The sequence below is a fragment of the Photinus pyralis genome, unplaced genomic scaffold, assembly GCF_008802855.1.
Source record: "Photinus pyralis isolate 1611_PpyrPB1 unplaced genomic scaffold, Ppyr1.3 Ppyr1.4_LG5, whole genome shotgun sequence".
Taxonomy (NCBI): Eukaryota; Metazoa; Arthropoda; class Insecta; order Coleoptera; family Lampyridae; genus Photinus; species Photinus pyralis.
Window position 1 is genome coordinate 4,598,799 of NW_022170596.1, and position 53,493 is coordinate 4,652,291.

Genomic DNA, 53,493 nt, shown 5'->3' on the forward strand with positions numbered 1-53,493 from the left:
GGGGCATACTCAACGGCCCCAAAAAAATTAACGTCTGGGCAGGTATCTTAGGTGATAGCATTATTGGTCCTCTGTTTATCGAAGGAAATTTAACTGGAGATACTTACCTAAACATGTTACAAAATACAGTCGAGCCTCTCATCACTCATGAAATAGAGAATCAAATAAATCCAATTGACGGAAACATGAATTTGATTGAAGATTTAATACATATTCAACAAGATGGGGCTCCTCCTCATTACTCTATGGCTGTTCGTGAATTTTTAGATGAGAAATTTCCGGGACAGTGGATAGGACGAAGAGGTCCTATAGAATGGCCAGCACGATCTCCAGATCTGACACCATTGGATTTCTTTCTTTGGGGTCATTTAAAATCGGTTGTGTTGTGTACAAAACTGAACCAGCTTCCATAAATGATCTTCGCTACCGGATAGTCAGGGAGTGCCGTTCACTTTCCAGGGAAGTGTTTAAAAATGTTAGAAATGAATTTGAAAACCGTTTGTGGTATTGTTTAGAACAAAACGGTGAACATTTTATTAAATAAAAGTTGTTTATTTGCGGAGTTCAAATTTTAGTGTAATAAATTGTGAATGGGCAGTTTAAATGTACCAGTGTATTTCTGAAAAGCATTTTTTAAGAGCTTTCCAATGATGTATCACAAGTGATACGTCACAATTCAAAATTTAGGCATGGGGGTGGCGGGGGGTACGAGGTTGAAGTTGGTTCCTTCTTTATATGACCATTTTGGTTCCCCCTCTATTCTACCGAAACGGTTTTGGCCATTTTGTGATACCTCTAATATAAAAAACGATATCGCCCATTGAAAGTTTTAAAAGTGTCACCCTGTATAGGTATCAATACTTACCAACATATGTGTTGATTTTATATTAAACCTTCTTGACAAGGTTCAGTCGCCTGTTTGTGCCCCTCCCCATACCACCAAACCTTCTACCCACCCAAGTTGTATCTCTAGGTCAAAAATGGTGGATACATGTTCCTTCATTGTCAAAATGGGAAAAAAACAAAAGAAGTGACATTACAGTTTTTGGAATATTTACAGTGACCTTGGGTCTGCTGGGGACGAAAACTTGAATTTTGCATTTCAGTCACGTTCCATACAAGAAAAAAAGACGAAACCTACTACCCCCACCTGATGCAAATAATGATACTGGGCTATTTGTTACACGCATAAATATTTTCCACACAGATGCAATGCTAGATTAACAAACATTTCATATAGAATAACGTAACGAAATATTTTGCAATAAAATAGGACGCAATTTTTTAGTAACAATTTAGAACGAACACTAATGCGTATTTTTAAATCAGCACGATATGATAAAGCCAAAAACTGTGAAAAACTAAATTCATTCAAGAATTTACCGAATTGTAATACAACACAAAATTATGCATGCAATAAAAATTTCATATACCATGCAAATGCTAACGTTTCGTATTAGTCGACAGTAGAAAACTTACGGGCGATAGCACGTAACCGTGGTATTGCAGGAGAACCGGGTGGACTGTGAGGTGAAATTACGCCAGTAATCGCTTTGTTATCTATCGTGTGCTGCACCGTAATTGTATGCCTAAAATCGGATGGAAAACTAATATTCGTTCCGGGTTCTTTCTTTAACAATTTCAGTCTTGACCTCTTGAACTTCCCTAAATAAACACGTTATCTGCGAAATCGATAGGTAAGAGAACACTACCTTTCCTTTTGTTAGGTGTGGGCGTCTGTTGCTTAATCATAAAATGCAGCTCTCTCTCTAACAAATCTATTTCTCGAGCTTGCAGTTCTTGCTCTTTCTGTCTCAGTTGCTCCTCGTGCAACCGCTGCTGCAACTGAGCTCTATTTAAATCCTCTTCTCTACATCGCAGCTCCTAAAAAAGCAATTTTTTTATTTACAATGACAAGCAAGTCCGTAACCGTCAGTAAATTACCTCCTCGTACGATTTACAAGCCTACATAACGCAGCATAAATGAGATAGAAAATCAAGTAACAGAAATTATGAGTAAACCTCTCTAAATTACCTTCTCTTTCCTGCGCAATTCTAAGAGGACTTCTTCTATTTCTTGCCGCCAATTTTCCTGCATGGTATGAAAACTCTCGTGTGGTGTTTGCGTAAAAGAAGAGTGTACGATGTTATCTAAAGCGTCCAGAATTTCCTCAAACGTCGGTCGTCTGTGAGGGTCCGATTCCCAACAGGCTGAAAATGTATGTAAGCACTATGACAAGAACACTCTTAATTTTTCTCAAGTCAAATTTACGTATGCTATCCATAGAATTTATACATCTGGGATTACCTCACACTCCGGTATTCTATTAAGATAACAAGTAGAAGGGTAATTTACCTTCCATAAGATCGCGCCATGGTTGAGGACACGTGCTTGGAATAGGTAAGGTAAGTTTGTTGACCGCAACGCCGTACGCCACAGCAAGCGTATCTATACCCTTGTAGGGAGTTTCTCCGGTTAAAAGTTCCCACAAGAGTACTCCGTAACTCCAAATGTCACTCGCCTTTGAAAATGTCGAGTTCTTAATCACTTCAGGAGCCATCCATGCGTACGTTCCCGCCTGCGACATCCTTGTCGTTTTGTAAACTTCCCTCGCAAGTCCAAAATCCGTAATCTTAAGTGTTTTAAATTGCAAATCTTCGTTTGAAATTTCTTCACTTAAGAGAACTGTAAGAAAATCAGAGCATTAATTATAAAAAGTAAATAATTTCCTTAGTATGCCTTGTTTTATGAATATACCGAGAAATACACACTCAAAAACGAACCTTCTAGGTAAGTTTACACGTTTTTGGGTGGTCTCTTTTCGATTTTCATGTAACTTTTTTACCATTTGATTTTTGGTAGGCGAAGACGAGGGGAAACAACTCCTTAAATATGGTGTACACCTGGAATTTTTAATTACTTGATTACCTTTTCAATACTTTAATTACGTTTTGAGTCTTTTCAGTACCTACCTTCAAATACATTTCCAGTATTTTGATTACATTGTGAATATTTTAATTACTTTTTCAATTTTTTAATTACAATTTCAAATACTTTCATTACTTGTTGAGTATTTGATAACATGTTTGGTAAAGGTCAGGTTGTTGACCCGTCATGTACCAAATTTGGTACACATATTCTTAGACAAAAAAGGAAGAACTTAAAAATGTTTGGACAGAATGCGCAGGCTGTGCTAGCCTCAGCAATTTTTTTTTCTGAATCATGTTACTCTTAATACATAAGGTATGGGTAAAATCAGTAGTAGGCTCTGGTAAAACCCTTTCCCTTAATCCCAGCTGAAAATTAATTCTTTTTCGTTTTGAGAACTATTCATTAGAGTACCATAGAAGGATAACTAGTCCCTCCCCCCCCCCCACGCTACTTTATAAGAGGAAGAAAAGAAGGGCGTAAGTTTGTAGAAGAACGGTTCCTTTCGTTGAAATGCTTTAATTAAGAATAACAATCAGAAGCATCAAATTAATATTCGTAACACGGCCCCCTGCCTCTCCCCTAGTTGTACAAACCAATTTATTACCGATGAGACTTTCATTAAATACTGAAGGGTAGACACATGCGTTTACCAACCCCCCCCCCCTTCCAAAGTTTAACTTGCCATGCGAGACCAATTGGTTGTCTTATGTAAAAGTTATGCACGTTTTACTTTCAAAAACAGCATCTCAGGAAATAATTCTTCAAGGTATAGGCTAGGTACTGCAAACAATAGCATTTTTTTTTAATGCGCTAAAAATATGCTCCAAGGTCACACCTCGACGCCAGTCACTCCTGTGCCGCCCATTCGTAAATAGCAAACGCGTTTTCCGGCGTTTTCCCTTCGGAAAAGTCCGCAGCATTTTGCTTTTCCAAAAAAATTAAGAAGACATATCCGTTGAATTAGGATACCTACGCATTTTTGTGAAAAAAAATACCTACAAACTTTTCATGCAAAGAATTGAACCCAAGTCACCCAGTTACAAACTGAAAATCCTTGCCACTAGACCAGGGGTCGGCAACCTGCGGCTCGCGAACCGCATGAGGCTCTTTTGATGTAAAGTTACGGCTCTCTGCATTTATCTAAAAAATTAGTTCATTTTTTTGAAATTCATGTTAATAGATCTTATTTTATTACGAAATTGAAAGTACACTTGAACCACATAATTACCAAATTTGTGACACTTGTTTGTCTTTTTTTATTATCACAGCCTACTCCGATGTATAAACATGTCATTAAACTCGTCATTAAATAATAAGAAAAAAACTTGAATAACCTAAAAATTATGAACTTTAAGCATAGGACACCTCGTATAAAAATTGAAGAGGTTACAAAACACAATCGAATAGCGAAATAAAATAATGGTAGTTGAAAATTTGAAAAACAATAGTTATGGTACTTTGAATTTATTTATTTAAATGTCAAAAAATCATTACTAAAATAAATACTTGTGCTAATATCGTACTCTTAACTACAAAGTCAATTGAAAGATACCAAAACGGAGAGCAAAACAGAAACTAACTAATTAGATTGAATATTCTACACTAAAAGATAATAATATGAACAAATGACATTGAAATAAGTACAAATATTCAGGATGTTCTATTTAAAAAAAGCGTTTATTTATTGACACCGTAAAAATGGGACACCCTGTACATTCAAAAATAATTTCTGTAGATCCGCAACCATGTATTTGACATTTGCACACAAGATTTTTTTTAAATCTTTTTTACCAGGTATAAGCTAGGAAGGACGGACGCACTGTTGCAGGACCCTGTATATGACCAAAATTACAGTATTGATTCGAAAATTTTTAGTGGCTCTTTAAAAACTGGGAATCGACTGGGAACTTTTGCAAATTGTAACTTATGGCTCTTCCGTTTCAATAGGTTACCGACCACTGCACTAGACCATTACGGCACACATTCTATCGTGATAAGCTGGGTTCACATTCCGAAATAGTTGTGAGGAAGGGGCCATTTTCGAATGCAGGCGGAGTCGACTACAGCGAAAAGGAATTACATATTCAAAAAGTGACGTTTACCTCCAAATACTTCTTAATTACTTCAAATATATTCAAGTACATCTCAATTACTTAAATTACTACTTTCGAGTATTTTAATTATCTATAATTATTTATGAAATATTTTGATTCTATTAGCGTTTGGCAGAGACAGAAAGGCGTGACCCCAATGGGTCATTGGATTTGACCCATTTTCAATAGGCTTATTACTTGGTTCAAGCGTTTGACAGTTATCCTGTTCACGGACGGACAGACGAACACCATCAACTCCCCTATAAACTTGCATCGCTTTGCTCTGCCGCTTAATAAATGTGTAAGCAAATATAGCAAACGAACTCCTGGGTATTCGATTTGGTTTTATTCCAAGTGCCTATGTACCAATTTTCGTTTAAATACTTCCATAAAAAAAATTTGCAATTCGCAATGCGAAAAGGGCCCTGTAAATGTTGAATCGATTAGCCCCAACTTTTGTACTATTCAATTTCATGCAATTCGGTTCATAACTAATAGAGATGTCAAAAAAGCCTCCCTTATTTTTTTACGCACATTGCCAATTCACGAACTCAGATCTACAAAAATGATAAAGAATCCAAATGTAGAATTTCGTTTTCGAGAGATCGTGCTAACGGACAGACGGACAGGCACCGCAAAATTATACTCTCTAGGTCCTAGGAGCTCGTTAATAATTGAAAAATGTTAGTTATTTAAAATATTTTTGCTATAGTGTTTTATAATGATAATAATAATAAAAACAAAACAGAAAAATTAATTACACATCCATCAAAAATCACCTAAAAGAACAATACAAACATTTATTTGTCAAAATACTTAAATCAAGCCTCCACTCGAAAAACATATTTAAAACCATCGACATATTTGCAAGGAGGTACTCATTTGGCATAATGAAATGGACACCTACCGAATTAGAAACTATTAACATTTGCCGGCCCGGGTGGCGCAATTCAGTTTAGGCTGGACTGTGGTGCTAAGGGTCCCTGGTTCGAATCCGGGTTCGGGCATGGATATTTAATTTTACAAGAAATAATTGAAAAAATTTAATTAAACAATTTAAATTAAACAATTCCATCAGAATTTTAAATTTTTTTAGCTGGGGTTAATCTTGAATGATAAAATCTCCAGAAAAAAGAAACAAAAAAAAATACTTCTGAAACAATAAATAGAATTATCCCTCAACGTAGACCTTTTGAGTCTCGCTAACCCAAACACACCGATCGATAGTTCGCGGGGTGAATCACACTTTATTAAAACTAAAAAAGAAAATAAAATTAAAAAAAGACTAACGATATACAAACTAAAAAAATAAGTTAATTTTATCGATTAAAAATATTTTATTTAAAGTAATTTTTTATATTTTTTGGAACAAAATTTTATAAATTCAAAAAAAGTGGATTTAATTTATTTATATAATTTTTTATATTTCTATTGGATTAACTGTTAGGTATACTGTGCGTTTATGTTGTTAATGATAAAACTGAATTTATTTCCATTTAAAGAAAACAATTCTCGGATTTACATTAATTCCTTTCTCTATATAATTAATTCCTTCTCGAATTAATATTTTTTGAATACAAATTCATAGGATTAATTCTTTTAATTCAAACAACATTTTGTAAATGTATAGTGGGTTGGGTTGGTAGAGCAGCCTTAGCTGAAACCCCGCCCACTCAAAAATATAGGCAAAATAATATAAACAATTTAATAATAAGTCATATTATGTAATAATATACAGGGTGTTCCATATGGAAAGTCACATTTTTCTTATTATCTGAAAAATACGATGTGGTTTTGATTTTTTAATTGCACATTTGGATTCGAGAGGCTACCTACTGCAAAAACTTCTAGAACTCTATGACCATTCCCCTAGAAGTAGTTCAAAACAGCAGAAGTCGGTTCGGACGGACAAAACGCAAACAATAGCCCTTTTTTTAATTCTTAAAAAAATGCGCTAAAAAGCATATCAGGGAACCAAATTTCGCTTTGAAGCTGAAGACAAGAGGTGCTTCCTGAATGAATTACTGGTAGTGGATAGATTCATCCTCGGATTCATCAAAAGGTTTTTACCTTTGACTTGTTATTTCTATTGGTATGGTGCCATAAAAATGAGATTAATTCAAGGTATTCCATTACCTACTTATTTTATGTGCTGGGAATATTTTATTAGTAATGAGATTTAAAATTTCAACAAGTATTTAATTCGGTAGATACCACAAAATAATGATCAAATTCAAGCTTAAGTCCAAGACGAGGTCCAAGATTAGTTTATTATTATATGAACAAGATTGTCAAAGTGAAAGGCAGTCATTATGGAGACTTTTGGGTTTAAAATCATGTCAAGAGTTGAGTGTGTTGAGCGCGAGGTTGAGCGTATGTACAAATGCTTCAGTGAAAAATGTAGGGGGGGATTTCAAATATGAATATCTTGAAAACGCAGTGTCAGAAAAGGATACTTACAAATGATGCATGTTTGATACTAAGCTGTTCACATTGTCTTGTAGATGAACACTGTTGATTATTGGTACAGCATCCAGAGATCCATGGATGCAGAAAAGTACTATGGTTTTAGGAGATGAAACGGTCGATGTATTTCTATTGTAAAAATGTGCAGATTTAAGAATTTCTGTTAGTTGGCCATGACAGCGACAAAAAAACACACAATCACTAAAGAAATGTCACTTAAAAGTTTGATCTTTTTAATAAAAAAAATTGAGGAAACAATATTAAAATAGTCACTAAACATTTTTGGAATACACTGCTTTGTACATCGCTACCCGAATTTTTTGGGCTTTATAAGATACCCATAGGGGGTTTCCCGAGGGATTTCCATAACAATTTTTTTCATTTTTCATTTTTAATGTTAGTTTTTGACCCCCTACATTAAAGAAAATTGGCATCGACTTTTGGTACAACCGGAAAATGTCACCAACTTAGAATATTTTACATAAATTCCCCTTATCGAGATTAGTGAAATTTTCCAAATATTCCGAGATCACCTATATATGTCGTGGGACACCCTGTATAACTTTTCGTGCATGTCAAGGGTTTGACCAATCTGTGTTTAGTACATTTTTTCCCCGAGATATTGTGACGTTTATTCTGAGCAAAATTGCATTAAAAAAATAAGAAAAATAATTACACCTACCGTTAGAACTTTTCAAGTCACGATGAATTAAAGAAATTGGCGCGCCACAATGTAAATAATCCATCCCTCGTGCAATTTGTATTGCCCAGTCCACTAGTACATCCGGTCGTATTTTTCGACCGGTTAACACTCTATTTAACGAACCGCCTCTGCAATATTCAAGTATAAGACACAGATTAGGTTCTTGGAGGCACACCCCTTCTAAGGACACTATATTTTCATGCTGTAAAAGACAAAACAGTTTTGCTTCTTTAAGAACATTGGCTAACGTAACCGCGATCTCGGAGTCCGGATCCTGTCTTGCGGCCTTTACAGCCACTTCACGATTTTTCCATATACTTCTGTATACTTTCCCAAAGCCCCCCACCCCGATCACTTCCTCTAAGTCCAATTCACTAAAATCAATTTCAATGGGATGTATATCACTTATAATTGAGTTAACGTGATTGATGGGGTCGTCGTATACTACAAAATTTGAGGGAAAAATACCGACTTTTTCCCCAATTTTACCGGTCCACCAACCCTCGTCACCTGAAATTTTCGAGTCCTCAGAAAGCACTTCCACAATTTGCCCTTTCCGCAACGATAACTCGTCTTCACCTTGCGCTTCGTAGTCGTAAAGAGCCGTCCATAAGGTCGATGAAATCGGGTTTCGGGGGAAATGCGAGTGCTCGCCAACATGCACCGAGCTGACCATGTCTCCATTGCGGGGCGATTCCATGGACTTGAAGGGGTACTGCTCCACCAACGGAGGCATCCGTCACGTTTGTCTGACTTTAATATCAAAACTAAATTCGGACCAAATCTCCCATCGTTTTGTTGCTACTATCGCATTTTAATTGATGTCAGTTTGACAACAGACAACAACCAGGTGGTCAATTTGCCAGAGGAAATTCGCCCAACTAGAAAACTCTTCCGCCTCATAAATACTTTTCTTATCACAGCCATTGATTAGATCAACTTTTCAATTTCACTTAACGATAACACCCTCTTCACACATTTGACATTATTTTCCTCTATTTTGTATATATAACTATAAATACGGCCATCTTTTTTTCGAACCACCTCCTTCGTACGAAGATGACCCTTGTCAAATGTGAGGAGTGCAATGCGGTGCAGTGAACGTTTTTATTTTCAACCTACCGAGCAAACAAACGCCACTAGTCCACTTAACTATAAATAGATGACGCCACTAACACCATAACCAATCAGATTGGGCATTGAATAAAAAATTCAAAAGACAGTAATTTCACAACCATTATATTTTACCATTGAATGTGTTTTTATTCAATGATTTTACGCATTCCTACAAGCATTTTTATCGCCGATAAAAAGTTACCTAGCGTTTAATCGCTGATAAAAACTACCTAGCTTTTAATCACTTAAAAAATCATCCGATTGGTTAGAATTTGAAACAATCACCGAGCTGATTGGTCGAATATTAATGGAGTGTATTAATCAATGAATAAAAAATACTGTATTAATCAGCGATAAAAATGCGTGGAGGAATGCTTAACCGTAAAGTTTTGTTGCCTCCTGGAAAAAACTCGAGATCTAAAGCGTGATAAAATCGCGACAGTTGGAGTTGCAACAAACTTTCGCGTAAAATTAAAATTAACTGATTAAAGGCAAATGCGCCCTTAAGCACAGCGGGGAGCACCCCGGCGAATACCCTTTTTCGTTCACGTTGATTTAAGTACCTACAAACGCTCACTTGAGCGAAGCGTGGTACGGTTTTACAACCGTACCGTATTTTTGCTTTTGGTGTTTTACTGTATTTAAATCCCCGCTAGGGAGTTTGCCGTAACTTCGTCCTAGTCTTCCGAAGTGATCCCCGCCATTTTCTAGACCCGTCCGATTCCTGGAGCTGCCGTTTCTTCGGTTGCAACCGCCGGACCTCGACCAGGACCAGACGCGAGGCCGTTCGCTTGGTGGCGCTAGAGTCCGTCCGTTTGTTTTGTTCCGCTGACTGCCGTTACCTTCATTCGGTCATTTGCTGAAGACCCCTACTCCATGAATGTTTAATCCGCCAGTGATAGATATAGATAATTCATATTGTTCCGTTTTTTATGGTCCGTTCACTGTTCCTATTTGTCCTCCACCAAAAACCATCCTCTTAACTGAATATCCTCACTCTGTCCATTATCTAACATTCGAATCTGCCAAATGCTAGAGTCACTCGATTATTCTTATACATGAAAAATCTGATACAACTGAAGACGAAACGATCCTTGAAATCTGCAAGCATCTGTAGTGTACTTAACCCCCAGGTTCTACGCTAACTTCACACTACAAGAACACGGAAATAAAGTCAACCCGGCAACGTTTAAAAAAAGGCCACCCCAATGACTATACCCTCCAAAACTAAACAAGATCCCGCTTAAATTTGAAAAGTGGCACGTGATAAAACATCTAAGGCAGGGCCCCCTTACGTTAGTTATAGACAACGCTTTGACCTGAAGCACAGTAGGAAAGGAACATTAAATAAAACACTGAAATTGTGAAAAGTTTGTTTAATAATGATCGTAATTATTATGATTGCGAAAACACGGAAATTTAGTTGATGTACGTTAATAAGCAAAGCCTGAAGGGTGTCGTACTCTCGCAAAAGTCACTGCCAAGGGTAAAAAGAGTACGACGAAGAAAAACCTTGCAGTTTGATAAAAACAGTCCAAAAGTTAATTAACAAAATATTAACAAAGGTAGACAGTAAATGCATATACACAAGGTTGGTTACACTCAAGGTTAAAACAAGTGTTTGGGAACAATGGGTCAGGTAGGAGCAGGTATCAAGATTCTGAGAAAGGGTGAAATACACAGGATGTGACTCATCTTTGGTGCAATAAAGTCCTTTTGTTGAAAGCAAGATGGAAAACTACATGGCCTTGTAGGCAAATTTGACTAAAAACAAGATATGTGGAAATTATTGAATCGCCACTCATTTAACGCACATAGAATCTAAACTGAAGAGCTTTGATTAGCGTAATCTCGCTCCTGCAAGATGGGTAGTTCGCCCCTGGTTTCGGGATTTCGAACCAACAGTTGGATGTCAAAGACAATCACAGTTTTTACCACCCCCGTGACTGCTTCATTCACGGAGAAAATTGTTAGTAACAAACAACAAGTCAGTACATACATTAAACGAATCGGCAATTTCCACATACATATTAACATAAAATGATCAAAACTTATATGAATGTAACTTCAGGGGCAAGACCAAGTAATCAACATCAATAAACATAAATTAAGCAAACATTACACCAAAAATGTAAACAATTACAAACAATAGCATAACGGTATCTCACATATGATTGCATTGCGGTTAAACCAAGTAAATTTCAAAAACATATCTTGAAACACACAAAAAAATATAAAATGCGGTAAACGAAACACAAATACGATATAAAGAAATGCAAAAATTACTACCTGCATTAAATAACACAAAATAACAACAAACATTTATGGAGCGACGCGTTCACGACCGCCATTCAAGACAAGATGCCAAACGTAACTCACGTTCGTGCTTTCTAGGTGGCGCAGGCAGTTTTTTTCCCACCTAGAAATTGCATGGTTGCCAACTCTCAAAAAGGTATGTATCGTCATAAGTTGTATATACAAGGTGGAACCTTTTACATCCATCATTTTTTACAACTATGTAAGAAAACAATAGTGACCTTTCTTATATCCTGTGTTTTCACGTCATGCACATGGACAGACAGATGGCATATACAATATTAGTGAAAATGAATTCCCTTGATGCAAAAATAAAGGCAAAATAAAAAAAAATAGTTATTTATGTATCAAGGGTATTAAGGTCATATGTAGTCCGAGGGTGAATTCGGCGACGGAGCCCGAGGCTCGAGGAGACTGAAATTTAGTGCGTGAACGGCTCCATAAGACGCAATTTTTCAGGTGTATCCGAGATGCCGGTATACGGGCGACTGTATGTACAAATGAAAAATAAAATATTTCATTATTTTGTTGTGTAATAAATAATTACCGAGATATATGTTTTATAATATTTATTCCAGAATTCAGAATATGTACAAACTTACTTTATAATTCACGAAATAAAAGTGGCAATAACTCTCATGAACTGATTAAACTAGTACTGTCATCAGAGGTGACGTAGTACGTAACCCAATTAGAATTGTGTTCCTTTCTATTAATTATTCTTCGACGCGATTTCTCAATTTCTTTCACAAACACTCTTTCGGATGCCGAAGATGAACGTATTTCTCCAACACTACGTTCATATGATCTAGTTACCTCTCCTTCCGAGTGAGTTTCTTCCTCTAAAGACGGCAATGTTTTTCCATTCTCTGACATAATCTCTCTACGTACCTCCACATTACCATTGAGCTTCTTAAAATCATTGTATTTAACGACCGTATATTTCAAATACTGTTTGATTTGTTCACAATTACAGTTATCAATTATAAAAGTTGGTTGCTGAATGCTCACTGGCATTACCGTGTGCTTTTTTTTAGTATCATCAAGTCCCTCGGAAGCTTTTTTGATAACACTGAGAACATGTTCATTAGAATAGTCGTTATGTAAGCGAGAGGGGCTGATAGGATCAATTGTAGCAGGAACGGATGCTCTCGTGGGCATTGTGCCAATAGTCAACTCTTTAATAAAGGACTCCATATGCGGATCACATTCTTGCAGAGGCAATCGATGAGAACCGAATAACGGCTCCTCAATTTTAACTTTACGCCTCTGTTGAGGGTCCGAGGGACAGCTGCCGTCATCTTTTCCTTCGTTGTTTTGCATGTCAGTCAAACGCTTAGTTTTGGGCTCAGAAATGGACGACTTTCTGGGGCGGGATTCTGGTTCATGCTTTACAAAATACGGTTTCTCTTTCTTTAGTTTAGGACAGCAAAACTTTAGACATCTACAGTAATCGGAAGCTTCGACAACAGAATTGGAGGGTGTTTCTAATAGACTAAATATTTTCAAAGAGTCATCTGTATTCGCTGTACTGCTACTTCCCGTTGAACTTCTGCGTTTGAAAGATTCTGTTTTTGAAGAAGATGCTGTCATTTTCCCATCATGTATGAGTAAGAATTCATCACTTATTGTAGGCTTATTTAATACGTCTTTCAAGTCACATTGAGGAACTTCTTTCACGTTACTAGTCTCACAAGATTCTAATTTTTTAAGACCACTGTCCGAGTTGCTCAAATGACTGTTGCCCCCAGTAATACCTCGTTGCGACATTTCTCTTAATGCACTAGTGTTTATTGAAAGTATTACGTCTACAGTGGCTCCTGAAATACTTCCATCCTTATCTCTTACCTTTCTTTCTGAATTTTCGCTTTTACCTGCCTGTTTAAAAAGTGACGCATCCATCTGACCTCCATTCTCATAAAAAATTCCATCAACTTGGGTCGCCTTGTTCTGGTAAAAATTGCCCAGTGAGCTATGTACTTCGCTACCTTTCGAACTTGAGCTTGTTGTAGATTTGATATGTTTAAAACCGCTAGGATTAACGTAGGTCTTATAGACGTCCTTATCAATGAAACATAGACGATCTTCGTCAATCTCTTCACTGCAAGTGGGTAATACTCGATTTTCTTCAATAACCTGATAAGATTTGTACATAGAAAGGGCGTCGGGATCTTTTAAAATGTCCCCCATAATTTTTTTTGAAATCTCGTCCTTGTGAGTATTTGCAATTCTTGGCACAATTGTGTCTTCAGAAACATGGTTACTACCACTAGTCTGGCTACTTTCATCGACATACGTGTGTTCTACAATCTGTGTACTTTCACTTTCATGTTCATTTAGAACTTGATCAATTTTGTCTACAGATTTGTTATTTGTTGTGGAAAGAATTTCGTATCCCACATTCTGATTGTCAATTTGTGCATTACTTTCCTCCGGTTCTATTACAACATCGGGGATTTTTTGTGTAACTAGCTCTTTTCTAATTACGACAGATGGCAACAAATGTGCCGACAGCTTTGTGTGTATTGATGGAATTATTTTTTCTTCACTGGTAGAATTTACATTTTCTTCTTCAAGTTTTGTGTAGTCATTGGGTTGGGTCTCAATATTTTCATTTGCCAATTTCTCAAGCTTACTAACAACTTCCTGACATATTGCAAATTCGCATTTCTGATCCTCTTCTCCTTCAGACCACAATTCACCTGAAGGTACACTAAAAATGGTATTGTCTATTGTAGCAGGTTGCTCACATTGTTTACTTGATTGTGGTTCATTTTCCTGTGTATTGCTTTTGTCACTCGTATTTGGTTTATTAGGGGAATTTTCTTGGGGATCGTCTGTCTCTATTTGTGTGCTCATGTTGAATACTCCAATGACTTGTTTAAAGTTGTCTTTAGAATGGGGCGAATGGCAGCTTGAACATATCCTTAAATCATTTGGTATATGTTTCATTAAACTTTCTGCTTTTGTTACCAAATGCAAACATTTCTCTATTTGTGTATTCTGATCGTTCAAAATAGTGAAATAATCTTCTTTAGTCAGTGCAAGTCCTTTCGTTCGGGTCAGATTTACTTCTTGGGCGCTGAAACAAAGACCAGAATCAGTGACGGTTAGTCAGATAATTAGGTCTGCCTTTAAATAAATTAATGTATATGTAAATCAAAAAAACTAACAGCACAAGAACACAATGTTTGGATAATGAAGTCCTGAATCACCCCAAGCATTATATAGGGTGTTTTTCTGGGAGCTTTAGTTAAAAGTTTCTGGGAAAGTAAAATAGATAGGTTTTTGAAAATTTGTACTTAGGAGTTACTCTGAAGGCCGAATCGATGTAAAATATTTTCAAAATGGCCGCACTTCCGGAAACACCGGAAGTAGATAGTAACTTCGTTATTTTAAATGGCAACCCTATTTTTTATTGCATTTTTGGATTCTACGTGAAATTTCACTTCTTTTGATACCCATATGTCGATATCTACCATTTATGGTTTTTAAGTTATTTTGACTTTAAGAAAAAAAATGGCGGATGCAGATGGTACCTTGATAATTGATTACTTGAAAACGGTTGTAGTCATGGCAACATATTTTTATCAGTGCATAGAGAATGAATAGGGCTTTCTTTTAGTGCACTTAAAAAAAAGTTAAGTTGCGTACGACCGCCCCTATGAATATCCAAATTTATGAAACTTCAAAGACTAAAAACTCAGTTTTTTTAAATGGAATGACCATGTTCTTACTATTCCATGAGATAGAGAATCGAAATGGGCATATTTTGACAAACATGTTCCTATAGCTATCTTTAACAGTTTCTGACTTATTCCCATTTTATTGAATTGACACTATTTTTTTCGGATTTTCTTTTTAGTAGTCGGCCATGATTCTATAACAATTGAATTTTAAACAAATCTAGTGACACTGATCCATCACCCACTGTGATAGGTTAACATAAGTTTTTCAAAAATCGAAAAATGACTCGCAGTGGTTTCACCTATTTTGGAATTTAATTGTTATTTATGGTGAAATGGGCAGAATCGCGGCGCGTGCTTTCCGTACATTCATTCTAAAACTGAAACGAAATTGTATGAATTTTGGAAATTTTGTACCCCTAATGCACTACAAACGGTTGAAGCACAAGTGATACAAAGCTCTACAAGAGAATATTTAAGAAAATGAATTGAATTGCAAATGCAAGATTAACAAAATAAATTCAATGCAAAATATAAAAAACTTCGTTGAAACATTTTTGGTATGGAATTGTTGCTAGAACAGATATCGCATTACCTCTCTTAATTTCCAGACTTATACGTTGTTTAAGAAATTCAGTTGAACGACTCTGTTTAGATTTTTCAGAAATTTTCCGTCCTATATCCTTAATAAATGAGTTATTTATTAATGAGTTATTTAGACTACAACTAGAATCAATGGTATTAAAGAATCCATTCCTTGATTTGTTTAAAATTCGATTGTTATAAAATCATGGCCAACTACTAAAAAGAAAATGCGAAAAAAAATGGCATCAATTCCGAGATCAATTCAATGAAATGGGAATAAATCAGAAACTGTTAAAGATAGCTATAGGAACATGTAATATCAAAATATGCCGATTTCGATTCTCTATCTCATGCAATATTAAGAACATGGTCATTCCATTTAAAAAAACTGAGTTTTGAAGTTTCTTATATTTGGATCTCCATAGGTGCGGTTGTACGCAACTTAACTTTTTTTTAAGTACACTAAAAGAAAGCCCTATTCATTCTCTATGCACTGATAAAAATGGGTTGCCATGACTATAACCTTTTTCAAGTAATCAATTATCAAGGTACCATCTGCATCCGCCATTTTTTTTCTTAAAGTTAAAATAACTTAAAAACCATAAATGGTAGATATCGACATATGGGTATCAAAAGGGATTGAAATTTCACGTAAAATCCAAAAATGCAATAAAAAATAGGGGTTGCCATTTAAAATAACGAAGTTACGATCTACTTCCGGTGTTTCCGGAAGTGCGGCCATTTTGAAAATATTTTACATCGATTCGGCCTTCAGAGTAACACCTAAGTACAAATTTTCAAAAACCTACGTATTTTACTTTCCCAGAAACGTTTAACTAAAGCTCCCAAAAAAACACCCTGTATATTACGTAAGTACCTACATCATAAGTTATATCCACAGGAATGCTCAAGTAATGAGTCTGTAGAGCGTTTTATACTCAGTGGCGTAACTTCATTTTAGAGGCCCGTCTTCAAAAATATTTGGGGGCCCTTTCCTTATATCAGCAATTTTCAAACGATGTTAATCTGTATACCTACGTAGAAAATAGTGTCTTGATTTAGCTTTGCAGATTTTGCATTTTGTAATTCATTGGTTCACAGGTCCAGTGTAAAATTTAACGTCACTGTTTTCTGCGTTCAGTTGATTTTGTTCGAACTTTAATTGTCAACCTTCATGTAATATTTTGTGCCATAACAAAAGGTAATAATGTACTTCATTTTGTTGTGACTTGTATTGGCTTCAGCTATTTGTAACTAGGGGTAGGTAACCCTTGAATTTGCATGTTATTTAATTGTTTCACTTTAAATGTTATCCTTCTTTTGATTTGTTTAATATTGGCCAGTTCCTTCTATTTTAATGTCGTTTAGTTTGATTAGCGACTTCAATTCTTAGTGTATGAATCATGTCTTTAACTGTTTCGTCCATGCAGAGATAAATGCTGGAGTGTTAAAATTACTTAGCGGCATTCATCTCTAAATACAACTTCAGTCTAAGGTTACCGTATCCAGGACCTAAGGTCCCGCTAATTGACGAAGTATTTCATTTACTTTATGTAAGTTATTTTTCACAAATTGGATAAAGGAGTGGAGTTGCTTTTAAATCTATTTGGGTTGGCTACTTTTGAGCATATCAAATGGTGTATTAGATTAAAGTCAGATTTAAATGATTCAAATTCAAGAGTGACTTCCTCGGATTGTATTTTGTATATTGCAGATATTGCTCCAGATTTTTCATTTGTATTTACCCTCCATGAACAATGATTCAGAATTTTCTTCGGACTGAAATTGTAAACTGTAAAAAATGCAGGTACTTGGCCCTTCGTAAATAAAACATTAGCCAGCATTTGCATTACGCTCTTTTACGTTTTATCTTTAGTAACGGGAAATATGTAAATAATTAATAGAAGCATACCATTGAAGTTCGGGAATTTTTAATTTTTTTCATAATTTTGTATAAACGAATTAAATTTTGTGTACATTTTTGCCGGGGCCTCTTTTAAGTTGGGGCCCGTCTTCATTGCGTACCTTTGAGGCATTGTAGTTACGCCACTGTTTATACTGCGAAGTACATTTCAAAAAAACTCAAAATTCAAAAAGCTGACAATGTCAAAATTAGCGCAGATTAAAAAAAATTAACAATAATTTCATTTCATTTATTCTTTCACAAATACAAACTTAATTGCGGCAGTGTTTAAATACTGTAATATGCGGTATTACTAAAGGTCCTGCCACACAGCGCGCAGTCTGGATTCTGTCAAACAGAGAGCGTTTCTGACCGAAAACGCGTTTATTTCAAGGCCTCCTAAGAAAAATATGCATATGACAATTTTAGAAAATCTAAAATAAAACAAAAAACATAACAGATAGTTATAGGGAATATAATGATTAATCAATGTAGAATTTTTTTTGCCATTTGAAAGTGCAAAAAATAAAGCAAGTTTCATTTGAAAAAATCGACTTTTTAACGTTTGAAATTATTAAAATTGACCATTAGTTTTAAAACACTCTGTAGAAGGGCGATCAAAATTTAAATCATTCCTCATGCAGCATCAAGTCAGTAGGTATTGTTGACTTTGGAAGACTTTTTGAAATTCAAGTCAATGGAAAAACAAAACAACACCTGACCAGCTAGTTCAAGTAAATCAAAAATTGAAACTTGAATTTTTATGATGAACATGAGAACTCTATCTTGATCGTAAAATGGATTCAAATAAATACACAATTAATTGATTGACAAAGACAAAAGCATTTAATTTCGAAACTCATATGCAAAAAAAATAATCAAGAAAAACCCAAAAGAAAGAGGGGCACAAGCCCGTTACATTTACGGTCGTGCGATATTCCGACAACAAAAATACTCGCTGAAACCTTCAGGAAACTTCACCACTCGATTTGGAACAAATATAACATAACCTGGCGTTACTAATTTTCAAGTAGGTAAACCAACACAATTTCTTCATCAGACCCCTATTTCTGCCAAATTCAATACATCAACAAAACAGAACGCGACGCCCGTCCCCACTTCACCGAAATTAATGCCCTAAAGAAACGTACCCACTCGGCCACACCTGCCTTTTCGTTACCTCTTCTAACAGCGATAAAGAAACACGTGCGTTAATTAAAAAGTCTTATTGCAAAACGACCAGATGTTTAACCTGTCATAATACGCAATTTTAACATCATCAATAACTTAAATAAAACGAAGGATAAAATTTAAACAAAAAATTAAACAATTTAAAACAGCTAAAATGAACAAAAAGACACTAAAATAACAAATTCCGATTAAATAAACCAATTCTGGGCGGTTATTGGTAATAAATCCTTCAGATTTAAACTAAATTAATACACTTACACATACAAGATGCTTCGACATTATTCCAACCTGAAGAACCGCCCCCCCCCCCTCGCCCCGCAACATTAAAGAAAATTATTGTCAGCAGTCCCCGAGACCGGGTGCGGATTCTGAACAACAGCTGCATAATACCCCATAATTTACAAATGTAATGTTAATGTTGATGTCAATAAAATTATACGTCGTCTAGTATAAAAAAATGCTACTCAATCCACTATGCACTTTTTTTACGGGCCATATAAAAAAAAATTGAGGATGATTTCTCCGAAACAAAACGTTGTATTGAAAATCTCTGAACAGTGTCTTGTAGAGCTCAAAAAGTGGCAATGAAAAGTGGTTTCTATTTTTTTTGTATCTGTTCAAATAACGCCAGGAAAAAATAAAAAAACAAAATCGGCAAATTTTGATTTTTCTGGCATATCTTCGGAAGCAATCGGAATTTTCTTGTTTTTCTTTGAAGGATCATAGTCAATCTACTACCAAAATCACCAAATAAAAATACAACTTATTATAGTTTTAAAATTTGGCCAAAATGTTCTTTGGACCTTCCTCTTGAAAATATCCAAAAACCCCATATGCGGCCATTTTCAATTTTAGGTCCCTTTTTTCGGTTTTTTCTCAATATCTCGAAAATTATCAGCTTTTTCATGACCACATATTTACAAAACAAAAGCTCATTAAATTTCCTACGCACTACCCATTTGGCAGATATATACCTAGAGCAGAACTTCTGAATAGTCTAATTTCCCTACCACGACACCAAAAACGCCTTCCGACATACCTGGTTTTAGCGCGCGTTTACCACCAGATCCAATTGCGGTGGGAAACCTTCTGAACCAAAAGAATGGGAATGGAAAGAGGTGTCGTTGGCACATATCAACTTTGTTATTTGCTATGGACGCCATATTGGATTTTTATGTCACACGATAGAGAAGAAAATTACAAAACCAAAGATACCTTAGTATTTCATTTGGGAATGAATCTTGAATTTTTCCCTCCTGCAATTCTTTGCCCAGAGAAGCGACTTTGTATCCATTATGGGAAACATTGGAAAAAATACTCACCCTGTATATCTCCCAACTGATTAATGCTAGAAAAAATCTTTTTATACGTTTTTTTTTAGGAAATTGAATGAGCTTACATTTTGTAAATATAAGAGGTTATGACAAAGTTGGGTTTTATGAGATATTGAGAAAAGCTGAAAAAAAAGAGGCCTAAAATTCAAAATGGCGTTGCGCACCTCCCACATTTGAGGTTTTTGGATATGTTCAAGATGAAGGTCCAAAGTACATTTTGGCCAAATTTCAAAACTTTTTTTAATGTTTATTTAACCTAGATTGACGGCTAAATTTATTTTTACATTAAAATCACCTACTACTACAACATTTTACAGTTTATCAGATTATTCAACAAAATTTTCATGCTATTTTAAAAACGTCAGTCTCCCAACTGTGACCCAAAAGAACTATACCAAAAAATTTCAAAAATGTTTACCGATTTCTCACATATAGAACAATTGATCGCATATTACTGTCCTTTAGAGGTTCCAACCCAGTGGCAATACTTCAAAAAATGCCTATTCTTCTGGACGCTTTGAGTTATGCAGTTATTTATTTCCAAGCTGAAAATGTAGCCATAAAATAACTCATTATTCAAGATAAGCTTCAAACTCAGGGCAGTTACAAATGTCCAATCTGGAACCTGAAACATATTTAAATAAATTTTGTGCATTTAGAGTTAATTGACTAACTTTTACTCAAAAATTTCTTAGTGTGAAAGAAAACGTGGTTTGGTAATGTATAGTAATATTTGGTGCATATGTAGTTTAAATTGGTACTTGATGGAGATTTGTGATCAATAAAATTGACCCACATAACACATGGCAAAAATGGAAGTATGAAACAAACCGTTTACATAGATTATTTATTTCGACATTCGACATCAAATAACAGTAACGATTGTACAAGCTTGAAACAATCATGTCAGTTGGTTCTTTAACAGCCATTGTTTACAAAACTGACATTGTCAATACATTTAATTATCTGTGCTGTAAGTCACAAATTCGCACATTTCTACAATCAAGTTCTAGTATTAGGGCCAAAGTACAGGAAAATATTTAAAATTAGGCAAGATAAATGAAGTACATACTATCCCTCTTGCAGAATAAAAAAAAATTTGAGCAAAACCACTTTCCGCTTTACGTGTAACCCAAAATTACAATTACCAAAATACCAAACCTTTTTGTAATATAAACACACGAACTAAATATATTAAAACAGAGGGCAATTTTCTAAATAAATGCGTCTTCTAAACCTTGTAAAAGCTATCTATAAATATTTACAAAGTATACAGTTTCTCAAAAACTGACAATTTGTTTACCTTTATCAAGAATATCTGACAATTTTGCGCCTGGCAAACTTCAAATTGTTCTTGTTAATAAAATAAACAAAAGGATCTTTATCATGGGATAATATATCTTTGATAATATACAAGTTATTATTACTCGGTAAATTTATTAATTAATCGTTCTTACATTTACCAGCGAGTTTTGGAGTTCCTATATGAAGTGCCTTTCACTTCACATTTTGACTAGGTTACTTTCAAAAAGTTATATTCATTAAATACCAAACCATGGCCCAATGTACCACTAAAATAAACAATAATCATATTTTAAACATGTAATTTGTTTACTATATAAAAAAATAGCTGATGAATATACAATATTTACAGCTTATTCAGACTTTCCCACAAAATTAGTTTTAAGAAATAAATAAAACTAATCATAGTACAATAAATAAATTTGATATGTACAACCAGCTGACAAATACAAAGGTGTCTCTTTAAAAACTAGTTGTGCGTATTAAATTTATTCTGGCAAATCTTATCAAATAATTTTGTACAATTTCAATCGAACAGTAGACAATGTATTATATACAATATTTACAACGATAATTTGGAACCAATCATCCAATACAATATTTAATTCACAAAACAACTAAATATTTAGGTTTCTCCGCACGTGACATCTTTTGCCCAAAATATTACAGACAAATCGACCTTTACGCAAAACAAATCAGTGCGTATGTACAAATTCGGCGATATTAGCCAACAAGTAATAAATTCGGTGTAGATTATACAATTCGCAAGATGGATAGATGGACTGATATCCCAAATATCTAAATATAACTAATAATGGACACAGCCTTCTTTTCATTTACATTTTCAATCGGATCCATCAGCTTAATCAAATGCCAACGGCTGCACCAACTTTCGCCAACTTTTCCACAAATTTCGAGACACATCTCGTACTGCGATAATTTCTCAATTTTTTTTTCAATTGAGAACAAGAGAGCCAGCACATTGTACAAGACGTTCTTGCAATTAAGTCTCCCGTTCTTTCTTTACTTTATATTCCTCGCCCAAAATTGTCGCAATTTCTCCTTGCATAAAAGCCCACGGGACATTGGAATTTGCCAATGGACATTTTTCTCCACTTGGACAATAGACCTACAAGACAAATTATTACATATTAAGTATAATAGTTTTGGAAAATTCAATTAAATAAATTTGAGTAATGACCATTCGCGTGATTTTGGTTTTCACTAATCGTTTTCTGCACACTCTTTCCTAAACGTATTCAAAACTGGAAAGGGGCCATCTCTATTTGTGATAGCATTAAGAGATGCAGCAAGATTGTGTTCCTCTATTAGGGATCGGTTACTGAAACATTACTTACTATTTTTAAAAAGCTCAACTTTCTTATTTCTTACGGACGCCATATTGAATTTTTACATCACTGGATAGAGAAAGAATTACACAACACACATTTGGGAATCAACCATTAATTTTTGCCTTGATGCTTACAATGTATTTTTTATGACAATTCCATCTCCACGTTGATGGTGATATAAGAGACAATAAAGGAAAAATGTTAAAGCAATTTCAAGCAAGCTATGGAATGATTGCCATAAGAAATACATTGTAAACTTCAAGGCAAAAATTCAAGGTTGTTTCCCAAATGAAATACTGTAGAGCACTGAGCAATCATATTGAACATTAAAATCCCAAACTAAATGCTGATTTCTTAATGTGCCGTTAGGATCACTACCAGTAGCGTAAGTTTGTAACTTCGAAACCACTTTGAAATTTTCGCACTTGTTTTGTTTTTTTTAAAATATAAGTCCTAAACTATGCGTTTTATTTAAAAACCTTCCCTATACCTTTTTAAAGTAGACTAAAATGGATACCATTTGAGAGCATTGCATGCTTTTTATTGTCACATGCTTTTTATTGTCAGGAAGAGTTCATGAAAAACTGTTATGCGATATAATATGTAAAATTGTACTCTGTTATCCTCCTCTGTTAGTTAGTCTCTGAATGTACCTTTGTATTTTGTTTGTAATATTTTTTTTTCCAATGACGACCGTAAGTGTACCCACACGGATAACGGTATAATAAATATTATTATTATTATTATAGCAAAACCAGCCCCATATTTACCAACATCAGCCCTCCAAAAATGTAAATTTTAAGGTTTGGTCAATTTTCGACCCCAATATCGAGGAAAATACTCATTTAACTGGAAAAGTCATGGAAAATATTGTGAAAAATGTAATTACCTTTAATTTAAGCACAGAATGACTATCTGTAGATCATATAGTTTACTCATAAATCTTAAAAATCCAAAAATTGTTTGCAAAATTGCTCTATTTAGTTGTTGGTAGCGCTTATGATGGAGATCTTGACGAAAAATTAAATGTGAGGCTGTAGAAAAACGCTTATACAAAAACGAGGAGTGTACATGTACTTACCAGGGCCCGGTAATTAACAAATTTAGAGAAGGGGCCACATGATGTGGGGTGGGCGACATCTGGGCGCCGTCCCCGAGCGTGTTATACTAGGTGGTGATTTTTCTGTTTTTTTCCTATCTTCTTCTACAGTTTTAGTCCGATTGTTTTTAAATTGTCATCGGAAAGATCTTGTAAACGCGTACAACCCCTGCGCATCTTAGTTTTTTTCTGACATGTGTCCCAAGTGCGACCTGCACCAGTCTCGGCATAAAATATTTCAAGATCCTGTAACCTGCAGAATATGTGTTTCCTTTGTGCTGCATCAAACTGAACAAACCTAAACCGACTACTGACTAAAAAGAGGGTACTTTGAGCCAAAAACATCACTGAGAGTATGAGTGTATGTAGATATTCTTTCCTAGGCGAAGAAAACAGGGAGGCATGCCAGTTTTCTTTAAACAAACTCATGGACCAGATCGAACGCTATTACAAGCCTCGAAAGCTCAGTCATCGTACGAGGAGAATCCACTCCGCCCCCCCCCCCCCCCTTGAACAAGGATCCTTCATGCAGTTCACATTTGACAATGCTGACGTTAATGTTGGATGGGAAAAACACTCTATGAGAGAGACGGCATCATGGTAATCACCCCAGTCTCTGCTGAATTGCCTAAAAAGGCAATCCCACGCTTGAAGAGTTGTATAACTGATCACACGATTGCTTGTTGGTGCTGAAATTCTGCCATCATCGCCAGACCTGTTATGGTTATATGGAAGTGGTCTTGCACTCCACAAGTACCAGGTTGGAACATTTGCTGTAATTCCGTTATTATATTTTTTTATGTTAATTAATCCTTTAATAAAACTACTGGCCGACCAGACAATTTGCAACATTGCAAAATGTGAATTGCTTGCTGTTTCCATGGCCAACTATGAAGAAAAAATGGAAATTGTAATTTTTCATTTATCCATGTTTATTATTTGAATGATAACTTGTTATACATACATGCTCGGAAAGAGAAAAAAAACTGTATCAAACTGTGTAAAAATCCAATATGGCGTCCATTTAAAATAAGTTGACGAAAATATCTTTCAAAATATCGCATTGGAATATTCATCAGCATCAAAAACTTTGCAAATTTAACCCAATCTAAAGTATAATAATAACAAAGATGGTCATGTTATCCTACTCAATTTAAGACACCCTGTATTCAAAAAACCAAAACAAGTGCGAACATTTCCCGGTTTTTCGAGCGCTGCAAAGTTGGATATACACTACTGGTAGTCAAATATAACTGGCCTACTAAGTGTTTAGTGTCACTGCTTTTGTAATTTTGTTTTATAGAGTGACGTAAAAATCCAATATGGCGCCCATAAGAAAATTTATGTGAACTACTCGAAACTCACAAATCACAAAAATTTTATTTAAGCACCATTAGAAAGCCCAGGAAATATCACCCATGGTTTAATTATAGTATATTTCGTCATAAGATTGTGATAGCGCGTATTACAAGAGAGTAAAAAAAATGCGCACGATGCCAACGAACCTGTAATACGCAGATTACAATTGCGTACCATACTTTTTCTACGAGTTCCGTGAATTTCGAAATGAAAATACGGCAAAACCCAAAAAAAGTCTGTTCACAGTTTGACATTTGTAGATAATTATCACTTCCAAGCATACGTGATCTATTCTAATTTTGTTACTGGTACTACAATGACTCTATTTAGAATAGTGAAAACCGGGTATCTCGTTTTTGATTGGTCGTTGGTTCCGGTCGCCATATTGGGGCTAATTTGTTATACTTTGGTATAGTAGTTTACGTGTTTTTTGTGTTCTTGTGAATAAAAGTGCTGCGTAAGGTAAAATGCGAGGTAAAATGTATATTGTGGACATTCGGTTCTATATAGACATAGTTTGGTATATTGCTTTTTCGTAGTCCGGACTAAATCAACGTGTTTTGTCATTCATTTAAGAGACTAAAATGGCACTTTTTCTCTCACAAAATGCGACGAGGGACAAAAACTGACAGCAGACACTGGAACTGTCAAATACAATTTAATGCTTAATGGCTACCTTTATATGTACAATTTGGTTCGTGCACCAAATGTTATACTTATTATACCGTTTTCCACAATCTTTTTGAATTTGGTAAGCAGTAGTTCCCGCATAGCTTCTTCTGCAGGTTTTAAACGATCATTTCCGCGCCGTTTATTTAACGAGAATCTTTAAATGAAACTGACATTGTTTATTATACATAATTTAACATTGCAAGGTATATTGATCCTACGATCAAACCATTTTTTAGCCCCAATATGGCGGATTATGCCAGTTGTGACCTTATTTTCAGGGAGGACGTAAAAAATATGTTTTGATACCTTTGAAAATAATTGAACATCAGCGTATTTCCAAAAATGACCAGTTGCAGTTTTTTGGTCATAACTTCGCTATTTATAGAGCTACAAAAAACTTGGAAAGCGGAAATTAATCAGTATACAATTTTGCATAACTTTGTCCCTTTAAGAGACTTCTATCTCTTACAGTTCACGAGATAGGTCACTGCATTTTCTGCATTTTTTGTGCTATACACGCGATTAAAAAAAATTGAAATGCAATGGCGTTTGTATTGGTTTTTGCATTAAAAAATCATCCAATCAAATTCAGTTTAGTTCACTAGTGCAACCTTTTGTTTAAATAATAATAATAATTTCATATATCAAACCCATCCAAATTTTATTTTATTTGCCAGTCATAATGTTTGATTATTTTATGGTGTGCAGAAAAATTTACGTCATAACCCCAATCCGCAATGATAAAATAAATTTGTAGTATCTTACCTCTGAACCTGCACCTTGTCTTTTAATGCTATCTCGACTACAAGGAAAACAAAACTTATGATGTGGTACAGATGGACACTGCACAAAATGTGTATCTTCTAATCTTTCCTGGCACAATGTGCATTTAAGGCTCGCGGCGGGTGGAGCGGCCGGAGCGACACCGTCCGTTCCCGCCGTCATCACCTCCCCAGGACCTATAGTACCGCCCGCATTTTCACTCGAGGTTACCGTTGTCGATGACACATGGCGAGATCCAGATGATCTGCGCCCACTCGAGCTTGCTGCAATAGCGTTTTCGTTAGATTTAAATAAAGACAGACAAAATTACAACCTGTCGAATTTGGCGAATGTTGAGAACCTCGAGAAGCGGATCTTGGCGCTGCGTTGGTCGGCGGGCTTCCGCCGGTAGATCTAGGGCTACCTGGAGGTAAATTATCGGCGACGGACATAAGCGCCGCCATTGGACTTTGACCGGATCCTTGTGTGGCTTGTGTCGGCGTTGCACTTGTGGCATTTGTTTCGGGCGGTGAGCTTGTCCTGGTACTTAGTGGAGAGTGTGAGTTTGCACCAGTGCCGCTTGCCACTGAAACGGTTGTCGTGTATCCTACAATCAGTTCTCTATATATAATATTACTGTATTAGTATAGCGGAATGTCCATTTGGAAAGGCAGCTTATTTCAGGAGGGACCGAAAATAAGAACTGAAACTCAATGTCGGTGGCTTTTACATTGTGGTTTCAAACATCAAGCATTTTAACCATAATTTTTTCACAAATTTTAAAATGTGACAAAATCACACCGGTCACATTTTAAATCCTGGCAGTATGCATATCTTGACAAATGTTAAGATGTGCTTTAAGACTGGATTTATGTTTGGTAACGAAAGCGCACCGGACACACTTTAAATCATTGGTGATCTTGTATATTAATAAATGTGTTTTATCATTAGATTTGTCATTCGATGCATAGTCACACTGAACACATTTTAATTCTTAGTAGTCTTGTACGTTAAAATGCTATTGGGCATGTGTTTTTTACATGGAATTACGTTTCCGATTATCATTTTGCCTGTAAGATGTCGTTGCAGTGCGTTTGTATTATGATCACAAATGACAACCCGCCTTTTTCTCGAATAAATTGTAAAACAGCTGTGAATAGTTCAAACATAAAGTAACAAATGCCAACATTTTTGGGTTAGATCGATTTTGCAGTCGCCATCGAAGAAATAATGTGCTTGGACTTTTTCCCACCGAAATTATCAATAAATATCAGATTTTTTAATCAAAATTGGGATGGTTGCCACCTAGTTTTCTTGATTCGGGTATCTGTATCGAATGGAAAAATAATCTCGAACGCGCTTCGTTCTAGCATTTGAAACATTGGTGCCATTGCGCTAAACGGAGCGGTTTGAACATCGTACCGATATGTTCAATTTACCTTTTTATAAGAAGCGCTGTGTAGTGTGTAGTTATGCACCAATCGAATTCACGAGACATTAGGTAAGTGTCCAATGATGGATTAGTACCGAAATTAATTCATTTATTTCAAACGTGCACGTCCGTCACAACAAAAACTTGTGTAATGTCGGCCGCAACCTTGATATCCACCCTAGCAACAATAAAACAACTTTAATTCGTACCTAAATTGAAAACTGTAAAATGTGGAATGCATTGCAAATGTGAAAATAACAGTTGAATAATAGGTTTGATTTAATTGCTTATTGTTTTATAACAGATTCATAAACATCAGTTGAAGGGGGGAAGCGAATCGTCAAGGTTGATCAACCCTGATTAGGTGAACTGCCTACTATTTTTCCACAACAGGATTATCAAACATATGAGACTCGGGAGACCTTGTGAGTAATACCGTATGTACGTTACGAATAGCCACGTATTACAACAAATTTGATACGAGGGATGAAGTTAATTTGAGAAATGGTCGGACGTATGCCCGCGAAGGTTTCTATGTAAATAAATTGGTATGAAGTTCGCCGGGTGTGCGTATGTCCCATCCAAGAAAATATGGACTAATAGGCGGTATGTCGTTCACCACTCCCGCCCAAGGAAACGAGATTTCCCAAAGGCGGTAGGTAGTTCGCCGGATCTGCTAGTATTTTATAAACAACATGTTTATTTTTGGCTGTTTCCTTACTTCCTCTAAAAAGCGACAAAATGCACTCGCGGTCGTCATCGCCGCAAGGCTCAAATTATCAGCGCAGAAAACCCTTGTATATAAGGAAGTCGTATCATGTTGCCAAATAAATTTTCTTAATTAATTGTGTGACGGCAAATGACAAGGTTCTCTTTAACGTGACAACGCGCCTGCACAAATACCCGAAGACACGCTAAAATATGTTCTTCACCTTGTGGGCCCCAGGTTATTTAAATAGTTACTTGGCACTCCAGTGAAGAATTGCAAGCCGCTAGTTACAAAGTTGTATCTTTCATACGAGTCTCGATGACGGTGGTGGTGGACAATTCGATAACTATGATTTGAAACTGTTTCTACGTCTACTACCAACTCCTAATTATTTGTTAGTAAGTTAAAAAAAACTGTTAGTATGTAATAATCTCTTACTTATTGTGTGGTGATACTCAACCTTCAGTAACAAGAGGTCTGAATCCAAGACATATTTATTTAGTCTCTCCGATTACAGGGTAAAGTAATCTCCTCGCAGTTTCTACTATAATTACAGCACTAAAGAATAAATATATCCATGCCCCCATTCGTTCTTATAGAAAAATGCCTTCTTCAAAAGGTACAGGTGCAGATACCGTTGCATTATTATCATTTCCTTTAGGCAGCTGTGCTAAGAACGGGAGGGTCGTGTAAACATCTGCCATTGTATTTCCTGTCTTTAACCGAAAGATCGAAAGCGAAAAAAATTCTTTGACGCAATAATGCTTATAAGTTCCTGTAGGGTACGAAAAATAAAAGTGTATTGTGATATTAAATAAATTGTCTCTTAAAACATTAATTATTAATTTTTTTAAACAATTATGTTTCCGTATTTTCCATTGTCTTGAAGATAAAGACAGTAGTATTTTTGAACGTGGTCTTTTTATTGTGTATTCAAAACTCAAAAAAATATACGAGGTGTTCCATTACATCAATAATTCGGATTATCGGTCAAACCTGAAAGCATATTCGAATTCAAATTTGCACACATGCATCTATCAAAAAACTTTACTCTTCACTTTGTGAGTACCTACTCCGTTACGACCATTCGTTCTCCAAAATATATCTCTGTTGTTAGTAATCCGATCAGGTCGAATGTCAGGTGGTACCGTTGGATGCGTCTCAGAGAGACCTATCACTTTCCATTTGCAAGTACCCACTTCCAACACTCCGTTCTCAAGATACTCGCATATGAAGTTTTGACCCTACAAGCGAAGTTTCATAAGGATTTCTCCGCAAATAAGATAGTCACCGCGGAGTAGATCGTTTGCGCACCGCTGGAACCTAATTAAATCAGTGCGCCATTCGAAAACGCGACTTTTAATCCGGCTCATATTCAATAACACTTGTACTTGGACTCGTAGAAATCGATTGGCGACAGTTTCACATCGCTATCTCTCTTCGTTCTCGAATTATGTATATGATAAAATCAATTATAATAAATATACAAGGTTTTTGCCGAATTCTAAAAATTAGGCAAGAGTACACTTTATTTTAGCAGATATAACAAAACTGTAGTAAAAAGTTTTTAGAATTAAAAGCTATGGTAGATTATCAATTGTCATACAAATCAGCCTGCTTTGATTTTTGTTACAGACATGAGTTCAAAAGTATTGGATGGTGGTGAAAAAATCAAAGTAGACTGATGACAATTGAAAGTCTTCCATAACTTTTAATGCTACACAACTTTTTAGCCTATACCTTGAAGGTGTGCCAGGCGACCATCAAATTTCGCTGGCTAAAAGCCCCCCCCCCCCCACACAAACGAATAATTTCCTGAGATGCTCTTTTTGAAAGTAAAACGTGCATAACTTTAACACACGACAACCAATGGGTTTGTACAAACTATAACATTCCCGTGCGACTATTTTTCGAGATCAGTGAGCACGGGGTTGGGGGGGGGGGGGCTAGTTTTATCTTTCATCCAACTTTCTACCAACCATAGCTGATCGTGAAAGACGTGCCACTTCCGGTTTCAACGGAACATAGTATGGCACCCTGTGATTGCATTTGGAATTTGGACTAAAATATAGGTCGTCCATTAATCACGTGACGCTCCAAGAGGGGGAAGAGATAGCAAGGTCACAAGGGGCGAGGGGGTGCACTGACATAATTACGTGTATTGTTGTATTGCTAAAACTCGCAATTTCGTTGTCCGTCTGTACATTTTTATCACGGTCTCAATTTTCCACAATTAAATTACATCGAGAATTACATTATAGGTGCTTACTTCTATTCAAGATACTTTGTAATGTAATTTTGGACAGGAGAAGGGCTCAATCATGGTATTCTCCGATGGCACAATAGACAATTGATTCAAACATTAAAAAAATTAGATTGCGAGGGGGGGGGGCTTGAAACAACAACATTTTGTGGTCGTCTGGCACGCCTTCAAGGTAATGGATTCCCGTATTGTTACCTACAGCAATAAATTCCAGGACTCGAGGACAATTCCCCTGAAAGATCAATACCGTGAAAGTCCGTCCGGACAGACGGCCGGACAAAACACAAACTATAGCGATTAAAAAATGTGCTAAAAATACTATTTTTCGTTTAAATTCAATAATGTATTTTATTTTAACAATGATCATAGTAACCATGGCATAGTAATTACAATCAATTTCCGTAGAATGTGAATATGTAATAATATATTTTGTCTGGAGCAGTTTTTAAAATCCGAGCCTGATAGTAATTTCGTTGTCACCCGGTATACAGTGTGTAAACGCAATTACTGATCATATGAATATATTTAAAATGTTGGTGGGTGATATGAATAAAAACGAATAGTAAATAGTATTTTCATGTCACTCGTGACTACCAATTTCAAAACTTAAATTGCACACATTGTATATTTGCACATTGAATAATGAATTCTCCATACTTGCGTTTAACTCTTTTAAAAACTTGAAAAATATTTGTATGTATATTACTTTTCCGCTGGTTGTAAAAAACCCTTTGGGATACAAATTAAAAATTTTATTACTATACTCGGAGAACTTCGTACTACCTTTGGAAAATCCCGTTTTTCCCGTACCCCGCCCCGTGGGAAGTATTTTTCGGAGTATGTACACCTTAACGCCTTCAAAGAAACCTACGTTCTAAATGTCAAGTCTCTTTTCGACTGTAAAATATAAAATGCTGTTCTTTCTTGTTCCCGTTCCCGTGGGAATTTCGGAAAGTGTTTTACTACATCAGAAACTTAAACCATGGACTGCTAATTGCAAACAAAATATAGTCAAGGACGTCGCTTGGAGTGTTTCAGCTTCAGGGTATACGAGTCTATCCGAAGACACGATTTAACTGGGACCTTTAAATTAACAAACGTCAATTAATTAACCGCCTAGAAATGCCAAAAAAGCAAACTTTTTCTTATTTCAGGGCGTATAGAAGATAATTACGCGATCCGAGTGGTGTTTACACGACTTTACTTTACCCTGAGCTTCACCTATCCACGACTACACCACCTCCGTGACCACTCAATTTGTATTAAAAGTATATGACTAATAGCAGTCCGTGTACTGTACGGTCTAAGATCAAAAACCTTCGCGGGCATGCGTAATTGATACGTAGAGCCGTAGTAGATCTGGCTTTGGCGCCATCTATTAGTTATAGTCCGATTTAAAATGATGGAAAAGAGAAAAATCGTTCTTGTTACGTCTTTCCGTATAATTTTTGGAAATTATCTTTTACACAAACCTTGTCCCGATAATATATGAATATCTTGTTTATGACGTCTTGTCACGAACTTATAAATTAAGATGGACTGTTAATGCTAAATTGACAAATGACACCTACATGGGGTCAGCCATGACGTGCACTCACTTGGCGCGAAATTCAAATCAACTAATAAACAAGCATTAACCTCACGTTTTCTAAATAAATTACTGTGACACATGTCATTTTCCAAGGCTGCAATAGTCTCAAAACTTGAGCACTAGGAAAATTCCCCTAGAAAATAACCGAGAAAATAACTAAAACGTGCACATCATGGCCGCGCCCACGCTAGGACCATTCTACCTCTATGCAACTGTTTGATCCGCAGTCCATCTTAATTTATAAGTTCGTGCGTCTTGTGCTCCTCCACTCCCCTACTCCACACAAATAACTCTTATTCAATCGAATCACTTGCTTTACTCGCTCGTGTCGCAAACGTAACACAAGCCCTATTAAGGAAGTACCGTATCGACAGTATCGGCGACTTTTCCTTCCCCTACCGATCACGGTACAATCGTCACTTGATGCGACACCGTTGTCTTTTCTGCTTCAAGGAAACTTGTATGGAATCATTTTGGAGAATATCCGCAGAGACGTATGTTGTGATCAATGGTGCATGAAATTTGAGTTTTGACGCCTCTTGATGAAAATCTGTGGTCAATCGGGACCTTTGAGAAAAGCATGAATTCATGTTTGCCGGTAAATTTACCCCTCCGTACGGTGGCGTTGGTTTAAAAAAAAATTAAAAAAGCGGCAAAAAAAATTAGTTCCGTCAGTTTGTTAAGAGGTGCTCACGCGGTGTATAACAATTGTTGGTAAAATTGTGAATCAAATATCAGGGAGGCCTTTGCATTCCTGCACTTCCCTGAAAAATCCGTCTAAACTGCTGGAAGAGACCAGTGTAGGGCGTTGTAGAAGGGAAGGGAAAAAAAGATCGTATGAATCAAGTGCATAGCGAACGTGAAAATGTCTCGGCGAGGTCAATTTGAAATTCCTTCGCCCGAGAGAAATTTTTCTACAACAGGGACAAAAAATGTGCTTCTTCAAGTTTTTTACGTTTCGTCTTGAGCAGTTACTGTTATTTAAAGTTGTCTCGCTACCTACATTGATTAAGAAATTGATGACGTTTCAAACCGGATATTTTGTCCTCAAATGTTGGTCGCGAGCGCAAAACAATTTTGTTTAAAAAAAGGGCGGTATTAGATATCCAATCAGAGGAGACATGCTCAATTCAAGACCAAACTCCACTGATGTAAATAAACGATTTTACTTTACCGATGACGATAGTTTTGAAGGAATCCACAAACAGACGAAGAATATATTTACGTCGGAACCTAAATACTAAAAAAAAGTCGAAGCAACGGTAAAGTAAAATGGGAGCGGCATGCAGGAACGTAGTATGGGTTCTCCGCATAAATAAATACGGCTGGCTGGCCACAATATTGTGAAAGCAATGACGTAGTAGACGGGCGAGTAATAACGCAAACCGGTCGCTCGGGCAAAACTGGTTTCTTTAAAACATCGAACAGAAGAGTTTAGTAAAAATAAGGCCACATACAACAATTCTCGCAAGGGCAACATGTCATTAAAACTTAATCAATATTTTTAAAGTGAAAGTATTGAAGAACGTATGGAAAAAGTCGCGCGCATATATTTCCCTATGACTCAAGGGGAACGGATTGCGTGAGACATATGATTTCTCTGAGCCGAGCAGCAACGTTTTGTAAAAATAAACATTACGTCAGCAGTATTATAAATGTCACTTGAGCCCGACCGTTGAACCGGATGCAAAGCTTACAAAGGCTTGGTGTTCTAACCAAATGCTAAAGCCACCATTATCGTGAAGCGTGTGACGTATACTTCACGTCTGGCATGTTAATACGTGACGTCATACCATTATATTATTAAATAAGCTGCACTTTCCTGTAATTAAAGAAAATGGGATATCTCTCTCACCATTAGATTTAAACGCAGTTGCGGTGTCAAATGACGGCGTTCTAATCGGATGCTTTTCCTGTTTAAATGTCCTTTCGGCAATCGCGAAGGGTTGCGCCAAAGAAACCGCGGGTAAAGATTCTCCTCGAGTTAGAGGAGGTCTTACGCCACTGCTATGTTCCTCGACGGACATCATTCGTTTGGCTCCGTTTAATTCTCCGTTAGGATGGTGACCGTGATGGTCATCTTCGTCGTTATTTGATAATCCACGTTTCAAGCCTTGTTGGGGAATAGAAGTAGGTCTGCCGTTGCTAGCATGGTGATGCTGCTGCAAGGGGTGATGGGAAGCAGCTGTCATATGAGCTGCTGTAGGTAATCTGACCGTTGCGCGGCTCACCATCGCTTCGTGATCAACTGCAGCCTCTTGCAGCGGACGGGGCATCGAAGAGGACCCTCTCGGAGGAGGGGCCGATTGTGCAGCTTGATATTCCGTGGCTAAAATTCCCGATCTAGAATGATGTAAGCCGTAACTGGCGGAGTGGTGCGTTCCGGACTGCTGTCGACTCGTAGCAGCAACTACGTCGCCATTCTGATGTTCGTGACTGGCTGTACGATGGCTTTTGGGATTATGACTCGACCGTTGCTCTTGAAAACCGTGAGCGCGTTTCATTTGACGCGCATTTTCTAATACAACCTCGATACGATCGGCACCCTCATAGTTCACACACCCCCTACAAACCGCTTCCGTAAAATCATGCACCATCGCCCACGGCATTCGCGGGAGATCGCATAAATAACAATGCTGCCGTTTCGCTTGCTGCATTTGCATTACCGACATTTTAGTTTCACTTTATATCACACAACGAAATGTACCTACGCACAGACACCACCTAAAAGACGCCAATTCGCTTACAACCGTACAAAACCATACTAGATATACGTGAGGACGATAAAACAACATAACACGATGGCCGTTGCGCAGTAACTGACTAAACCCCCGTCGTACCCGTACAACTTGGTAAATTCCCCGTCCCCGCAACCCGCGCGCCTTAGTCCTCGTTAAAGACATAAGGGGGGCCGCATCGAGTCGGTCACAGTAATCGTTACGGATCATGACGTCACTCAACTAACCAATGGCAATGGCATGATACGTCACAAATAAACTTTAGCGGGAGCGAAGGATGCCATGTTGCTCTGTTGCTGCCAGTGAAGTAATTTTAATGTCACCGTTAATTTTGACCTAAATTCGATTCGATTGTACATCAGGTGCAAATTTGTTTACCAAACACGAAATTATTTTACAAAAGACGCAAACATGACAAATTATGCCTACAAAATACACGACAAAGGTGCATTTTTCAAGCAGATACGTCATTAGGAAGTCCTCACTACCCGCTTTAGACGTTTCGTGACTTTCGTGTAAACTAATAATCCGTCTAGAAAGTATTCGGAATTTTAATATTCTTTTTATTTTTAAAATAAAAATAAAACCAATGCAGCTGCACAAAATCTCTCATTATACAGGGTGTTACAAATTCGATTGCTATCTTAGTAACTTGAGATAAAGAGTTGATTAAATATGGAGGCAAAGATTTCCGTCGAGAACTTTCTTAAGGCACTTTTCTATGCTCTTTAAGACCTTATTTTTTTAAATACGATTTTTTTTTCATTTTGGAGTAGGCCTTGATTTCCTATATATTTGTGTTTTCATCAATACATGTCGTTTGAAGTTTCAACATTGAAGAGTAGGCATTGATCGAATAATTTATTAATGTCTTAGGTACAGGGTGGCCAACTAAGAATGCGAGGTACTGTATCTGAGAATCTATCCATCGTAGAGGCTTGCGGTAAAAAAATTTATTACTAAAGCGGCCACGAGAAAAACCTGGAAAATATTTTTAAGTTTCTGAAATGGCCGCTAGGGGGCGTAACTGCAATCTGGAATCTAAAAAAGTGATGTTTCTGTGAATTCCGCTATATTAACCTAACAAAAAAATACCCGGTCTTTGAAGTCGACGATAATCTGAACAATTTTTCCTGTGGTTGTCGAAAATATTACACTAATTTTGTTTTATTATAAAATGTTAGTCGCTATCGATTTCGGACTTTATTTCTCGTCCATCATCAGGCGATACCTCGGAATGGCTAAACGAATCATGGAATGTAGTGAAAGTATGTATTTACTGAATATTATTTTGAATCTGTATAATTTACGTGACGAATGATAGGCGTGTATGGTAAAATGAGGTTGGAATATTTTTTCATGTATCTCTAAACATGAAGTGGTGGGGGGTATTGAAAGGTTTCCCTAAAGAACACCCTGTATCTTCGAAACGGCTGAGACGATTTAAACAAACTCGGATTAGTTCAAAAGAGCTATTCTTCAGCTACAAATATTATACTATTTGAAGTTTTGTTAGTTTCACATATCACCGCTTGAGGGCTTTTTTCGACAATCCGACAGAAATGGTTAATTTTCTCAAACAAATTAAATGCATTGGTTCGATTTTTTTTCATGAAAAAGTAGCTAAATGACAATCTCGCGAAAACGGCACCTCGAGCATTTACGGCGGCATTAAAAGCTTCCTTTTTTAAATCGATCCACCTTAGGGCCACAAATTATATAATAAAAATAATTCCGGAAAAATTATCTTAAAAAAATAAAATTTTGAGGGTATAAAATTTTCTTTGGCCTAACTAAATTTTAGGTTAGGAACAAGATATCGAGATGCGGTTTTCGCGAGCTTGTTTAGGCATCATTTAGCTACTTTTTCATGAAAAAAAAATGGAACCAGTGCATTTAATTTTTTTGAGAAAATTAACAATTTCTGTCGGAATGTCGAAAAAAGCCCTCAAGCGGCGATATGTGGAACTAACAAAACTTCCAATATTATAATATTTGTAGCCGAAGAATAATTCTTTTCAATTAACACGAGTTTGTTAAAATCGGCTCAGTCGTTTCGAAGATACAGGGTGTTCTTTACGGAAACCATTGAATACCCCCACCACTTCATTTTTAGAGATACAGGAAAAATTGTCAAACAAAAAAGGTTCAGATTGTCGTCGTCTTCAAAGACCGGACATTTTTTTGTTAGGTTAATATAGCGGCATTCACAGAAAAATAACTTTTTAGATTCCAGATTGCAGTTACGCCCCCTAGCGGCCATTTCAGAAACTTAAAAATATTTTCCAGGTTTTTCTCGTGGCCGTTTTAGTAATAAATTTTTTTACCGCAAGCCTACGATGGACAGGTTCCCAGATACAGTACCTCGCATTCTTATTTGGCCACCCTGTACATACTGGGTGGTCCAAAAGTTACTTTCTTACGTAAATCTTTAATAATTTTTGAAAAAAAAAGATAGAAACCAATGAAATAAATTGCAAATGACAGTATATTTCATAGAAGTCCGGAGTTGTCTCCAATTTGCCGTCCGTTCAAAGTCGATAAAAGGTGGCTTTTTATGAATTAAAACATAAATTAATAATTATAATTGAGATAAACTATGGGTGGGTAACTTTTGCATCATGGGATGCCCTATTTAAATTAGTAATAATAAAGGAGACCTATAATTAAAACTTTCATAAAAATACATGATACTTTTTTAAAGGCTACGAGAACTTACGGAGATTGTGGGTTCTCCACCTCACCATTACATTTCTATTTTATATTTATAAATAATTTCTTTTCTTTCATATCTATTTATATTATGCGTAATTTTTTGTTCTATGGACAATATTGCAAGGATTTTGTAGTCTTAAACTCACTGTGGAGCGATATAATTTTTTATTAACTTCTTCTTGGAGAAGCTCCTTTCGCAACTATCAACACTAATAGCAATTTTTAAAAAACTCTTAGAGGAATTACAATGTTGGGTACAGTATTTTCCAATTTATACAGTTTTACAGTAGTGCCGCAACACTCGTAGTGATGCTCAACCCCCCTGGACTCGCCCTTGAAAAAATGATTAGCGTTGCCATGAGCAGATTGCGAATTGCGCAGTGAATGCGGTCTGAGAATCATTCACATTTTTCCTCATGTCTCCAAATATTCAATTAAATTCACTTTGTTATAGTGATATACACTGTGTCCAGGATGAGGATGTCTATCATGGGGATCTCCGAAACCATAGAAGATACGACGATGGTTAAATTAGAGAAAAGATGCGCAAACAGTTATTATCATGCTTTACACAAAACCGGAAAATTCCAATAACTTCCGAAGATATGTCAGAAATTATTTTTTTCATATGTTATCTGAACAGATCCAAACAAATAAAAAACACTTTCTCATTGCCACTTTAGCTCTACAAGACAGCGTTAAGAGATTTTTAATACAACGTTTCGTTTCGGAGAAATCATCATCAACTTTATTTTTTATATGGGCCGTAAAACAGTACACACTGTATTGAGTAGCATTTTTTATTACGAATACAACGATGTACCGCACACAAAAAAAACAAAAGTTGGAAACTGTTGGTTTCAACGGGATGGTGCACTCGAGCACATCGCCTTATTGTGCGAGAATACCTATCGGACATATTTTCCATTTGGTCCATCCAGGTACTTTAAATTTGGCAAAGTTGCGTATTTTGATACTTAACCAAATGCCGAATTGAAACTGAAAAAATTCCGACTATTTTCGGAAATATCCTGAAAAAACCAACTTTTGCAAAATCGTTTTTATTTTTTACTAAAGTTATTTAAAAACATATTTCAAAATAAAATATTATGGCCACTTTTCTCGTTTTTCTTATGGTTTCCGTTTTACTTTTTGTGTTATTTGATAGAGCATTTTTTTATAACCACGGCAGTGATTTTATGCAAATGCATGTTTTAAATTAATAATATGCCATGTGTGTGCTTTTGGATCTGGGCTGATCAACTTGAATAGAGTTCAAATAACCCAATTAATATTTGCATACTTTGCATATTTCAGTGCCCTTGTGCATAAAATATTATCAAGAGCATATTCAAGCATTTTTGATCCCTGTGTAGTTATTTCTAAAGAATTCTTGTCTCTGGCCTATTATAAAATTGCAAAGCAAGAAACTTTTGCGCTTTCCTGTTCATAAGTCGACGCCACGGGTTTTGTGTATCTTAGTGAGTCATAAATTCCGACGATTGCATAAAAAGCTTGCAGTTTTTACGTCTGCATTTGTAGTCGCTGCCGTAATTATTAATTTTTCTTTGGAGTTTTACAAAGCAGTACCTACTTAGTAGCATTTTCCTTCTCGTTGGTATCAAAGGGTAGTGTAAGTTGTAATTAATTAGTTTTTAGTTATATTTTGTGAATTTATTCAATTTTTTGAAAATTATACTATGAAGTTATTGCAACCTGTTGTTTTAAATACCAAAATTTGTGGAAAAATTGTGCATTTTAAAAGAACATGCATATTTGGTGCATAATTATCACTATTTTTGTGCATATATATGCGCATATTTCTACATGTTGAAGTGCATATTATTCCTTGCCTTGTTTATAACTAAAAAATGTAAACATCACTATTTTTTAAATATTGTTAAAATATCTTCTTTTTTTGCCTGGCAAACTTTGTCTTGGGTAGTGTATTTTCGTAGTGTCTTGCGTTTATACGAATTAATAGCGCGTTGAATAATGTCCATAATAATGCCACAACATGTTTGACAATGGGGGTGGGGTAAAAGCATGTTTACCCTTCATGGTATTGTAATGAGGTCTCATTAAAAGGAATTGGTTTATACAAACTATAACTTTCCTCCGCGACTCCTTTTCGAAATCAGTTGGTGAGAAAGGAGGAGGAGGGGGGGGGGGTTCTAAACTGGTTTTATCATTCATGGTACTCTAATAAAAGGTCGCAACGAAAAGCGATTGGAACTTTTGGAAAAAATACAGACTATGTGGCTCAATGGTAGAGAGATGGACTACATAGCCGCAGATCAGGCGTTCGAACCTGGACTGAGGTAAGAATTTTTCATCTGTGGTAAATTTCCTCAGATTCTTCCTACATGAATCCCGTACATTTTGAATGTGTGCCAGGCGGCCTTCACATGTTTCTCTGTAAAACATCCCCCCCCCCCCCCCCAATCATCTAACATTAAGGTAACCATCGATAAATATAGCATGCCAACCCAATTATTTATTTATTATTTTTTGATTTGTGCACAATTTAAACTTGTTAAGTGTTTCGGGTATAGTTTTTGCAATCTCTTCTCGAATATTGTTTCTGCGCTCCTCTAGAGTCCGCCCTTTATTAATTTAGCCTTCTCAAATAGCCCCACAGGAAGATGACAGTTTTGGGGATCGCGATCATATTCACCTTTTGTTCAAATTATTCCGATTTTTAAAATTGTTCAGATCCCTTAATTACTACAACATTTTTTGGACCTTTCGAATACTTCGGATTTTGGATTCCTCTGATCTTGCAGAATCTTTAGATTGCTCGAATCTTACGATTCTAAAATTTTGGCACATCCACCAAATTCTTCATATTTGTGACTTTTTGGCAAAATAAAGAAGACGCACACCAGGATAAAGTATAAAATAAGAGATTCTTTTAGTCGCAAATGGGCTCATTCTCTGAGAACAAGTGTCATGTCAAAATTAATGAATGTCGTCTGCCAAATGGTATTACAAAAAATGATCAAAGTCCTCGTGTGAGATCGAAGGGACTTCAGCGCATTTTTGTGTGGCAGATCAGTGTTTTATTAGCCAATATTGACTCCACCATCAATAAGATCTTGCCGAAAGCTACCGCGTTCACTTTCTCGGTACCATTTTCTCACTTACCGTGCACTCGCAATTCGCGTTTGAAGTTTTGACTCCACCATCAGTAAAATCCTTTGGGGGTTACCATATTCCCTTTGTCGACACCCACTTCTGATCACCCGCAACAATTCGGATTTGAAGTTTCGACTCCACCATCAGTAAGATCTCGTCGGGAGTTACCACATTCCCTTTGTCGATACACAGTTCCAACGTCCCGTTCATTCGTAATTCACATTTTGGTAGATTTCGCTAAAATGCCGGCATAAAATCGTATTAAACTTTTGGGTACGTCACATAGCTCGACCTTCTATTAGTGACACGAGAAAGAGAGAACCGCGATTCGCGCTGTAAGAAACTTTTGGGCGCCCAAAGTCGACTACCCCTCGAAGCGCGCCGCGCAAAAGGTGGTTTATTTCGCCCCTAGGAAAAAAAACAAAATTCCGCCACGCAGGAGTTGTGCGCGTTGACAAGATCTTCCCGACGACACCAATTTGAAAACAATCGGAGAAAAACTGTAGAAGAAGATAGATAAAAACTGAAAAATCTCCAGGTTAGTATAATACGCTCGGGGATGGCGTCCAGATGTCGTCGACTCCAAATCTTGTAGCCCCATCCCTAACGTTCTTAATTACACGGCCCCGATAGTTACATGTACACTCCTTGTCTTTTTACAAGCGTTTTTCTACGGGCGCGCATTTACTGCCAGCCAGCCAGCCGACCAGCCAGCCAGCCAGCCGACCAGCCAGCCAGCCAGCTAAAGTGAGATTAAAAGCTACTTTTTACAAAAAAAATTTTTTGAAAAAATGCGCTAAAAACTTCAGAGAAATAACAAGAATGTTGATTTCATTAGGACCAAAGCACCTACGATTATTATTCATAAAGAAAGGTCGGAGATTGGATCGGTAAAATCCTGATCAATTTTGGGCTGCGGACGGACACATCAAATTTTACTTATATACAAAGTACTAATTATGTCATGTTAAATCTCACCCCCATGTACTTAGGGCTGAAACTCCCCGTACTGATACAACTTTTATTACACATATGAGCTTAAGGTTGCCTATCGCACAGGTGGAAATCTGTAAAAATAAGACAAAAAACTTACCATTGTTTGTATGAGGTAGATCCAGTAACCACATGGTGCTTTGCTTTCGTCCATACACCTTCTGACGACCCAGGCTTTCTTCAGCACTGGTGCTATCTGTAAAAAAATGACCGTTTTACATGCACCTTAACACGTCAATGGATTTAATTATACTGACGGAAGGGGAGATTTATCAATTTGGGGTGGTCAGAGAGCGTCCTCTGTATAAAGAGTTTATTAATAGAATTTGCTAATAAATGGATGTTTATAATTAGAGAAAAAGGAGAATTGGGGTGTATTTAACAGGATTCCGGTGTAGCTAACTGTTCTTCCGGTCTCTTTGTATATCGGGCCGGATATAGGATGTTCGATGCGGCTTTCACAACCGCTAGGTAACAATACTAGTTCCGTTTCCCTAGTCAACATCTGGCTTTTGCCACTCAAGGTAAGGTAAGGGATGTTATAAGTCAACTATTTTTAAATCGCGCGCATTCAGATCGAATGAATTCATTCATTCATATCCGCCCATTCAGTGAAACAGCCGCTGTCGATTTAAAACAATACGCATTACCTTATCCATCGAAGATAAGATAATGTTACTTTACAAAGTAATTATTACAAACTTGGATAAGTGCTCTACTAAAGTTGACCCAGCTCCGGCTTCCGGTTCTAAGCGGATCACACGAAAATTATCACTCCTCTCGGTTCTTTTTACTACAAAATTACGCATCTGCTTCCTTTCATTACGAATTTACGACCACCCGAAGCGGTCACTACATTTCGGTCTTTCACACCTTTAAGTGTGTATAGCGCCCGCACCGATTTAATTGAAGGTGCCGAACGGAAGCGAATCTCCTTTGGTGGGTGGTCAAGTCTTCATTGTTACAAATATGGAGACGCATTAATTCGTTGCGTAACAGGGAGGGGAAGGGCCTACTGCATCAATTTCCAACATAATGGCAGATTTGCATATCCGGAACATGTCACAATTTTTCAGGAAGTTGTATAACACAAGACCGTGAGTCGATGCGTAACAAGAAAATTATTTCAATTATTTTCCTAAATCTTCGGAGTAATCAAAAGGACAGAAAGACGATTGTAGGCAGCACAGTCCAATTTCGCCATCTGTCAGTATTACCTCACATTTGTAGAGCTTAAAAATCGCCGCGAAGGTGTTGCACCCCACCTGTGATGATTTTCAAATTTTACTATGCAACTGGAGTACTCTCATAATGCGAATAACCGAAGTAAACGAGTGGCACAGGGTTTGAAGTAACAGACAGACGGACGGAAAAGTCAAGGACCTAAGTGATACCAGTTTCATGGAAAAAGAAAAATGCCACGTATAAATTACGGTTGTTTTAATTGTTAAATAGATTGATATTCTAATCTTCAATGTCTTAAGTATTACTCTGAACTGAAGTTCACACGTATAGGTTAGGTACTATTATCAGAACCGTAAAGATCACATGGAGCTGGCCAACGTAGAGAAAAAGAAATGATGACAATATTACAATAAGACACAAACCGCAGCCATAAATGACACGTGTGAGTTTGTCATAATCTTGAAATACCTACACAAAAAAACAAAAGTTGGAAACTGTTGATTTCAACAGGATGGTGCACCCACACACAACACCCCAATAGTGCGAGAATAACTACCGAACATATTTTCCTGGACGTTTGTCCGATAGGTATTCTCACACGATTAGGGCGTTGTGTGGGGATGCACCGTCCTGTTGAAACTAACAGCTGCCTTGTAGAGCTCAAAAACATCAGAAAAACAAACACAAAATCGGCTAATTTCTACGGAAGTAATCGGAATTGTCTGGTTTTCTTTACAGCATGATAATAGCGGTTTAATTGCTCTTAATTTAACCATGATCATATGTTATATGGTTTCCAAGATCCCCATGATAGGCATCCTTCTCTTGGATACAGTGTATACAAAGTATAAATGTCAAAATAGTGTGCAAAATGTAACCTCTTTATGCTGAAGCATTGTTCAGTGCAGCTGTTGCAGCATGTTCGGCTAGATAGATATACAGTGTGTTCCCCGATTGTGTGATCGGCAAAAAATTTTCGAATTGAATTATAAGCATCCGTTCGGTCCTGCTTAATTGGAAACTAATTTGTGATATACCTATTTTTAGTTCGAAAAATCAAAGGGCGATAGTTATTTTTAGGTAAAATCCAGTGACGTAGTCAAAAAAATGTTGGACTATCGTTTGTGAGATTCGATCAAAATTCAAAACTTGGTATTTTTTAAATGCAAAACCCTGTATAAGTTACAATTTTTTGTATTCTTTTTCCTGATTACATTGATGTATCACAGCCTATATTTTGTTATACAATTATATAATATACAGTGTGTCCCAGATCGCGTGGGATTGCATGGGTAACTTTGTTATTATTAAAGATAGAGAATTGGTTAAATGGGCAATGTTTTGCAGTTTTAGATGCTTATTTAAAATTTCCTTATGGAAATTCAAAATGTCGCATAGGTTCGACGTAAATTCACAAAAACTAAAATTGGTCATTTCCTTGAATGTCTTATATCATCGAAAGTATAAGAGATATAAAAAAAAGTTTTATATAAAAGTGACTGTCTTTGATACGCTTAATTCAGAATTGATGTCAAAAAAAAATTCAAGATGGCACTTTTGAGGAACATTTACCAACTTCCTAAAGTTAAATGGGCGCCATATTGGATTTTTAGATTACTTGATAGATTTTTTAATTCTCTTTTCAACGAGCCATCATAACATAAGATTGAAAATAAGATACCAGTTATATTAACGGTTTTTGTATTTTAATCAAGTAGTCTGTGACGAATAAAAAAAAAAACAATCTATTCGAGGCAACAAAACAATGAAAATAATATTACACCAGATGTTTAAAATACTGGCCATTATTAGTGAAACACACTTCAAGACAGTTTAGTTTGCCATTGATGATTATTATTATTATTGTAATGGTAGCTACTTCCACTTTACTTTTATTTTTTAATTAAGTAGGTATTTATAAATAACCTAATGTCGTACTTGAAGGTAATAGACATGTACAATAACATTTAAATTAGCAACAAGAGCTAATGACCATAGCTGTCGAAGCTCAATACAAAAAAAAAAAAAGTAGGTATTTACTTTTATAATTTAATGTACTGTACATAATTCGTGAATTGTAACCAGAGCAGGCAGCTTGTTGGTAGATAGCATAAACCAACCCTTTCTTCGAAACATACGTTGTCGAGAAAAATCCTTTAAGGAAGTTTATTGGAGAATTTGTAAATAATGGTGAGCAGTTAAAGATCCATCGAAGATTACCGGTCCAATTACAATGACTTCCCATTATGCCATAAAATACATTAATTAAAAAAAAAATTACTTGATTTCGGCGTGAAACAACATCATGTAGGTTTTCCTGTGACGAGTATAGTGTTCATTATGTCGATTTGAACACTCCGCAGTTAGAAAAAGATTCATCTGTCCATATACTCGGACAGTTAGTTTCGATATTCTTGCGGATAAACCACCTACTGACCTACAATGCATCAATGGTAAAATAAAGCAAAGTGTCTTGAAATTTGTTTAACTGGATAATGGCATGACATTTTTTCGAGGGGATAGTTTGTAGTTATACCACCATTTGTCAATGAAGTGATGTTATAAAAATCAAAATTTTTCTAGGCCTACTTATATAAAATTTTGGAGGGAGTTGTAATGCCCAAACCCCCCTCTCATGAGTGCGCCCCTGATTTTTTAAACATCTGATGTAATTATTTTCATTGTTTTGTTGGCTCGAATAGATTTTGTTTTGGTTTTTTTTTTAATTCATCACAGCCTACTTGATTAAAATACAAAAACCGTTGATATAACTGGTATCTTATTTTGAATCTTATGTTATGATGGCTCGTTGAAAAGAGAATTAAAAAATCTATCAAGCAATCTAAAAATCTCATATAGTGCCTATTTAACTTTAGGAAGTTGGTAAATGTTCCTCAAAAGTAGCCATCTTGAATTTTTTTTGACATCAATTCTAAATTAAGCATATCAAAGACAGTCACTTTTATATAAAACCTTTTTTTATATCTCTTATACTTTCGATGATATAAGACATTTAAGGAAATGACCAATTTTAGTTTTTTTGAATGTACGTCGAACCTATGCGACATTTAAATAAGCATCCAAAACTGCAAAACATTGCCCATTTAACCAATTCTCTATCTTTAATAATAACAAAGTTACCCATGCAATCCCACGCGATCTGGGACACACTGTATATCAGATTTTTCAAATTTTTGAAATGATATGTTTCTACAGTTAGCCATTTTTATTTATGGATATCGGCTGCCTTAGATACCATGGATACATTAAATAAAACAAAATCTTCATGAATCCACGGCTTACTATTTAAAAACCGTAAAAAATAAGGTTTTTATTTTTGGTTGACTGCTAAAATTAAAAAAAATATATAGGTTATGATACATCTGTAATCAAGACAAAGAATGCAAAAAATTGACCTTAAGATATACAGGGTATCGCATTTAAAAAACGCAAAGATTGGGTCACATCTCGGAAACGGAAACAGTAATTGCATTTTGTTCTGCCAGGACATGTAGCTAGCAGAATACTCTTAAAAATAGAAGTGCAAATGTCGAATTAAGGTATGAAATTAGCAGTTTACAAATAAATAAATTAATTACATTTTGTTCTACCGCCCCTAAAAGATAGCCAAACACGATATTGCTCTACAAATAAAGAAGCAATAAATATCGTAGGAAAACACATGTCATAAAATAGGGGTACTTGTGGTTTCCACCATTCAACTTAGTTAGGCTTCATAGAATTTTAGCAGCAACTCTTGGTATTGTACTGGAGGATATCTTGTCTAAAAAGGATATCTTTACGACAGAATGCTGCCTCGGTCTTCTTTGTTCAAAGAACCTTGAAATTGTTGTTGTAACCCGATCTGGAGGACTTGGTGAACCTAAAAAAAAAGGTTCCACTGATCGGATTTGAACTCGCACGCTCAATATTGGTAATTAAACTTTCGTTCACTGGGCTATCGACGTCTTCTAGAAATGAATAAAATGCGGACGATGCGATATGAAATTAAATGCAATGTATAGGTACTTATATACAGGGTGACCGCGTATGATGATTTGAGAAGTGGCAAAAATCTGAACAGCAGATGTCACTAGATAAAGGTGGCGCTACCGCAACCTAAAGTTTTTGTGTTTGTTAAATCAAATGCATTTCGATGGAAACTGCATGGCGTGACTGCAGCGGTCGACTAACGACCTATCGCGACATTACCTGTCGTCACGGCGTGACACATTTTTTAGTGCGTGTAACATAAATTACTATCACGTCCCGATGTTGTATGGGAAATGGTTCGGCATGCGTTCCTTATTTCTAGAGAGTTTAATGGATTCATGGATAATTGAGCTATAAATTCGAACGTGATTACCACATTAAAACCAATTGAATTCGTGTCCGACAATTAGCGGGTTAAAAACAGATTTTGCAAAACGTCGGTTTTTGGGGGCTCCGTTAGCGCGAAGAAAAATGTTATTGCAATCAAAGTGGTGACGGTGCGTCAAGGAATGTTCCAAAATTAAACTGAGCGTTGACAGTTGAGTTGGTTTCTTATTAGTTATTTTTTAAGCGCTGGCAACTGGAAGGAGCATACAGATTTATCGTTCACTTTTTAAATAAGGTTGCGGAAGCTGGTTTTTTTCCGCAAAATGGTTATTTCCAGTTTTTGTTGGCAATTTATCTTTTGGACGGATACCAAAAATTTATTCCGAGTATTGGCGTAGGTGTTAAGATGATTTCTTTCGCCCTTGTCGCGTAGAGAAGACGTCGCGACGCGCAGGATGTGTGTAACTATAATATTTTGGCGGAAGTGGGAAGCACGGTTCTTATAATTTTGCGGTTGCCACAGATAAAATTAGCTACGCCAGCCATACAGAAGGCAGGATATGCATTTATACCTTAAAGTGGTCTCTCTATCTATTCGTCACTTCCTTTAATTTCCAAATTTTAAAAGCATTACACCGGAATTTAAAAATAGTAAAGGGTCGAAATCATCGGAAGTATTATTGAGGCAGACTAGGCGATCGACATTTTTTCGAAACTGAAGGGAAGTTATAAATAATAAGTACATCGAAATGAAGAAAAGAATGAGCCGAAGGCTATAATTATAGGACATCACGATCGAAGACCCTCCGTAATTATAATCCATTAGCTGCAAAACGTCTTGTCTGATTTGAACAAATGACCGCTTGTAATATTACAAAATTACACATTTTCTTGTACTTGTCACATAAATAACACAAAAATAGAAGATTAAAATAAACACTTTCTTCCTATATCATTTAGCGGTCACCTGCATTAGGTAGTTCCGTGCCAAAACGCTTTTCTAAAAGTATTTTTTCACTAATTTAACCAATGCAATGGTGCTCCTCAAGGAACCATATTTACGCCTCTATTTTTTTACATCTGACCTGAAGATGAAATATATTCATGTCATTTAAATTATGTAAAATAAATCTTTTGCAATATCTAATTAGATATTACAAAATCCCAACCACAAAGATATGAATCGACCACGGTATGTGCTACTAAGCTTCCAATAACGACACGCGCTGCCGCAATTAAAACAAAAAGAAATAGAGGGCATTCCACACATTTTTGTATCACGCCCAGAAGAATTTGGCGAATTTTGATTGACCACACTTTTGTGTGCTTACTCAGCACCCTCCGCACATAATTTGCGCTCCTCCGCGCCGGTTTCCCAGAATGTATGAAACACAGGCGAGGCGGAAAAAAAAAATTAATCCACTTCTCCGGAATTAATCGAAGAGTTCAACGTTTTCAAGCAAATGATTCATCATACGTTAAACTAATTAACCATTTCCCATCGTACACAAGGAAATTTATTGTTTATTCATTTAAATATGCGCTATGATGCTATATGCAGCTTATACCGACGGTATAATGAGGATGTTAAAAATCGCATATTCTACAATAAAAATGAATACGTTTTTTTATGACTACTTACTTACTTTGTAATTGAAGTTAAATATTCTTATGTTTATTTTCTAATGGCTTAAGTATAGCAGCGCATCCGGTTCCGGTGGGCATGTGGATAATATTTCCGCTCTAAACCGGCGATTGATAACCTTTAATGAGTGTTTATGCTGGATTTTTTTAAAAGGGAAGATTTATTTTTTCACCCTAGCTTTGTTTTAACTGTAGGTACGCCCCTCAATTCTGCATTATGTGTAGGGTTCTCGTTTTTCATTTGTCCTCATTGGTTTTTCTCAAACTGACGTGTATTATGAGTTCAGAAATATAAGTAATTGTAGATTGCCTTTATGCGCAGTCAGGTTTTGCGAAAAAAAAATTTGCCATTCAGTGGACTTTCTGGAAACACCCTACGAAGGGAGGGGGATTAAAGTCTCCTTCAAAAGGTGTTATCCATTAACCAAGCAACTTCCTCAACTCAAGAGAAAGACGATAGGGCTTGCGATCGTCCTGATCCCGGATCCGCATCTTTATAACCCCCTAAACGATCGTTCCTAATCTTTGGCTTTATCCGTTTGGAAACGCGGGTACCTCTTAGTAATGGTCTCGGGGTGGTTTGTAACGAAGCATCCATTTTCCACCTTGAAGTCTTACCGATCACTCTGTAGATGAACACCCTGTATCTAGAAGCGTTTTAAGTTGGGTGCTTCGTTACAAGTGCCATGTCGAAAGATAGAAGGTATTTAATTTAATTTCTAGGGTGATGTTCCAGCCGCCACTACCGACAAGGGCAAACTAATATTTTAGAATTTCAGCTCCATTTAGGCATTATTAGCAGGATTACATTGATTTTGATTGATTTTTTGATTGTAACCTTATTTTTTTACTGTTTTTAGGTAGTAGGCCATGGATTCATGCAGATTGTGTTTTGTTAACTGTAGTTCACGGACACCAATCAATAAAAATGGCCGACGATAGAAACATGTCACTACAACACTTTGATAAATATGATATAATATACAGGGTGAACGATACGAAATGTTACCAACTTCACATTGGTCATATCTGACGAGCTTTTGAAGTACAACAGTTCATGGTCTTGTTTACAAGCTTCCGGAAGTATGTCAGTGAAATAAAAAATATCCGAAATGGAATTCAAACGTAATGTAACCGTTATATTTTCCTAAAAAATCACAACCACTTACTTTTGTTGACCATCACATTGTGCAAATGAATTCTATTGACTGCCCAAGAATTTCATAGATTACGAGTTCCAGAGACTACAAACGATTTCTCCTGACTGTTTTATAACTTTAATATGGATTTGTATCTTATATTGATATTCTTATACAATATACAGGGTCTCTGATAAGTCTGCAAACGTTCGATTCTCGAGGAAAATATACAAGATACCAAAAAAATTGTATACAAAAGTTTTGGGGTTCTTCGTCTACTAGGCAGTAATAAGTTTAATTATACAGGGTTGGTCATAAAGGCGTGGTACACCAAAATTGCATTTTTTTAAATGGAACACTATGTATATCATTCTATATTTTCTCTAAGCCCGTCGATTATTATTTTTTAATGAGGTTTTTTAGCGCATTTTTGAAAAAAATACGCTATTATATTCGTTATGGCTGGCAGGCCGGCTGTCCGCGTTAGATCTCAACAACTACAATAGCTACAGAATTCAAATTTTCAGTAAAAGCTTTCTGCTATAGTGTAGATGTGCAGGCACTAGTCTATTTTGAGTTAGATTACTTGTGAGATCGATAATTGAAGAAAATAATTTCGATATGGGTTTCGGAGGTGCTATAATTTTACCGTTAGATAGCGCTACCAGTATAAAAACTTATTATTTACTTTGTGATTTGTTTTACAAAATGAAGACGTACCGTCAATTGAAATTAAATAAAATTAATTATTTAACGCAGCCAAAATTACTCGTGAGATCGATAATTTTAAACTTCGCTAATAAAATACTGACCTGCATTACCAAAAATGCGCTTTAGTCATGCATATGCTGATTTACAACTTGTTTTTTTATTTTTGTGGAAATGCGCTAAAAATATAGGGGTAAGGCTGTCTATGGGTCATAGCAAGCTGAACTGACAAAAAATAATATTCCGTTATATTAAAAATTGATATGCTTTCTTAGGGTCCCCTAAAGGTATGTTTTCATTTCCGAAAGGAAATGAATAAATTTCAATGAGTTACAAAAGCAATCCAATCCATCCTTTATAGGGATAATCTTTCATGAGATATAACAGTAGCACTGTTAAATGACCAATATCTTTGATTTTCCAGGGTAGGTATACATATAGTAAGTAAATTGGTTTATTGGTTTTTCAAAATGATTTTCAATCACTGATACCAACTATGAAGTAATTCGCAGCATATAGTTTTTCAAAAATGTGTTTTGAAAAAATGTACTAATTCTACCTAAGAAAGTGATCAGACTATATTTGGTTTTATGAACAGTTTTCCAGAAACCCTCTGTCAGTGAGCATTCCCATTAAAATATGGACACCCTGTACGTTACTACAAAAATTCATATGGATTAAGTTATCCTATTACAAGGAATTTACACAGTTTTTAAATTATCAGAATTAGTTTTATACCGTCAATTTTTTCAAATAGAATCCTAGTGGTTCACCTAAATATTTTTAAGCGCCCTGTATATATATTTTTTTAATAACTCATTTTCTAATCCACCATTTAATGAAATCATTTTTTTCTGTTTATTGAACAAATCGGGTTAATTTGACCAACCTTGCATAAATTACAGAAAACAACGTCTACAGAATCCAAAAATGTAAAACTATCCAGAGTGTACCGTTCGAATTTTGAAATTGTTGTTCACTGTGGCACAAAAATAATATTGCGATTCCTAACTTGTAGTACAGAACATACAAAAAATTCCTAAAAAAAATCTTAAAGTAACTTACTTTCCTCCATTGGGTGCAACTCCTGGCACCACAAGAGTTTGTAACTTACACTTGAAAGTTGAGAACCGGAAACGCATCACAAATTTAGCAGCAAGTTTTATTTCAATGTGAGTGTTTCAATTTAGACAAGTAAAAGGGTTTTCGCCCTGTAAGGCGAGTAACTTTAGCGCATTTTCCATGAATGATCAGTACTTCCCAAAAGGCCATATAACTCTCGCCAGGAAAGATTGCCGGTCACAGCACACCTTGTGTCGATTTACAATCTGTTTTTCTTTAGGTGCGAGCGACTTCCGAAATAGGATCGTGCCAATGTTGAACGAAAAGTCTTTTTGTTTAACATTGAGACGATACTATCCCGGGATCAAGTGTTCTATGACCGGCAATCTTTCCTGGCGAGAGGTTTAGCTATGTGCGCTGTGATTTTCTTTACTAGAAGCATCTATGGTTAAAATTTCAAAGAAATATCTTGATAAATAAAGAAGTTGGCACTGACTGCGCATGCGCACATCTAATTTTTGCAATATCAGTTATGTTTGCCTTTAACAGAATCAAATGTGATTAAAATTTCAAAAATATATCTCGATGAATAACAGTTGATATTGTGCATTCTGCGCATGCGCGCATTAATCTGATGTTTACAATATGCAATACGTTTGCTTACACTAAAACCAACTTTGGTTAAAATTTTTACTATATGCGATATATTTGCCTTCACCAGAATTATCTGTGGGTAAAATTTCAACAGAATATATTAATAAATAAGGAAGTTGACATTGCGCAGTCTGCGCATGCGATGCGCAGTTTAATTGCCAAGATTTTCTTTGGCTCAGGTGCTAGAGCTATACGCTACCGAATGCAAAAAGAACGTACTTAATATCTTGCAAACTGTAACAGCAGGTAAGGCCTCGGACAGACGGACGGACAGAGAAAGTGGCTGCAATAGCGCACCCAATTTCGCTAAAAAATATATAAAACTCTGAAA

The 53,493-nt window shown here is 36.1% G+C and overlaps 2 protein-coding genes across 3 annotated transcripts; both read right to left on the reverse strand.

The window, feature by feature from the left end:
* Positions 1–1,479: 1,479 nt before the first annotated feature.
* Positions 1,480–9,518, reverse strand: LOC116171436 (mitogen-activated protein kinase kinase kinase 9; the record flags this gene model as incomplete). Its single annotated transcript, XM_031488288.1, is given in 5 exon segments — positions 1,480–1,665; positions 1,713–1,884; positions 2,036–2,211; positions 2,357–2,686; positions 8,174–9,518. Coding segments are annotated over 5 exon segments (1,621 nt in total), but the record flags the coding sequence as incomplete, so codon positions are not given.
* Positions 9,519–21,158: 11,640 nt separating this feature from the next.
* Positions 21,159–35,708, reverse strand: LOC116172641 (interferon regulatory factor 2-binding protein-like A). Of its 2 annotated transcripts, none has more exons than XM_031489888.1 (4): positions 34,722–35,708; positions 27,206–27,457; positions 26,875–27,155; positions 21,159–22,756 (listed from the first exon to the last, which is right to left on the reverse strand). In XM_031489888.1, the coding sequence occupies exons 1-4, from the start codon at positions 35,536–35,538 to the stop codon at positions 22,631–22,633; spliced, it is 1,476 nt and encodes a 491-aa protein (XP_031345748.1). In that variant the 5' UTR covers positions 35,539–35,708; the 3' UTR covers positions 21,159–22,630. The 2 variants fall into 2 exon arrangements, with proteins under 2 accessions (XP_031345748.1, XP_031345747.1); XM_031489887.1 differs by having other exon boundaries at positions 27,206–27,478; positions 34,722–35,705.
* Positions 35,709–53,493: the final 17,785 nt, after the last annotated feature.

What these genes read in the sequence shown, in the direction of transcription:
- LOC116172641 (XM_031489887.1), bottom strand. Translation starts at nt 35,538, where the DNA reads ATGTCGGTAATGCAAATGCAGCAAGCGAAACGGCAGCATTGTTATTTA. An exon ending in ACATTCGCCAAATTCGACAG is followed by an intron (nt 27,156 to 27,205) that starts GTTGTAATTTTG and finishes ACGCTATTGCAG; the next exon opens with CAAGCTCGAGTGGGCGCAGA. An exon ending in GACAAGGTGCAGGTTCAGAG is followed by an intron (nt 22,757 to 26,874) that starts GTAAGATACTAC and finishes TTTGTCTTGTAG; the next exon opens with GTCTATTGTCCAAGTGGAGA.